This window comes from Rhipicephalus sanguineus, chromosome 5 (assembly GCF_013339695.2).
Source record: "Rhipicephalus sanguineus isolate Rsan-2018 chromosome 5, BIME_Rsan_1.4, whole genome shotgun sequence".
In the NCBI taxonomy this organism is placed as follows: Eukaryota; Metazoa; Arthropoda; class Arachnida; order Ixodida; family Ixodidae; genus Rhipicephalus; species Rhipicephalus sanguineus.
The window spans coordinates 50,684,193-50,745,140 of NC_051180.1; the positions used below are offsets into that span (position 1 = coordinate 50,684,193).

At 46.6% G+C, this 60,948-nt stretch overlaps 1 protein-coding gene across 1 annotated transcript; it reads left to right on the forward strand.

The window, feature by feature from the left end:
- Positions 1 to 34,916: 34,916 nt before the first annotated feature.
- Positions 34,917 to 59,769, forward strand: LOC119393621 (glycine receptor subunit alphaZ1). The gene is made up of 8 exons (XM_037660730.1): positions 34,917 to 35,106; positions 36,637 to 36,725; positions 39,668 to 39,735; positions 44,298 to 44,521; positions 45,664 to 45,746; positions 47,710 to 47,844; positions 51,821 to 52,152; positions 57,667 to 59,769. Exons 1-8 carry the CDS (start codon positions 35,030 to 35,032, stop codon positions 57,850 to 57,852), a joined length of 1,194 nt encoding a protein of 397 aa, XP_037516658.1. The 5' UTR covers positions 34,917 to 35,029; the 3' UTR covers positions 57,853 to 59,769.
- Positions 59,770 to 60,948: the final 1,179 nt, after the last annotated feature.

A 60,948-nucleotide genomic window follows, 5' to 3' on the forward strand; every position in this document is an offset into this window, starting at 1 on the left:
AAAGAAGAGGGGTTTGAGAAGCAGGTGGGTGGGGCCCCTAGTCCAGGGCTCCACTGGCCTCAGCAGCCCGCCGCGCCTGGTCCAGGAGAGCCACTTGGGCCTCCTTTTCCTCGCTGGCGAGCAGGGTCTCCCACTGCTCCGTCCTGAATTTTTGCGCCGGAATCTGAGGCGAGTTAATTTTTGGGGGCCTTAATTCACATTCCCACGTAATGTGAGAAAGAGTTGGCTGTCCTCCACACCACGGGCAAGCACCCGCGTATGCGGTTGGGTGAATGGCATGTTTTAAACGCAGATGCGGGTATGTATTTGTCTGATAATTGGCAGTTTCTTGATTCATGCCTTTAAGTTTCACTGCGGGTCATGTCTGCGGGCAGTATAATCCGCGTTCAGCGAAATCGGTGTTTAATTTCGCGTCGTCGCATTAGAATATTGTAAACGAGGAATTGTGTGTCATGATTACGCACTGAATTGGAAAAAAAAACTTAGGCACATAAGATGAGCAGTAGTTTCCACTTGCAAAGTGATCAAAGAGGTGGGATATCCTTCGTATCGTTGTATCGGTTTGCAAAAATCGGTTCTCATGGCAAAGAAAGAATAATACGGACGTCCTCCATCCATGAATAATGAAGAAACTAGAAATATTGCAGTTATTCCACATATTTATAAGAAGTCGCATGGCCTGAAGAATTTAGGGAAGCGATGTGGAGGTGAAGGTTGTGTTTGCCGCCCCAGATAAGCTTAGTCGCATTAATGTCGCTAGGGTTCTGCAGGGGGCAAGGAAAAATGCGGTCAGAGGCATGCCAATTGTTTTGTCAATTGTGTAGGAGTTCACCACAAATTTCTCTTTCTTGTGTCCACATGTACATTGGCCAGACTGGTCGATGTATTAACATGTGCCTCAGCGAGCGTCGAAATTCACTTAATGGAGCCGTGTCCTCTTACATCGCTATGTCAGTCATGCAAATGTAATCCCATCTTCGAAAGCACAGTAATTTTGTACCATCAACCTAATCAGACAACGCGAGAAATTTTGGAGGCATATCATGTCACAAATAACGCGACACGATGTGTCAGTCAACTATCTCAGTCATTAAAACACAAGGAATTCAACTTTATTAATCGACCGTGAACACGCGCCTTGGTTCTTTGACTATTTGCGCCTCATTGTGACATGCGCAATGCACCCCCATTTTTGTATATATGCTTTTTTAAATAAACTTTCAGTTGTGGATTAGTGCTAGATGGTTTGTGCGTTTTCTTCCTTGTACTGCTTTTTTCTTTGTTCTAAGTATTATTCCAACTTGTAGTTATAGTACCAACGAAGGTTAGTAGGCAGTTATCGTTCTTTACATATATGGTGCGAGCGACGCAGTGAATGAATTTCATTTCCCCAAATGCCGACTACACGACGTCGACAGACGTTGATTCCAGTTAAATGCATCTGCGAATCATACACCGCTCCTGCACTTCACAGGCAACCGACAGACAGACAGACAGACAGACAGACAGACAGACAGACAGACAGACAGACAGACAGACAGACAGACAGACAGACAGACAGACAGACAACGAACTTTATTGGATCCTGAGGAGTTACGACCCCCTAACGGGAGGCCGTTGTAACTGCTGGCCGCGCCCACGTAGAGGACAGAACGCCGTGACGCTCCGCCCTTTCCCGGGCCCTCTGGATAGCCTGGGCTTGCTGTCGGAGTGCCGTGCTTCTGAAGCCTGGGCTTGCTGTCGGAGTGCCGTGCTTCTGATGGCCTCCTCTCATTCGGCTTCGCTGGAGAGAATTTATACATGTGGCAGCATTTATACATGTGGCATCGAACATTCGAGTCTTATCGCTGGTGGCTGCCCTAGTTCCAGAACAAACTCTACTGTTCGCATATGCGCGCTCAAGCCTATCAGAAGATTCAAAGTTTCACCTCAAGGGAGAAGCGATGAATGCGATAGGAAGAAACTGGAATGTCATAGGAAGAACGAGAAATGAGTGAGTGACAACATTATTCATCAAGGGGTGGGGGAGGGTAAGGGGGATTCAGGATACATATGCAGCCAGGCCGTTCTTCTCAGTGATGCCCTCAGCTAGCGCCAGGACCTGTTTCTGGACGTCTCAGCCTGTGCTGACGAGAATGGCCTCCCATTGCTGCTTGGTGTGGGGAGGTGAGACGAGGTCGGTGGGCGGGAGATCTCCTGGGCTTGTCCAGATTGAGCCGCATTGAGCCGGAGTGCTCAGCGTGGTTGAGCGAGGCAATGCCTCCACATAGGCAGCAGCGTGAATCGATGACATCCGGGTGGATGTAAGAGTACACAAGGGGGCACGGAAAGGTCCTGGTCTGCAGCTGGCACCAGACGATCTGGGACCTCTTGGGAAGTCTGTCGTGAGGGGGCGGGTAGACGTGCCGTTCAAGGCGATAGTGCTGGGCGATGTCATGGTAGATGACCAGGGGCTCTGTCACCAGAGCGTCCGACTCAGAGGAGCCCACCGCTCGGCTGACGAATCCTCGAGCTTGTTGGTGAGTCGAGTCGTTACAGTGGTGACCCAAGTGGGGGTGGGACCCAGACCAGTTCAATGTGGCGCTGTTCGTCGCAGAACAGGAGCGGGTGAATGAGCCGCAGGGTGATAGGCGAGACAAGACCTCGGGCGAAGTTCGAGATGGCGGGCTTGAAATCGCTGAGTACTACACTAGCTTCGGTAAGCGTGGCAGCCACGGCAATGATCGCCTCCTCTGCCTCGACGGCACAGGTTGTGTACGCGGGGCCGGCTATGACTGTCGACTTCGCGGGCACAGGCGAGGAGGGTGGACGCAGACGACGGCAAAGGCACCGCCGGGCGAGGTGTAACGAGCCGCGTCCACGCAAACGACGGCTGGGTGGTTGGCGTATTTGTTACGAAGCACGGCCACACGGGCTTGACGGCGGGCGTCATGGTGGACCGCATGTTCTTGGGTAGATGCTTGACATAGATGACCACCGGAAGGGCGAGAGGTAGTGAGACCAGGTCCGGTGAATGATGGAAGGTATCATGGCCGATGGAAGAGAGGATCCAGTGACCAGTCGGCGAAGGACAAAGGCGTTGCACTTGAGCGGTACGGTGAGCTTCAACCAACTTGTCGATGGCATTGTGTACCCCAGGCGGAGGAGGCGTTCTGTTGACGCGTTAGGGGCAAGACCGAGAGCAGTCTTGTATGCACGACGGATGAGTACGTCGATCTTCTCGCGTTCGGATTTGAGAATGTGCGTGTAAGGCAGGCCGTAGGTGAGGCGGGAAATGACGAAGGCGTCAATTAGGTGGAGTAGATCGCGTTCGCGCATACCCTCGCGCTGCTCTCGAACACAAGCTAGCATGCGCGCAGTCTGTTGAACCGAAAGGGAAAGGTGGTCGACGGTGGGAGTGTTGCAACGGTTGGTTGCAAGATGGTTGCGAAAGCGAGCATGGGGAAGGAGGCTCTGGGCGTCCACGTGCGTTTTCAAGCGATCAAGAACAACGTGTTCCATGAGCTTGCCGACGCACGCGGTAAGGGTGATGGGCCAGAGATTCTCAATGGCGTGTTTCTTGCCCGGTTTTGGAATGAAAGCCATACTCGCATGCTTCCACGACAGGGGCATATTGCAGGAGCGCCAGTAGTCATTGGGGAAAGAAGTAAATGCGGCAACCGAAGGGGCGTCGACATTCTGAAGGAGCTTCTTGGGGACTCGGTCTGGGCTATGGGCGGAGGTGGTGCGGAGTTTGTGAAGCGCCGCGTAAACCTCCGTTTCCGTGGTGGCGTCTAGTTCGTGGTTGGGGGACCCGGAATAGGAAGCGAGAGGAGGGCGAGAGACCATCAGCGGGCAAGAGTTGGAGGTATTTGGCAGCGAGGTCTGTCATCAGGTATGATGTGTCGCCGGGATAGGCCTGAGTTACGCGCTGCAGTTGCTGCTGGGTGACCGACTTCGAGGACGTGGGGTCGAGAAGATGGCGTTGGAGATGCCACCATTGCTTGCCGCCCAGCTGACTGGAAAGTTGTGAGCACGCTGTTCCCACTGCTGGCGGGCAAGGGCGGTGGTGTGCGTTTCGATTTCCCGGTCGAGGGCTGCGATTCGACGACGAAGACGACGGATGTCGTTGCTTGTTCCATCGGTTGGTGAGGCTTGTATGAGCGACTTGCAGGTGAGCAAGGCGGGAGTCAATCGCCGGATGCTTTGCCGTAGTGGGAATCAATGCCGTGACACCGTCGAGGTCCGCTAGCAGTTGGTCAGTCCACTGTGAAAGATCCTCGATGTCGGGAGTAGCGGAGTGCTCGCGACGCGCACGAAACGCGTCCCAGTCCGTATAACGGATAGCGTGTGGACGCGGCTTGCCCGGGGACGGGCAGACTTGCATGGTAAGGACATAATGGTCACTGCCGAGGAATTGATGTGTGTTGGACCAGCGTGCATCGTGCACATAACGGCAGTAGCTGAGATGAGTGGTGGCGTCGCGGCACACGCTGTTGCCGACGCGCGTTGGTTGCGTGGGGTCAGTGAGCAGTGTGAGGCGCAGGTCATGAGCAAGTTGCCGCAGCCTCGTGCCCGGGCCGTCGGCCTTGGAGTAGGGCGAGAAGAGATTAATCTTCGGGGGGGGGGGGATGTTGTAGACATTCAGTATAAAGAGAGAAGGATCTTCCCGTTTCTTAGTAGAATAACGATACAAACGTGGTGGACTACAGGGATGGGTAAATCGACCAGGTTGACGGTGAGCGTGCACCGGGTGAGGATGGCCGGGACGGCATGGGGTGCGGGATGATGAGCCACTTAATCGTGGGCAACGTAGCCCGACAGTGAAACGACGGTGTTAGTTTCCTGGAGCACGAGGACGTCAGGCGTATCCGAAGGCTCAAGGTTGTGGGAATTCAGGTGTCCGCGCCAGTGGCTCGACGCCATCTTCCCTTGGAGAATTCCCGTGTCTCTCTCCTCTCGACCGGACGGGTGGCAGCTGGTCATAAATCGCTGTCACTTTGCTGCCACCCCGCCCTCGAAGGTTAAACACGGTGGCCGATTGGCCCAGTTTTGGCGGGATTTGGACTTTGCTCGCGCTCGCCGAGAAGCGGGTGCGCGCGCGCGACCGGGTTCGGGAGAGACCACTTGGGGACCTCGAAGGGTGCGTACGCGTTTTGGCCGCTCCGACCGGCGGCGATCCTTTGTTATTTGTTCTTCGCCGCCGGCCGGCGGTTACGTCGTTTTGTCGGGGCTCCGGCCTCAGCGGGCGCGCGCTACCCTCCGCGGTCTCGAAGTCCCGAGGCAGCGCCTCGCGATCGTGCACTGTACAGGTTTCTTTCAAGTGTTGCTTTGTCTATTCCGTCTCTTCTCCTCTGGGGTGCGCGATCGCGCGAGCGCTGGCCGAAGGGTAGGTCGGCTCTCCGAACTTATTTCATTGTTTGCTTGTTTTATAGGTGCGCCATTCGCGGCCACATTTGGTAACTTGTATTAGTTAATTGGTGTCCTGTGCAATTATATTGCGTATGATTGGCTGTGTCGAATTATTGATCTCTTTGTAACCCCAGTAATAAATCACTAATTTGGAGAGTGTCGCCTAGGGTCTCCCTCGCTGCGCGCGACGGCTCGCCGTCCCTTCGCGGTGATGGGCCGAGTTCTCGCGCGCAGCAGTTCGTCTGTACACGGGCGCGGGACGAACGAGGACGCGGCGGCCTGCATGAAGCTCCCAGTGCTCGAACCCGCGGTGGTGCTCGGCACGACACCACAAGGTATATCCAAAGGGTCAAGATGTATTCGAAGGGCAACTGAGGTGGCGGCGCAGTGCCGTGTGCCGTTGCATGCTTAGGGGTCGGCGCAACGCTTGCGAGTTGCTGTGACGAGGAGCGATTAGCCGGTGGCAGAGTCTTCTGGCGTTGGTGACGCTGTGCATAGTGATTCTTGCATCTAGAGCTGTGCGTCGAGTGATTCCGGTTACACACGATGCAGCGAGGTGTGCATGTGGGCGGCGACCCATCGGGGGGCGGGGTATGCGGAGCGCCGCAACGGTGGCACCAATCCTGTCGTGGCTTGGGGCACACGTCGGTGCGATGGCCAGTCGAGCCGGAATTCAAACATGCCTCTACCTTGTTGTGGAAAGGAAGGAGGCGAAGGTGGACACCGTGGTAGAGAATCCACCGGTGTGCCGTGGGTTCGGTAAGCGCGACCAGAATGTGAGGAGTCTTGCTCATAAGGCGGCCTCCCTCAATAGAAACAGTAGGGCTACTAGCCTGGAGATCTTCGAGGATGGCTTCGTAAGTGAAGTTTTCGATTGTATGGTATAGAATGCCTCGCAGGGCCTCGTCCGGTGGCGGTGCCTAAAAGTGTACAATGAAGGTAGTGCTGGACACCGTGAGGGATGTGATGTCGAGGTAGGCTTGCGCACGAGCCGAGTCCGCGACCCTGAGAGTGAAAGTATGTTAACTGGGAGGATATGCACCGTGTCACGGGATGCGGGCGCAAGATCTTGCAAGTTCGCTGCTTGCAGTAAGGCGTAGTATAAGTGCTAAGGCTGAAGCTTATTAAGGTCAACAGAAGTTTTAAGATGACCGACGACGTAAATGGCGTGTGCCAGGAGGCGAGGAGTCGGCGTGCGATGGCGGGGCCATGATGGTGAAGCACTGGTCTGGTTCGATGGCGGCGAAGATGGTGGTGGGGAGGCTGACCTAGTGGTGGGCGTAGTTTTGGCGGCAGCGGCGCGGCGTAATGCCACGTGGCGTTGCTCTTGGGCGCAAAGGTCTGGTAACTGCCAGGAACTGTCCGATAGTTCTTCGGGAGGCACTTTCCGTCCTTCGAAAACGTACTCCATGGTGGTGGGCAGCCAGGAGACCGACGACGATGAAGCAGCGGGAGGCCGCAATCGAGCTAGGCTTGAATAGGCCCAGGTCGGTTCATGGCGTGGTCGGGACTTCCGAAGGCTCTCCTGGGCCGCCCTAGGAGAGGATTGACACAATATTGGTGTCAAAGTGGTCATGACAAGTTGTTCTACCCACTCGTTATGTGGATACCTGGATTATCAGGATACGGCTCGAAGAACCGGCGTGAGCGCCGAGAATTTGCGGAGCCGACGTGAGGAGCGGCAGCGGTGGGCAACGGCAAGCGGCTATAAGCTTGCTGCGTGCTGGTCAAGCACGAAGGACGCAGGAAAAGAAAACAATTGTTCACGATTGAATGCCAAGGTTCAATATCCTTCTTTCATAGGAAAAGAGACTTTTTCTGGGCGCTTACTGGTCGCACTTCATTCCTAAGGGCCCTCACTATTAATGCTCTCGGGTATTCTCAAGTGGTCACCAAGCAGCAAAAACTAGCTTAAGAAAATTAGTTTGGCTCAACGTCTGAAGTTACTGATCTATAGTACCGGCACCTGCTACACTGTAATATGATAAAGAGAGGGGCGCGATAATACGGCACACAAAGAGAACACACGACGACGCGCTAGTAGCAACTGAAATATTTTTATTCAGGAACGACACATTTATACCACCATGCAATTATATCACACATAACGAATCGCCGAAAAACTAAAGAACTTGTGCTCAGCATGCTTATGTGAAGTGACGTTCTAGAAAGGCTATCTCCCCCTCCTGCAAACTGATAGAGTGGTGACTGATGCAATTCAGCCCCTCCCTTTGGATAACGAAGGCCTGTACAATCTCCCTCAGCACGGCGCCCCTGTGCTTGTAGATTACTGTTGTCTGATCAAAAGCATTGTATGATCAGTTTGCAGGAGGGGGACATAACCTTTCTAGAACGTCACTTACGTAAGAATGCTGAGCGCAGTGCTATTAGTCTTTCGTCGACTCGTTGGGTTTCATTGCATGGTGGTACAAATATGTCTTTCCTGAATAAAAATATTTCAGTTGCTAGTAGCACGTCGTCCCGCCCTATTGGAAAACACAGTGGCACTGTCCCAGTGCCATACCTGATTATTGGACCAGTGTGGCGCTGGGTACTGGGACGCTGCATGAGGCACGCTGGACGCTCGCGCACTGCACACTGGGCCACCCGTTGCGGGCCGAAATCGTGCTTTTAAATTGTTTTTAAAAACTGTGGTCATACCCAGATCGTAATTAGGGCTAATATGCGAGCACTGAGACAAAAAAAAAGAGAAAAAATGCCCCCACCTCCCCGAAGGGAATCGTGAGGAAATGCGAATGCAATTCGTGCACCGAGAGTACACGGTGCAGTAATTTTAATGGCGTAAATTAATGACGAGACGAGGATTTGTACCGTAACCATTTATTTACACATTCATCAGCACCTGTTTGTGTTGTCATTGTACCCGATGGCCATAATCTCAGCCTTGTGGTCGCTAAAGTGCACAGTCAAAGGGTCTTTGAGAAGCGAGAACTGCCGTTGCTGTCGCAGTTCTTCGCTGAAGGGCAGGTATCGCTTGAGGAACACGTCCACCACTCCCGCTCGGCGAGTGGCAACGGCGCGCGCGCACGCAGTAGCGTCGTACCGCCGAGCTCTCGCTATGCGAGCGCCCTCACACGCCAGAGCGCGCTCCTCCTCTCCACTCACTCTCCGCTAATCCGCCCGCACCACCTACTCCTGTTGCTAGGGGCGAGGATAAGCGCGCGCACCCGCAGCTGTTGCTATGGGAGAGGGAGAGAGAGCGGAGAGATAACACCAGCCGGCGCGCGCACACCGACAGACGCCTGACATGCCCAGACTAAGAAATGCATTCCCATTTAAAACACCAGCGACCGGGATTCGAACCCACCACATCGACGCACCATACATCCTGAATCTGACACGTTACCGCTGCACCACACCTGGAAGACGAGAGACGGTGACTTTTTTGTTCATGTTATAACTACTTCCGGTAGCCAGTATTTTCATTTTTCTCGCTTAGAAACGCATATTTCAGTCTCTTCGTGCTCGCGAGAACCTAAGAGAAGTTAGTTAATTTGTTTTTTATGTGCTGCCTAGGATCAGAACGTCTATGTGGCACGTTTTACCGTATAAAATATTAGCGTTACCGCAGCTGTGTTGCGGCGGTCGCACTGACGCGCTAAGCAGTTAGTCATACCTATGTAAAAAACAATGTGCATCTGACCTGCACACTGAACACTTTGGTTTTCGTCACCCATTTAAACATATTTTCTGTCCTTTTTGCTTACGTTCCACGTACTATACAGCCGCAGTAGTTCATCCTAAAGTCCCTAGATTTGTCCTTTTTTGTCCTTTTTACTTAAGTACCGACAACTGCCTCCTTTCCTGGCCCTCTCTCACGCGCAGCTGGCGTCCGACGCCATTTTCTTCCTAACTTTGAAGATTTACAAAGGCATGCGCGTCTAAGTACATTAGCCACGCATCTTTCAGCGGACAATATGCTAACGTGGCGGCCTTTCTCCTCGCGTCAACACCCTGTCATTAGTGAAGGGGGGATCGCGTTTCACCAGGTGCTGGAAAAGCGTTAGGAAGAACATGGCTACCGAAAACGAGCGCTAGCCAATGAGATTCGTCGACGGCGCTTCAATGGTTGTCGGTACTTAAGAAAGAACAGGGAAAAATCTAGGGACTTTAGTTCATCCTAGCCGAACCGACCGCTAGGCTTAGAGCTGTACTCCGTGAACCACGATCGCTGTGAAGAACGTTGATATTCAATTACGAAGAATCTAATAACCGTTCAAACGTAGTTTCGATCCTACCTGACTCAAGCGTGGCCATATTTTCACCTTCGACTGTACAAATCAGAAGCTAAAAACGCCGAGATTGAGTGTTACATTGACGCACTGTTGCCGGTGACGTGCGGCTTTCAGCGGTACGAGCCCATTTGAAAGGATTGGCTGTTAGAGCAGGTTGATGTTATTATCAGACTAATACTACTGTCATATTGTGTTGTGAATGCGAAGTTCTTTCGATGCAATTATATGAACTACATTAACGGCACTCGATCACACATTTCAGAGAAAGCGCGCGCGTGCGCGCTCGACAGATGATTGCTTTAGCGTATACGTACAGCCTCCAGCATTTTTAATAATATCGCGCGAGCGTCGACCGCACGCAATATCAGCGCCTTACAACGGCGATAATCTGCGAGACTGGCAGCAGTACGCGCAGGCGCACGAAGCAGCACTAGCGCTAGCGTCGTCTGCCAGGCTGTTCCAATCAGGATGAAACACTCCCTTTCTTTGTTAAAGGCGCCCGGAGTGCGGACAATTGCAGACAGAAACGTCACGATCGAACGTTTCGATTTTTTTTTATTTCCACGTTTGCGTTCAACAGCATGCGCTGCTGCCAATACTAGCACTCATCGTTCTTGTGTATTACTTTTTTTTATTCAAATTTCCCTGCGCATCAACTTTGAGTAGTTTCTTTGAGTGCAATCACAGGAAAGATCAAGAGAACATGAATCGGTAGATCGCGGTTTAAGTTGTGCGCGTGATTTTGTTCACACCGCTTTCGTTTTCCTTTTTTTTTATCTAAGGAGACTAATACAGTCATTGTGGTAGGGCGTGCATCGTCCTGAATGGAACAGCGTGGCAGACGACGCTAGCGCTAGCGCTGCCTTGTGCGCCTGCGCGTACTGTTGCCGGTCTCGCAGATTATCGCCGTTGTAAGGCGTTGATATTGCGTGCGGTCGACGCTCGCGCGATATTATTAAAAATGCTGGAGGCTGTACGTCCGTCGCTTAACTAAAACTAAAGCTAGATATGTGTTGGACACAGAATAGAATAATATTTGGAAAATATTCGATAAGTTTTTCTTTCGACTTCTCGCGACCAAATACCAAATCTTATATGAATTTCACCCATCGCGCCCAGTTTTTCCAGTGTGCTGCCAGTGTTTCCAATGCGCGGGCAGACACTGTACAGCGTGGCCAGTGCTTCCCAGTGCGCTGTAAGACACTGGGCCACTAGGTACAATATTCCCAGCGTCTTTCAGCGCACTGGGCGGCACTGGCCACGCTGTACAGTCTGTCCCAGTGCCTCCCAGCGCGCTGTACACAGGGACACACTGTACAGCGTTTCCAGTGCCACCCAGTGCGCCGAAAGGCACTGGAAGGCGCTAGCTACGCTCTTTTTTCCGATAGGGCGTGCTCTCTTCTTCTTTGTGTGCCGTATTAGCGCGCCCCTCTGTTTATCATGAACCATCACCAGCTCGCCGAACGTTTTACTTTATTACACTATAATAAACTTGTGCGAGCTCAGTGCCAGTCATATTTCGCAAAGCTCTACTATTAGAACGAACATGACACGTTTCCAGCGCTGAGAGGCACGCAGGCCATGTTCCTCCAAGCCAGCGCAACCTATTTTCGCACTGGTCCCCTATTGTTTCGCCGTAATAAAGAGTACACCACCACCACAGGCACTGAGAGAAAATTCAAAGAAGACGAAGTGCTTCTCTTGTGGAACACATCTTGCCCGTCTCTGCCGTTTTCTGGATTCTACACTGCAATTGTGGGGTCTGCCGCCCCCTACATCACGCTGATGGACGTGCAACCCCAAGAGGTTCCGTCCGGTTCCGGTTCAACCGCGGGGATCGCCTCGAGGAAGCGTGGTAACACAGCAAGCGAGAGCGAGGACACCGAGCTGTACTCCGCATCAGGCGATGAGTCCTCCGAAGACGGCTTTCAACCTGTGTTGTACCGCAAGGCCAAACGAAGAATCATCAACGCATCGTCGGCGTCAAGCACAACCACTGTGAAAACTGCGCCTCAGCGGTGGCCCCACTCCATCCTGTTTGTGCCACAGAACGCTATCGACAATCTGCGTGTGCTCAACAGGCAAGCATTGTCTTTGTACCTTGAAAACACAGTGCCAAACGAGATCAAGGATATCAGGCTAAACACGAGGAAAAACATTTTGGCAATCGATGTGATGAACCCGAGTGCGCTGAGCACGCTGCAGCATGTAACGCAGCTGGGGAACATCAAAGTCCGGCCAATCATTCCAGCGGATGGTGCCACCGTAGCAGGTGTCATCTATGACATCGACACTGAAATCGCCAATGAAGATCTCTCAGTGCTTATAAAACCGGCGAATGAAAACAACGTCATTGTGCATGTAGGTCGCCTAGGTAACACACGTTGTGTGCGAGTAACGTTCAAGGGTGACTGCCTACCGTCTCACGTGAAGGTTGGCCATTTTCGTCACCAGGTCCGTCCATTTATACCGAAGCCTATGCAGTGTTTCAACTGCCAGAAGATTGGCCACGTGAAGGGCGTTTGCAGAAATTCCACAGTGTGCCCCCGATGCGCCGAACCTCATTCAGAAGACAGCTGTAGTGCAACTACGCTGAAGTGCCCGAACTGTCATGGTGCTCACAGTGCTTCCTCCAAGGAATGTCCTCAGATAAAGAAGGATATTTCTGTTGTGAAACAGATGGTGAGAGACAGCTCAACGCACAAAGAGGCAGCGGAAAAAGTGAGGCGAAGACGACGTCGCCGTCGAAGGTCGTCACGAAGGACAATGTCGCATTCAGTGAGAAAGTCCGTTCCTCCGGTTCCCAGCACGGCAAACACCAACGCCGCTGAAAGAGAAGCTACTTGTAGATCTCTCTCAACAAAGGAATGGCCACCACTTAAGGAAACGCGACCAGTAGAGAAGCCACAGCAGAGGGAGCCTCAACCACAAGTGCAAGATGCTACAACGGCATGGCACACAGATCATCAAGTGGTAGCGATTCTGCGATCATTGATGAACGCCATTCGCATGTTGTTAGGCAACATGAAGACGACGTCAGCTAGAAGTGCCCTTCAAGTACTGGACGCTCTCAGTCCGGTGCTGGCAGCCCTTGAATAGACCATGGCTCAGTCACCGATGCCTTTCAGGGATGAGGTCCGTAATGCAGCAATATTTCAGTGGAATGCCAGAGGACTGAGATCGCGGATTGCTGATTTTCGGCGATTCGTGTACGCCAATAAGTTTCCCGTAATCGTCATCTGCGAGCCGAATTTATCCAGTGCAATAAGACTTTCTGGATACGAACCTTTTATGTCGTCTGCCATTACTGAAAGAAGCAAGGTTCTGGTGTTCATTCGCCGCGATCTCACTTACATCCTTCAGCCTGTACCACCTCATGATGATAATCAATATGTATGTTTAAGAGTGAAAAAGAAGAGACTTACCATTACAGTTGTGGGCGCATACCTATCACCATCAAGTCGGTTTGATCATAAAAGATTACGAGATATCCTATCATCAGCCCCTGATCCATGTGTTATCATCGGGGATTTTAACGCCCATCATACTCTATGGGGAAGCCCGAAGACCGACGTGAAAGGCAGAAATTTGGTGTCTTTCGCCTCCGATAATGAACTTTTGTTGTTGAATGATGGCAGTCCTACATTTTTACGTGGCTCCACATACAGCAGCTGTCTCGACTTGGCTTTTGTTTCACGAAGCTTAGTGAGGCATGCGGGGTGGTTCTCGGACATAGAAACGCATGGGAGTGACCATATTCCCACATACGTCAAGATTAGAGGATTGTCACCTTCCAAGATACACGACACGATACGAAGAGTGGACTGGACGAAATTTGAGTCTCGAATGGAAGATCAATGTCAAGACCACATACTAGACTTGGAAGAGGCAATCAAGAGCACTGTACAGGAGTCTGTGCGTACCTTCAACTGCTCTTCGAAATTCACGGACTTCGACCTAGAGTTGGAGAGACTTCGCGCACTCCGGCGACGTGCTGAAAGGAGGTACCGACGCACGAAGGCCATTGACGATTTACGGACTGCCAGACGTATGCAGAAAAAGATCCAGCGCCGGTTGGATAAGGTCGAATTCCAACGCTGGACTGCTTTCTGCGAGTCGCTCGACCCTCGTAAGCCATTATCGCAGCTATGGAGGACGGTACGAGGTTTGCGGTCATCCCCCGTTCAAAGGTCTCCATTCAAGGCGTTAGGCATTTACCAAAAGCGACCAGATATTGACGTAGCAGAAGAATTCTGCGCCAGATTAACTGGACAACTTACAGCACCCGACAGTTTACAACTTTCGAACAGCTGTCCACCACCACGTGACCCCCGCATGGACCTCCCCTTCTCCATCCAAGAACTGAAGGCAGCGCTCGCTTCGTGCAAATGTTCGTCAGCGCCAGGACCTGACGGAATCTCCTACAGAGCCCTGTGTCATCTGGGTGAGCGCGCGAGACTTGCTCTGCTTGAGCTATATAACGAATCTTGGCAGGAGGGCACACTCCCCTTAAGTTGGAAAACAAGTCGTTTGGTACCACTGTTGAAGCCTGGCAAGTCACCGCTGGAACTGGCATCTTATCGTCCGATCGCATTGGCAAGTTGCGTGGGCAAAGTGATGGAGAGGATGATCCTCGGACGCCTGGAGTGGTACATGGAATACAATAACATCTACCCAGGCACCATGGCCGGCTTTCGCCGTGGTCGATCATCAATTGATAGCGTCATCGACCTAATCACCTTCGTGGAGCACGAGAAAGGCCGCAAGCGTCTTTGCGCTTCTTTGTTCCTCGACGTCAAAGGGGCCTATGACAACGTTACTCATGAAGCCGTCCTTGCCGCGCTAGAAGACGTCGGAGTGGGCGGTCGAATGTTCAAATGGATACGCAGCTACCTCTGCATGCGATCTTTTTTTGTGATCACGGAGGACGGGGACACTTCCCTACACTACAGTTATCGTGGTGTTCCCCAGGGCGGTGTGCTCAGCCCTGTGCTGTTCAATCTTACGCTGATTGCTCTCCATACACACCTGCCAAGCACTGTTTGTTTGTCAACTTACGCAGATGATATCTGCGTCTGGACATCTGCGGTAACTCGCCTGCAGCTGCGAGCGAGAATCCAGAGAGCAGCCACTCAAGTTGCTCTGTACCTCCGTGATCGAGGCCTGGAAATTTCTACCGGAAAGTGTGCTCTTCTGGCATTTACGCGCAAACCAATGTTTAACTACAGTGTATCAATCAATGGTCAAAGTATACCGTATTGTCGATCACACAAGTTCCTGGGTGTCATAATGGACAGAGAACTATCATGGAGTCCTCACGTCTCGTACCTGAAAAAGCGGTAGGCAGGTATTTCTCACCTCTTCAAGTTTTTCGCTGGAAAGACTTGGGGAATGTCGCCCAGTGCTATGTTACAGCTGTACAGGGTGCTGTTTCTCGGTTTCCTGCGATACAGTTTGCCTGCATTAACTAACGCAAACAAGACAAGTCGACGCATGCTACAGAGTGTTCAGGCCCAGACCCTCCGGATTTGTTTAGGCCTGCCTCAAAGTGCTTCAACAGCGGCGACCATAGCCATCGCCAAGGACCACCTCATAAAGACTCATATTGAGGTTGAAGCACTGAGGACCCACATAAGGCATCTTGCCCGGACACCACACCACCACCTAGCCTCTCTACCAGCGGACAGACCACGCACCTCCTTTTGCCGAACAGTAACCGCACACGGCGACTCTCTACCGACTGGCTTCACACCGGCGGCGAGACCTTCGGTTCCTCCATGGTGCCTGAAACAACCAGTCATCAACCTGACAATACCAGGCGTCCAGAAAAAACAAGATCTGTCAGCACCAGCTCTTAAACAGCTCGCTTTACTTCTATTGTACGAGAAGTATCACGACTCGATTCACGTCTACACTGACGGCTCCGTCCTACCGAGCAGTTCAACAGTGGCGGTCGTGATTCCAACGATCGCCACAACTATCAAGTTCAGGACGGCTCACCCAACAACATCGACGGCAGCAGAGCTCACAGCGCTTCGCGCCGCGCTGCTTTTCATTAACGACCAAATGAGAAAAAGGTGGACGATTTTCTGCGACTCCAAGGCGGCACTGCAGTCTCTACTGTCGACTTTACGCCGCGGTCCGCACGAACAATTGGTATTTGAGACTGCCGAGATGTTTCACCACCTCACCGAGAAAGGACACTGCATTACATTTCAATGGCTACCAAGTCACTGTGGGATTATCGGCAATGAACGGGCCGATCAAGCTGCCCGTTCAGCCCATACAGAGGACCGCGACCTGTCGATACCTCTTTCTAGGACAGACGCTGCTCGGAAGCTCCGCATGCTCGCTCGCCAATTCACCATGTCAAATTGGAATGAGCCACATTTCATGCATGCACGACTACACACCTTTGATCCAACGTTAAGCCTTCGATTGCCATCAAGACTTCGCCGAGGTGACGCTACCGTTCTCTGTAGATTATGGCTGGGCGTCGCGTTTACCCATGCGTATGCATTTCGCATAGGGATGGCCGACACCACCGCCTGTGAACACTGCGGCGACGAAGAAACGATTCGGCATGTTCTGTGTGACTGTCCGAAGTATAGAACACGGAGACAATCTCTTTGCCATGCTCTCAACAAGATAGACGACCAGCCTCTATCAGAAGAAAGACTTTTACGCCATCGTCCGGACATAACGTCGCAGAAGAAGGCTTTACAAGCACTACTCGCCTTCCTGCGATCCACTGGCCTGTCAGAGCGCCTCTGAGCGGAACGCTCTTGTGTGTGTGTGGTTGTGACTGTGTTTTTTTTTGTTTTTTTTCTTATTATTTATTTTCTCTCTCTCGCTTTCAACCCCCTATTCCCCAACCCCAGTGCAGGGTAGCATACCGGATGCAAACTTCTGGTTAACCTCCCTGCCTTCCTCTGCTCTTTCTCTTCTTTCTTCAAGGACTTAACCATTGCGCACCAATAACACAAATCTTAGAAATTTAACTACGTGACATCGCTTACTTTTGTATTCCGGTTATGCGTCCCACGGGCGCTCACGAGTATGTGTGTGGGGGGGGAAGGTGCTCGTGCGTCTGTGTGTGCATGTGTGGGTGCACGTGTGCGCGCGCGTGCGTGTGTGTTTGTGTATGCGTAGTTCAGAACAAAATGACTCTTGCAGCACGCAATGTAGTTCATGTTTTTCACAAATAAAACGCTAACTTTCGAGCCGATAAGATGCCGTCATAATCTATAACGTCAAGGCGAGGTTTTGTGAGAACTTCAATGCGGCTTCGACACCTGGCTCCTGTTTATGCGCCTGTTCTTGGCTTACCAGACATGTTGCGTAGCAGCTGTGGCATTTTGTTGTCGCTTTGCAAGGGTAAGTGTTTATTCAGTGCGGCCAGAAAATAACAAAAAGAGAAAGAAAAAGCGAAAATCAAAGAGAAAAAAGCCAAGGAAAGTGAAATATATAAATAACAAACAATATAAGAAAGAAAGAAAGAAAGAAAGAAAGAAAGAAAGAAAGAAAGAAAGAAAGAAAGAAAGAAAGAAAGAAAGAAAGAAAGAAAGAAAGACCATGGTCGCGGTCAGCACTGAAACTTTCATCGTCATGCCCAACAGCCGAGGTCGCAGCCAAGGAGTTCTTCCAGCGCGCGAAAGTCGTTAGAGTGTAGGAAAAAAAGAAACGCTCGCGTTGGTTACGAAAAAAGGCTGCGTTAACCAGAAAGCTGGCGTTAACAAAATAACAGAAAGGCTACGTTAACAGATAGCCTAAACGTTAGCAAAATGGCAATTTTGTTATTTATTTTTATGAAGCTTCGAAGCAGAAACTGGTCCAATTATCGATAATATATCATTAGCCCAACTAAGTCGTCACTGATAACACCCTCCTCTAGGAGCTCATTCTAACCATTTCCTGGCAGCGTTCGATGAAAAGAGATGAGAAGATTCTTGGAAAACGCGATATACTTTCTTTCAAATATAAGCAGTGGCGCACATGGGGTTCATGAGTTTCTTTTTTCTAAACTCTTCAGATCGCCTGCGGCAAACGACCAGCCTTTACGATTTCGCTTTCTTACTCGGCTTCTTAATATCTCCTTAGGCAAGTGTCATATTGCTGTTTCTTTTTTCAAAAGAAAATCGATCACATTTCTGCAGTAACATTGCTTAGGCCATCTAAGCCGTTTATAGAAGGATAAAACAAAACCGCCTACGTCAGTTTCTTTATATCGTGTTTATTATCGTCAATATATCAAAAGAGACTAACGTTGGCGTATGTATATTGTTTTGCAGGCTGACTAATGATGGATTTAGATAATCTGTGCACCGCTAATAATATGCATTCATACCTCCGTGTGGGTCAGACCTCCCTGGTGGTTTAACCCGCCGAGAGGAGGTTACGTTGCGGAGGCTTCGTGTTGGGGTTGCACTTACCCCATCCGTGACCACCCTTTGGGCGCAAAAGTACCGCGGCCCGTATGGTACATCGTGCCCATTTTGCGACGCTCCAATCAGCGACGTAACTGTCACACACCTATTGTGGACATGCACGGGTCTACAATTAAGCCGTCGTCGTCACCTACGTGCAACAGGCCTCAGGCCTGGCCGACCACCCGACCTTGACTGCTGGATTAGTGGACCTCACCACCGCTCGTTACTGGACTTCATACACGAAGCAAATTTATATGTGTATTTCTGAATAAATATTATGCCTAAGGGCAGACTTTCGAAAAAAAAAAAAAAGTCGAAAGGCAGCTTCTCATAATAATACCCGGGGTTTAACGCCCAAAAACCACGATATGATTATGAGAGACGCCGTAGCGGAGGGCTCTGGTAATTTCGACCACCTGGGGTTCTTTAACGTGCACCTAAAGCTAAGTACACGGGCCTCAAACATTATCGCCTACATAGAAAATGCAGCCGCCGCGGCCGGGATTCAATCGCGCGAACTTCGGGTCAGCAGTCGAGCGCCATAACCACTAGACCACCGTGGCGGGGCAGAACCATCTTCTCAGTCGACGTGCTGATCCTGCCCCGTATGAGGTCATGAAGAATATTCGGCGTGACGTCTGCGGGGCAGGACCGGGACATGACGTCAGGCCAGAATATTTGTGCCGTCATGATTACGTCAGAAATTTTTGCGATCTGTGACGTCGTGATGACGTCATATGGTGACGTCACCAGGTGATGATTACTTTTTGCACCACTCGTCCCCGACGCCGCAGGACGCGAGACTCCGCCGACGACGCGGGACGCCGGCGAGCCAACGGTGAAATTCCGTCTTTAGTGAGGCAAATAAGGTTTTCGGCTTTGTATATTGAGAATTTGCTACTTTCAGCGTTCCAACTCTTTCCTGCTGCACATATATTATTGTGTCTTTCTTCGAGATCTTGATCGTTGTCCTATATGTTAAATGTAATGGGTTTGGTTTGTCCATCACATATGAATCGTTCTATAAGAATAATACAACGATAATGAAATATTCATTGTTTAATACTCTTCGTAGCAGAACAATAAATGTTTAATTAGTTACAATGTAATTTATTGTGACTGTTGGAAAGCACAAGCAAAGACCACATAGTAGAGATTACAAAAAGGAGCGCTGACTGGATCCATCATTTATTCAGAGAAGCAATACATACAAAAAGAAACCCAGGAGAGAAGACAGAAACGGTTGAGGGGATATTAACTAAATGTAATTGCGGTCCAGGACTGCATTATTTTCTTTTTACATGGTGGGGAGCACAGCACCTCCACCAATTTGTTAAGCGGTTTATTGGACGGCACTCGGCGACAATGCACTATGGCGACAGTCAAGGCAAAAACACGGGCTCCGAACGCGAGCGGCGTTTAGAAGAGGACGACCCACTAGGAGCCGCTGGAGGGCGCAACCGTTAAGCAGTACCAATTGCTTCGCCACAATATTTATTATTTGAATATGTGGCAGTTTCACTCTACGCTCGCTCCTTTCTCGCTCTACACTGTGATGTTTGTCGGCCCTTCGAAACAGTTACAGTGAGTATATGCCATTATACCGTCGTGTAATTTACATTGCAATGCAGCGAATTGCGCGCCGTTGATCGAATATGTTTCACAATGCAATTGTACGGCTGTGCCAACCTATTCTGCGGTATCTATTCTGCAGTAAAACAATGTTCCGAACACCTAGACGACAACTGGTGCAAGAGAATTTTTCTCGCAACGAATACTGGCTTTAATCTCGTAGTTTCTGGTGAGTGCCGCTGTCTCTTGCAGTGTTTAACGTTCTGGATGAAGCGCTGCGGGATTCCGGTATACACTAATACACAGTGCTTCCGTTTCATCCTTTCCACCCACTCCCCTCTCATCCGAATTGGTCCGATGCGGCGAAGACAGCGTGCGCCGTCGACCAAGACGTGTAGCCCTTTCTCCCCGAGTCTCGCGTGATTTACGGGTCTTCCTTGCCTACGAGCATTACCGATCGTTGAGAGTATTCGCATTAGTGCAGCGTCCGTGCTCAAGCAAACGACCTGAGAACCCGTTTGTGTACGTTTTATACAACGTGCACTTACTGGAAGACTTACTTGATTCCGCGATACTGCCATTAGAACATCCACGAGGCTCTCAAGCAAGACCGAAGTGTATCGGTGTTGCTGATGCAATCAGCGACTGAGCTAAAGAGTTAATGGCGACTGATAACGCATATTGCTGTCCTGTTTTTATCTTTGGTAGAATGAAGTAGCTGTGACACAAGGCTGTGCGAAATGTTAGCAAGACCTTCGTCTTGTATTTAATTAAACAGGTTGTCGCTTCGTAGAACGTGGGTGCCTGGTTATTCAGAATTACGCAAGACAGACAGATTGCTACAGAGCATCTCTACCTCTCTTCCTTTGTTAAAAGATACACCGCTAGGGGATTTAGTCCCGTTTATGGTCCTCGGAGTTGTATGCGTGTCTGCGAGGGTTTGCCAAACGAATAAAAGCGGCAAAAACCACATTTTGAAATAGGCTTTCAAAGAGTGTAAGAAAATATATAAAACTGTTAATACAGTGGACGAATTCAGCGCGATTTTGACGAACGCAGGGGACACCGAGAAGCACAGACGAACGCCGACTTATAGTTGTAAGTCGGCGCTCATATATATTTCTCTATGTCTCCTGTCTTCGTCAAAATCGCGCTGCATTCGTCCAAATATGCACCAACTCGCCCAAGTCAAAGTATTATCGTTAATACTGTATGTTTGCAAAAAGTCTAGGGAATACTGTAGGTCCCATCAAAATATAAAACATTTTTCTGTCTCTTCTCTGGCTGAAAAAATATTTAATCTTATTTCTTTACATTCACGATGCAACCTTAAGTACTACTATTGTCAGGTTGTCAGAGCGAGTAGCCTTTTAAATTTCGGGTGGTGAATGAAAAACAAAACAATTAACATAATTAGTTGACAGATCAAGACATATTCATGTGCAGATTCTCAATGCGGTTACCTATTACTTCATTGAGGCGGCATTTGTCCGATGCAGTATGTGAAGTAAAAGAGTTATCTCGAAGCAAGGGTGTAGGGTAAGGGAAGGGGGTGTTGTGAGAGTTCAAACACTCCCGAAATTTTTCACGTACACCGTGTACAGCAGGTTCGAGTGTCAAAAGAAAACGAACACGTGAAAAAGAGAGACAGAAAGAAAGAGATAGAAAGAACGAGAGAGAAAATAGAGACAAAGAAGGAGTGAAAGAGAGAGAGAAAGAAAGGGATTCAAAGAAAGAGGAAGAGAAAAATAGAAAAAAATAAAGGGGTTAAAGACATAAAAAGATAAAAAGACAGAAAAACGGAGACAGAGAGAGAAAGAAAAAGAAACAAAGAATGAGGGATAAAGAAATAGAAAGGGAAAGAGATATAAAGAAAGAGGAAGCAATAAATAGAGGGGAAGAAAGAGAGAAAGAAAGGGATTAAAGAGCAAGAAATATAAAAAAGCAAGAAAGAGAAAGAAATATAGTGAGAAAGAAAGAAATAGAAGAAACAGATACAAAAAATAGATACGAGAAACAGAGGGAAAGAGAAAGAAAGAGAAAAAGAAAGGAAGAGAAAAAAAAATCACCGCCGTATCCACGAAGTGAATGATGTTAGAGGAGCTTGCTCGGAGATGATCGGGTAACCCGCGAATCCTCCGTACACATTTCTATACCGTCATATCTAGACGTTACAACGTTGTTATATATACATTAGCCCTCTTCGCTTCGGCCTCCCGGGCTCTCATCGCAGGCTCTTGGCGGCGAGCCCGAGCTGCTGCTGCGTTGCGAGCCCGCCGCGCTTCTGCCCTGGCTGGGGTGTTCATGCTGCGGAGCGGCAACGAAGAGTGTTCACTCAGTCAGCTCCCGGAGAAGAGAAAGGAAGCGCGCCAAACGTGAGCGCCAAACGAGAGGCGCGGCCCTCTAGCGGTCACCTATCTAACTAGCGCATGCGCCGAGCGTGGTGTGCGCCATGGATGGATGGATGGATGCTATGAGCGTCCCCTTTATAACGGGGTGGTGACACGTCTGCCACCATGCTCGAAGAAAAAAGAAAAAAAACTTCCTTGTTTCATGCTGGCCTAATACCTTGTCTACATTGATTAAATCTATCTTATTGGCGCGCCACCTTGAGCGCGCCACCTTATTGGCGCGCCACCTTATGGCGCGCCACCTTGAGCGGCGGCGCGCCATCTAGTGAGCATTCTTGAAATCACCGAAGAGAGCGCAGCTGCGCCTATGGCGGTACCAATGAGAACTAGTGTACATGCCGCCGACATCGGACAAGGCGCGAGCATAAGGAGCAAGCTCCTAAAAATCACTTTCACCGCGAGGGCGAAGCAATTAATGCGATAGCAACAAATTGTAATGTTATATGAAATAAGGCTGGCAGGTAACTCTTTTGGATCCAATATCGCGTAACTGTACAAAACGCTGGTGTAAGAGAATACGGCTCCTCTATGGAAAGAAGCGGTTGTTGTACACTTTCTTCACGTTTGCTCATGGCCGCTGAGGCCGCTGAGCGATCGTGATGGCCGCTGAGCGATCGTGCTATTGATTTGACAATTTCCGTGAATACATGAGACTGTGAGAACAAAGTAAACAGAATTACATGGGCATGTATGCGGTTTTACGCGGTACCACACGCTTTCAGATAATTCCCTTGCGTATCAGACTTACCTAACTTATGACTAACGGCACACAAGTTGGAAATCGTGCGTAACCGCTCGTTACCGGACGCTGTGCAAAGTCACTTTTTCGATGGCTATGTATACTCGTGCGCATAGTGTTAACGGCGGTTGCCCGATTCTGGCAGGAATGACTGCATAACATCGCAGTTTCACCACGAGGGCGAAGCAATGAATGCGATAGCAACGAATTGTAATATCATACGAAGTAAGGCTGGCAGCGAACTCTTTCGGATCCGGTCTCGCGTAACTCTACAGAACGCTGGTGCATGATAACACGTCCGCTCCAGAGAGAGAAGTAGTTTTCGCTCAGTCTCTTCGCGTTGAGAGCGCAGCACGTAGAGGGTATACGAGCCGTCTGCTGATGCTGTCGATATATTGCACACGCCAGCGATCGCGTCCACGCACGGGGTCGTGACGTCGACGAAGGCGGCAGTCGGCATGTCCAAGATGAAACTCTTCATTTGGCCGAACTTGTGGGCGGGAGATGGAAAGTCAAACTACACGCTGTATAGTGATAGCGGCGAACAGAGTGTCGGCCGTCGATAAAACTGAACCGCGTCGAGGCGTGTCTGCATTTATTCATGCGGCATCGAAACTTCGAGCCTTATCGCTGGTGCCGCGTTAGTTCGAGAATGAAACCATGCGGTCGCGTTTGCGCGCTTAAGCATAACAGACGATCCTAAAATAATCTCGAATGTTCTCAGACATTCCGGCGCGGTTTGTGCAAGTCAGCAGCTACACGTGCGATGAGCCGGTAACATAAACCATACAAAGGAAGGAGCGTGTGTGGCAATATAGGCAGAGTTCACAGTTGCTGCTCGAGCGACACATCCCTCCCCGTCCCCCTACTCCGCCTCTTCCTCCCTTCATGCTCGTTCAAGACAGGCGGGGTGTTTCTTCTCTGCTTGAGAAGCAATGGACGGCAGGACTCGCACGCGGGTCATGTTATCGCATGCGTCCTCCGTGCGACGGGGATGGGCAGGCTCGTTTTATTAATGCTTCTGCCGCGCTCGCCGTCCGCGGTCGCGCTCTTTTACACGCGGGTAGAACATACGATGCGCGGGGGGATGTTATCGATTTTGACTTTACATGGAACATGACGGCGACGCCGATGAAGACGGCAAAAACCTGTCGAGTGTCTTTATAGTTGCCATATCGCAATAAAATAAAGAGAAACAAAGAAAGCCGCCCAGCTCCGCTCTTCCATTAGGTTGGCTTCACTAGTACGAAGCTGCCATAAGTATTCCATGCAGTATTCTGCATTTCACAAAAACAACAAAAAGAGTAAATTTACTGACTGACAGATGTGCTTCTACCAGGTAAAGCAGCTAGGCGGTGAGAGATCCTAGGGAAGCACTTTCATGGTATGTTTTTGACCACCTAGAATTTTTTGTCGTGTCCGTAAATGAAAACTCACTCCAAGTGTACTTAAAGTCTCAACCGGACTGATACGTGGCCGCCATGGTAGCCTATTGAAGACGCGGTATCGTGCTCGGTGGCAGCATATCATAACCACTTATCTAATGTTGCCGATGCGTTATCGCTAGTGCCCGAACTTTTCAAGAAGCATCCTGCCGGAACTGCCACTCGAAGTCCTTGTGTATAAAGTGCCGCACGCCTGTCTCCATTATCAGCAACCGTCGTTCGCACTTACTCCGAATATAAAAGGAAAATGGTGAAAACATTGCCTGATTCTCGGATTTTCGTTTATATTTGTACCACTACTGAAAGCAAAAGCTTCTTGACTTTTCTTCGATCATGAAAAAAAAAATGATAGTGGCTTGCATTCGCGCACGAATGGCGCGACAAGGACGCATTCCACGCGGATTCCAAGACTCCCGCGGCGCCAGAACCCTTTGTGCCTCCCTTATTGTGTGACGTGGGCTTTTTTGGTTGCGCTGGCCTCTCCAACGAAAAAAAAAAGGCAGGATGGTGCAGGATCAATGAGAAGCGTCTTTTGTGTACCGAAGACCGCAGTGCTTCGGACCGAGAGTCGCAGGCATCCATGGTAATATTTTATGCGCGATGGCTGTAAAAACACAAAAAACGCGTCCCATATGCACGAACGTGAAAAAGAGGCAAACAACGTCGCTGTAGAAGGAGTAAAATACCGAAACTGCGGTTTCAGATAGTAGTGGCATCCCGTGGGAAGGCGCTTTGGCTTCCTGGCCCCTGCAGGTCTTTTGTTACCGGAGGTTGCACCGGCACATGCTTCCCATAGGTTTTTAGATGCGGATATTTTGTCGCCCTCACAGGTAACTCGATATAGGTACGCGTGCAAAGAAGCGGCAACAGGCAACTGCATACAGTTTACAAGTTCCTGCCGGTAGCGGGTGTTTGGTTTCTTCAGGAAGTTCTGTCGCATTCATTTTGAAAGCTTATTGGCGGTGAAAAATCAGCTCTGGCAAATTTCGCGAAGCGGAGTATAGGTTACGAAAGTAAATACTTCACAGGAACCCTTATGCATGCGCCTGAGACGACTCGAAGGCGAAAGCCACCTTCTTTTTCTTCTCACTCGATGTATTGATCCTCCCCCGCCCTCTCCGAAAGCTTTCTGCACCTAGCGTCGTTATGCCCCGCCTCCGTGATCGGCCCACCTTTGACCAAGCGACTTAGTCTGTCCGATATTCCGGTAAAGCGAAGGCGTAGCGCATTACCGGATAGCGTGTGCCGTAGCTGCCGCCACGTCAAGTTGCGCTAGCCATGGAGGATAAAAACAACAAACACATAATGTATGACCTCCGAGATTCCGGCATTGTCACTCGCTAAGCCTACATCATTGATTATTTGAGTATGGCTCTCGAAAACGGTGCCGAGTCGACACGAATACCTTGTTGTCGAAGCTTAAGGACGTGAACCTAAAGCAAATAAAAGCATCAGTTCGGAGATAACGAGCGACAGAGCGCGCGACGGCCACTTGATAGATTCGAGACCGGCGGCAATCGCTTTCGGCGGCGCGGCCATGTTTACCGGGCGTGCGTATGCGCAGTTCACACCCGGTATTCTGGCACACGCAAAGCATTTTGCGTATACCGGTGTGCCGGACAGACTAAAATCCTCTTATGTCATGCGATGGCGATATCACGTAACGTCACGTTATGTGGCATCATGGTGACGTCACAAATTTTAGTGCCCTGCCACGGTGGTCAAGTGGTTATGGCGCTCGACTGCTGACCCGAAGGTCGCGGGATGGAATCCCGGCCGCGGCGGCTGCATTTTCGATGGAGGCGAAAATATCTGAGGCCCGTGTACTTAGATTTAGGTGCACGTTAAGGAACCCCAGGTGGTAGATATTTCCGGAGCCTTCCACTACGTCATCTCTCATAATCATATCTTGGTTTTCCGACCGTCAAACCGCAGATATTATTATCACAAATTTTAGCTATCTGTGGCGTCGTGATGACGTCATATGATGACGTGATCACGTGGTCATGACGCTCTGCATCACTCGTGTGGACGCTGACGCCGCGGGACGCCGGCGGTCAGTATTCGCATTTGATGGAGCATCTAAGTCTTTCGCCTTAAAAGTTGCATCCATTCGCACATTACGTGCACTACTCACGGATTGAAACAAATAACCTTGCGGCTAATTGACGCACTTTCGTTTCGAGCGTATACAGTTCATGTCATATTGGCGTAATTTTGAAACACGTCAGAGCCAACATTGCCTTTAGCGGGCAGATTTGCAGCGACATGACACGTGTATCACAAGCGATTGCTCATGGCAGTATTTACACTAAAAAAAAGAAAGAAAAAAGAAAAGCTATTTCACGTTACACTTTGTGAGTACTAAATGTTAAGGGTGTCGTAAGTGGTGACAGCTGCAAGCGCGTCACGTGTACCGGCGAAAAGTTCAATAAGATTCAGCTTTACTGTCGTCGTTCCGATAACTTAAGACACGTATAATACAAGCTGCTACACCTTGTCGTCTTTTGCGTATATTTTCCTGCTTAGTTGCTGCTCAAGGCATGTTGTTCCTTTCCGTAACGTGCCAGCAAAACTGCGTGAAGCGTCAATTGTGTCTCCAAGCATACGCGCCTCCAAAAAGCCGCGCCAGTGGCATGTAGCGTTGCCGACGTAAGCGTATGAAACGAGCAGCAAACATAGAGTGCCTGCGAACCGGCAAAGTGGATGAGACGTTTGTAACGTAACACAAGGCCATCAATGTAGAAGTTATCACGGTAACAATACAATCGACACGACGAAAAGCCAGCGGCGTGCAATGACTTGCAGACGCAAAATGTGTGCAGCTTCAAAGTGCTATCTTGTGGTTTCTCGCTCGCTCGCATAAAACCGGCGATTTTTCATAAACCTTCAAAAATAAATGTTCTAGTGCTCTTTGACAATATCTCGAACTTGTGCCAGAAACATCAGATTACCGTCATCAAAGGCGCTTGCCCCGTTTTTTTCGTTGCTACGCTACAACCATCATTTTTATAGCATATCTTTTTTTTCGGGTCCCTTCCAAAACACTCAGCGCCTGCGATCTTTACCCGTTGCGGGTAAAGCAAGCGATCTGGGTCTCACGGAAGTGAAGAGCACGTTAAAAAAGGCACCATTAGGATGACGGGAGAAGCACTCTCCAAGGCAGTCTTCTGCTTTTTTTTTATTTCCGCCCTGCAATCTGTGAACACACTTTCCTGACTACAGGCGGGACACATGGTTTTTATTTCGAAGAGTCCGTTATAAAACGTGCTACAAGGATTGTACCTGTCTTTGCTGCTACTTTTGGCTTGTTAATAAACGAGAGAGAAATACACTTCTTACGCTCTTTTGTAGAAATGTATTGTGTGCTCACACAAAGCACATGAAGTCAATGCGTCCTATTCAACTGCTGCAGCTTTATCCTAAGTGCTGACGGCTGAAAACCACACCAGAACGTAGTAACGACTCGGAAATATTCACGCGGTGCAACATCTCATAAATATGCAGCATTATTCCTTTGTTATACTTACATGAAACTGATTCAGAGAGCGACAACTTTGCGTTTTGTTATTTGACTGTTCTGTATTTCATTACCAACCGCTGCATTCGCTTCGCTTTCTTTCGTCATATGGTGCACAGTGGTGCGCACCGCAACAAAGGGTAATGTGGTTTAACGCTTCTACCTTCGTAGCAAAACTCGTAAGCAAATGTTGATGCAGATGGCCAGGACATCACGTTCGTTAAAGGCGATTCAACGGCGATCACTAAAGTTATGCAATAAAGACGGCAAGCGGCGACAACCCAGGACAATGACACGAATGAAAGTTAACTTTCCTGCGGGAGCTGCTGTTATAAAATAGCTGAAGTTCCAGGCGGACCTTTGAGGCCTCCCATTGAATAGTCGACTCCTAGGATTGACGATCTACTGGTAACGGCGTAATATTCATCCTATCTACGTGATTGAGCACCAGCAGTAAGTAGAGTCACTGCGTCATCCGGTCACCAGCGGCCATTTCCTAACTATACCGTAGTAACGAGATGGGGGGGGGTACTTTGGCACCAGAAGGAATGACTTGCCGCCCCGCGAGAAGAGCGTGTCGGCCATATTTGAGGTAATCAACCCTCTTCGGCGTTCAGGCTTCCTCCCATCTTCGCTACTTCCTCGGCCCCAGGAGTGTCATTTTTCTTCGCTGGCATCGTGCCTCCTTCTTTCTCCGTAATTTCCCGATGGGTATAGACGAACATGCTGGCACGGATACTCACAATGCTGTACGACGGCGAGTTCGTGTACATGGATTTCGCCATAGGCAACGAAGCGCAGTGCGTAACAACATTATACTGAGCGAGAATTCCTTTCTTTCTGCAAAAATGTAGTGGCGACACAATCGCCAATGCCACGTGAAAGTACTATAGGTCGAATTAATTTTTACTCATAGCGAAGCTAGTCTATAACCTCCCATCAATGACGCTCTTTATTGCGCAAGAAACAAGAGCACGCAAAACGAGAAAGCCAAAGGCATCAGGAGAAGAAAAAGGAATTGTACTTCGCCAATCCCCCACAATGGGTTTGAGCCACAGTTAATAGGTGAACAAGAACAAGAGGTGTTGAGCAAATCGTCAGACTGGGCGCCAAGAAAAGAAAAGTATTATTGAAAACCAGATTCTCGTTCGTATTCTATTAAAAGAGGTGTATAGTGTAATACCCGCATGCATGTATGACGAAACGGTGTTTCCGAGTGTTGTGCGGAAGAAAATCGTAGCCAGCCAACGTTTCGACATTCTGCGAATGCGGTTCGTCCCTATGGCTTTTGTACTAATGCCCGCGGTGTATCAAGTTTCCGCCAATGTGAAGCTTAGTTTGCGTATGCAGATCTTATTGCGCGTGTGCAAGCAACGTATGCGTGGCGCAGGTTTCCAACAGGAAGAAAGAGGAGTAGAGGCGCACCTCTGTTCTGCCTCCACCGCAGAATTGTCCTTGGCATTACGAAAATGGGACTGCTTGGAAAAGTAGCTAATATACGCTTCGTTAGTACAGAAAGGCAGGTTAAACGAGTGATTTCCATTCTGATGTGAGAAATGAGACCTACACGTGACCGAGTATTCCTCTCATCAGAACAAAATATTTGGTCCTCTTTTTCTCTAGCTTACATAGAGTTTTTGCAATGCTTGTATGCTTTTGTGTATGCGTGTGTGTGTGTGTGTGTGTGTGTGTGTGTGTGTGTGTGTGTGTGTGTGTGTGTGTGTGTGTGTGTGTGTGTGTGTGTGTGTGTGTGTGTGTGTGTGTGTGTGTGTTTGTGTGTGTGTGTGTGTGTGTGTGTGTGTGTGTGTGTGTGTGTGTGGTCTCTTAATTAGCGCACAAACTTAAACAAAGTTCTTTCTCATTAATTAATTTTTTTTTGCTGACTGGTTGTTGCTTTTCTTGGCCATGCGTAATTACTAACTTGGACATTTAAAATGGCCTACAATTAGTTGTTGTTTTAAATGATGAAAATATAAATTCAGGCTGATCATTAAAGTTACGTCTAAGAAGACTATTCCAAACTTGTGTTTCTTATATTTGCGTCTTTTTTTTGCGAACATTATAAATAGCAAGAAGTGCAGATGTTAATCTCACTTTTTCCCTACATTTTTAGCAAGTTATTCTCCCTGGCTCTCTCTCTCTCAACAGCTGGCTTAAAACGGTTGTTACTCTGAGGTTATTATTTGCTGCGATGACACAAGCTTGTTCTTCCAATCCGACGACGTATCTAATCTTAGTATACTAGCTCAAGACGCGCTAGAAAAGCTACAAAAATGGAGTGAAGTGAATTCTCTTGTTATCAATGCTGCTAAAACAAAGGCTGTTCTATTCAAACCACCTAATAAAACAATATATAATAGCTTATACTTACACCTCGGCGGCAGAGAGATTGCGATTGTACAAGACGTTAAAATATTGGGGGTCACTTTCAGTGAAGACTTAAACTGGGATTCGCATGTGTATGATGTTGCCAAAAAGCTTGCCAAGGCACGTGGAGTGCTTTCAAAATTCCGAGATATAGTTTCTCCAAAAGTTAAACTCCTTATTTTTAATGCCTCATTTCACTCGCACATGAATTACTGTACCCTCGTGTGGGGAAACACCACGCAAAAGAACAAACTAAAATTGATCAGGCTACAGAAGAAGGCAATACGACATATTGCAGGTGTCCCATACGACGCTCATACATCAACATTATTCACAACATTTAACGTGCTCCAGGTAGAACAACTGTACAATTTCAATCTTTTTGCTGAATACAAACATGGTTTTCATGGTTACACCGTGGATTCTTCAGTGTTTGCCGATTTTTTACATTATATCTGCAGTTGAAATTTGCTGCTAATTTTGCTGATATTTTGCTTGCTTGTGTTACGCTTTCTTGTACTTTTCCTGTTTACCTGCTTGTATGTTATTTCTTTTTTTTTCTACATGACCAAGTGTCTGCGGCCAATCTGCTTAGGGTCAAGAATCCCGTCAAGCTGCATTTTAGCAGCTTTTAACTCCTGTGCTTGCATCTCTTTTTTTTTTCACTTTTTATATTCTGATTTGCATTTTGTTTTGTGTTGATCATTACCATCGTATGAAAATATTGAATTCATTGTACCTTAACATTATGCTTTAACACGACTGCTGAAAAAGATCGCTAAATAACCTGAAACTGAAACCGAAAGGTACAAACGCATGAAGAGCGCGTAATCACTCAAGCGTGGTGAAATCGAGTGCACAGTGTCCGGGCGCAAAATTTTTCCTCGTGTCTAGAAAGAAAATTCCATAGCACGCTTTGGCACAGTTTATATATGTGGCACTATTGCACCACGAGACGCATTAATCGTGCCTATCACCACTCTGTTCCTTCCGTAGTGGTTTCCGTGACCACCGAAACGCAATTACACCGCTGTCTGGCTACGCCTCCTCCGCTAGTCATCCGAGAAAAATCTGCATTTTCCACGTTTATGCGTAATGAACAAACTAAAATAATCGTTCTTTTTTTTTTTTGCGTGCGAATTCCGCATTATTCCTTCGCCCTTCGTAACGCCGCATTAAGTTTCAAGCTATATTATTTGCTGCGTCTTCTGCTTCAATAAATATTTTGGGGGCGTTTGAAAGCGCGATTTTCATGACCGTATGGTATATACAAGTATATTTTCTCCATATTCGTTCAGATGGCGGCTCTAAGTTTTCATTACCTTCCATTCCTCAATGTGAACATTGCTTGTTTACTACTCTCATGGCTCCCTTTGCTTCGGCCACAGTGCTGTATTGCCGCTTTGGGCACCATTAAATAAAAGAAAGCAAATTATAACTTTCCGACGGTCGCGCAGTATCATCTTCGCTCCGGTACTCATTCTTTATTTATGAATAATGCCTCAGACCCTTTGGAATCAGTGTTGCTGGAAGAGGACAGTGGCATTAAGTACGGATGAGTGGCTAAAGTTAAGGTAAATTCTAGGGTTTGCTTGCAATATTATGAGGTACGCCGTAGAGGACGAGTTAAGGTTAATTTACACTTCCTCGGGTTCTTTAACTTGAACATAAATTTACATAATCTAGAGTCCTTACCTTTAGCAAACAAAACAGCGGCCACCGTGGCTAGCAATCAACCTCGCGCCCTTGAGCGTAGCAGCTCAACACCTAATCTAGCCCTCCGAGTTGACATAAATCTCCGCAACTTTAAAATAATGTACCTTAAAACAGGTATTGTTCTCTATATTGCATCACATCGTACGTTGTACCAGAACATATTATTTCCGGAAGCTATTAGGAATCATTGCATCTGATACCCTAGCTGTCAAATGGAATGGCAGAACTGCGCAATTTATATCAGTGTAAGGCCTGCAGTCGGTTATTTCCCTCAGCCCAGAAATGAAATATCCCGCATTTCGCTCACACAGCCTTAAGCACATTGGCGAGCTGGTTGTGTGGGATTCTTAACAGCACACTTCGCTTAGCACGTAAACTTCATTAGCTTTTGTATGTACTAGAGCACTGCGTCACAACGCGGTGGCGTAATTGCCAGTACTGAAATATGTGATTCATTAGCCCCACGTGATGACATCGTGTACCAGCGAAAAAACCTACACAAGTGATCATGTCTTTGACGAGTTCGTGAGCTTCAGGTAACTGTGCTAGCGAAAGGAACGGCTGAATCGTGTAATGACAGAGTGGTTGGTTGCATCGCTGGAAAACTTATTGGAGCGCTCTACTTTGATTGGATTTCTTGGAGGTGAAGGCTACCTCTCCGATGAGTCATTCTAGCGACTTTTCCTGAACTTGAAATTGGGTCTGTACTGTTACAGTTTTCGCCTTGGCGGGGAGGGGCAGTGGCTCAACGTTTCTAGACCACACATCTTTGTATGCTCTCATATACTGGCAATCTGCTTCCAGATACTGTGCAAAAGTGCGTTTACCTGTAGTCGGATACAACATTAGAAGCCTATGGCGTTTCCTCCTCAAGGGCAAATGCACACAAGCCCGCAGCAGTGGGAATGCACTCTAGACTGACGATGTTAGCCGGAGCCCGCCTTCGGAGAATATTGCCGAGTGCGTGAGCGGGCTATTTCTTTAGTCGCGGAGGCGATCGGCTGCCCCGCTTCGGTCGTCTGGGCGGGGCCTCGCCGGACTTCTCAAGTTGTATCCGACTATAGGTCAATTTGTTAAACGGGACTTGAATCTTGTCTCATGAGACAAAAAGAATCAAAACAGCTTGGAGTGCCAGTAGTTACTAAATCACAGCTAGTAAGTTACAGCTGTTGTTTTGAAGTAAAAGTATGTACTTATTTCAGTGAACCGTTGCCAAAATTGGAGGTTTGTACTTGAAGGTGCAGAAGAATGGGAACTTAAGGACTGTGCAACAAAACATAAAAGGAAGTGTAAATATTGGTAGAAAAGCGCTCATTCTATGTGCGAGTGTCTTCTACGATCATTAATTGGATTAATGGTTCGTTGCGTGTCAGGCATCCTGCTACAGCTGTTTCCAAAGAAGGTTCCTCTTTATTACTACCGACGCGTTTATCGATAGGGTTGAGAGCGTTACACTTGGCTGCTACACATTTCCGTGCTATCTGTATTTTCTATTTACTGTTTCCTTTTCACGCGAGATTGAAGCAACAGCGGTAGACTTCAGCAATGAACATAGATCGGATCATTTCGACTCGTCGTTAACATTCACATATAAAACCTGAACAGCATGGGGAACTTCAAACATTTTTTTTTTTTTGCTTGGATGCGCATGGAAATGAATCACGGGTGTCTGGAACCCGCAGGAATTGTGTACAAGCCCTTGTACTTCGAAGCGCAATCCCATACCCCTATGTCACCATGGACTGTGAAAACAAAAAAGTAAGCAAAGTGCTTTCGAACTCTGTACTTCACTGCTCTTTCGAATCCATCGATTAGTTTACAGACGGTGGGTTCAAGATGGGATTAGGTTGAGCAGATGTAAAATGGCCGTGGGTGAGGATTAAGGCACTGCACTCCGCAGCTTGTATATGTATCGTGATGCGATGTAGAAGGCAAGATAAAGAGAAGCCTCAAGCTAGGCAGATAACGAGGGCCCGCATCGCCAAGACGTATTTTGTAGGTAAGGGTATTTATTTAGTGGTGTCCATTCGGTGGCTAGCCGTCCTCTATAGTGATATCGAGAGGCTGGCCAATTGTCACCATGTTATCTGTAGTTGCTTAAAGCAAGTTCCACGCTTGCTGGCTTAGCGTCATTCGAAAGTGCAGCGAAAAGAGCCAAACAAAAGAAAGCGGTTCTAGGGAAGATCAAATAATGTTATTGAGGACCATTACAAAATATATTGCGACGGGGTTTTAAACAAAACTACGTGGTGCGGCATCAAGTTTAATTATACGCACAGAGGATTATTGTTACTGACGTTACACTATAGCCACACGTTACGACGCACGATACCGATCAAAAGTTCACGATGTCAGTGGAGAAGCAGGGCGCAGTTCCCTGTCAAACGTTGTGCGGTGCACTTGCAAAAGAAAGGGAACCAAGGAAAAAGGGACGGTTAGTTAGTTCCTGGAATCATCCAAACGAGGCGAGATGCTTTCGCCGTCTACAAATGCTGCATTCTTTATAAGGCAGGAAGACAAGGAGGAGGGGGGAATGCGGGGATAAATTAGGCACGCGTGTGCCTAATAGACGTGTGTAGCGCTGTGTTTTCGATTACACTAGGCAGGCGCCGCACGCCCTGGGAAGGCCTCCCACCGGGAAGGGGCTGTATTTCTTTCTGCATGCTCTATTCTGTACGACTCTATTAAGGCGTTCTGCCAATATCTGCACGCAGGCTCTCTCTCCGCCTCTCAAGCGCACCTAACTTGGAAATCGGTGCGAAATTTTGCCGCGAACTAAGGTCCCTAGGTAAAAACTCGTTTTACGTAGGGGCATCACTGCGAACAACCTCCGCGAACGCAGGTGCCGCTCGCAAAGCCGCCTGTGCCTTTGGCCGTACGCCCGTCTTTGTGCCCTTCTCGATTGGCGACGCTTCTCGCCTGCGATTGCTGAGGAAGCGGTGGATGAGGGGAACAAGAAAGTAAAAGGAAGAAGGGAGGGACGGCGCCGCGCTCTTTCGAGCGCGCGTCCTCCCTTGCCCTCCCACGGGGCTGTCGGTGGAAAGCGAGGCGAGCACGCGCTCGCGCGCCTGCGCTCCAGTCCGGACCCGAGCTCGAGCACGGCTGGGAGCGATAGGCCCCGTCGACCGTGGCTGCTCCAGACGCGCAGTCAGAGCTCCGTGCGAAGGCTGCGAAAACGTGCGCATGCCACTTTCGGCGTTCAACGTGTGGCGCGCTTGCGTCACGTTGTCGCTCCTCAGGACGACGCTCGCTCAAGAGAGGTGAGTGCGCTGATGGCATTGTTTGGTATTATAGATATGTTCCTTTTTTCAAAAAAGTATAGCAGCAAACACTGTAAAGTGCACAATGCAAGTAAGACTATGCAGTGTCGACATAAAGAAATCATGGGTAATTCGCCTGTAGTTTGTAACAGGCGGTAAGAACTTCGCAGCGCGGACAAAGCAAAACTGCACTAATACAAAAAGGTATTCAATGGTCAGCAGTGTATTCTCTGTGTTTATTATTTTGCTGGCGCTGTTGTTTTCCTTATCAATGCCGACAAACTTTACATTTAACCGCGCAAGGATTGTAAAAGAGACAGAACGAAGTACGATGGTGCAGACTTTCTTCTGGAAGGTGCTGTATTTATGGTAAATAGAACATGTTGTCTAATAACTCACGTTAGTGATTTTGTAATTACGGACTAAGAACATTCTTACTTCGTGCACTATATCCTCTTGAATGTTATAAATATATACTTCGAAAACATGCTCGACAACGGGCCTATAACATAATCAGGTAATTGTAGTGTTAGTATTGTTGTATAACAACACGACTTCCGCAAGCGTACAAAACGGAACTCTTTGTTCGAGTTCTTACTTGAGAATGATCTCATACATTCCAGGCTAAGTCTCTGGCATCAGCGCTTGAAGAAATGGAAGGCGCATTTTCGTACAAGTATTAATAATCTACTTTGAGTTTTGTGAACGTATCTGCTAACAATCTCAGGTGGCAGACTAATTTCAGACTTTCATGTAGGTTTGAGATTTTATGTGGTGTACGATTATGACGCTTTAGCAAGGCGTTTGAGAGTATTCCTATGCAGGGGAAGTGTTCATAGTACTAAGAGAATTTGGCGCTAATGAAATTGGCACTGGCTTTGTGTTCTTCTGATATCGAGGTAAAGATTCGGCGTCATGACCTTTGGTTTGGCTCGGTGTTCGCGGCATTATTCGCTTTCAGATATTGCTTCCGTACCCTCTAACTGCTGTTTTATGCGAAGGTTGGCCAGCGGTGTGTGATGCTTGTAGTCTGATGCTTCTCTCTGAATAGTTTGTCAACATTGATCTTGCTTTTTACAGAAACAGTGACGCTCTCTATGCAGTGATAATGCCATGTGGCCTTTCTATGGGAGCGTGTAAAGCTCTTTCAAAGCTGGGAACTCAAAATGTCTTTAGAAAAAGTCTGCGCTTCATTTTGTGTGAAAATTGACGTGGCACGATACATGTTTGTCACGGTTGGTATATAGTTGTTTCAGAGACCTCGTACATATCGTCATAACTTCCTTAATATCAAGATCTTCCCGATAAGATGCTAACCATATAGGTCCTGACGAGAGTTCGACGCAGCGTTCATTTCAGCACGTTAGAATCGTGTATTATATATTTTTGTTGTCTTCAGTTACTGTAATCTTCAACGCATTACATTCTGTGCAGCAGTGCGTGGTTTGGCAAGAGGAGCCACATAAGTTCTTTTTTTTTTTTGATGGTTTATTACCTAGTTGAGCACTACATGACAATGCCATTTTTTAGGCGATCAAACGGAGCGCTGGATGACCTGGAGAAGCTTGATGACTTGTTAAGAACCTATGACCGGCGCGCGCTTCCCACAACGCATCTAGGTACGTTTTCCATACCAGCACGCTTTTTCGTGTTCTTTGCATGATTTTCAATAAAGCAATACCGCTGCGTGTTACATTGATAACATTGCTTCAGCATTTTTAATACGTTTTCTCGTAGACTTTTAAATCTGCCTGAGGCTTCCGGAACGCTAGTGAAATGTCATTGAAATGTTAATCGTTGGTTCGCTTTATTTGTACAATCTCGCAGAATTCATGCGTTGCGCTTTATAAGACAATGTATTACACGGAACCGCAAGTTTCGGTAATAATAATATCAGTTTAAAATTTCATATGCACGATAAAACCTTCTTCATAACCTTGCATACCACTTACTAATTGTCACTCGTGCATGCGTGTATATTTAGGACTCTCAAGCCTGCTGAGCTATTACGGCATTAAATGTGTCCGCACGCAGAGTATTACGGTTTTCATTAACTTTCGATTACTAAATTTATCTAGGATATATAACGCCACAACGTTTATGTAAAAAAAGAACAAAGAAGCACGCAACCAAAAACGTAAGTTCTTGGCTGTTGTTATGGTTTACCGAAACATCTTTTACTTATAAAATTTGTCAGATGAAAAACGAAAGTAAAGCTCACAGTGAACTTCTGTTTTTACATCTGCTCCTTGAAAGTGGAATTTCTGCGAACAAACGAGCGACGCATTGTCATTTAAGCGTTTTTCAAGAATCCGTTCGCAGTTTAGGGGCTTCAGTGCTTCAAGTTTATTTTTCTTGAGCTCGCACCAGAGTAACTGAGAATGTAAGCAATGGCTGTTTTCTCTTGTTCGAGCAAGCTGGCATATTCAAAAGAGATCAGACGAAGAATTAAATAGAGCATGATTGTTGATGTTGATAGCGCACAAAAAAAAGAGAAGAAAAAACCACAGCATATCCACGGAGTGAATGATGATGAGTGGGCGAAGCTGCGGAGGTTCATCGGTAAACCGTGAATCTTCCGTGAATTCTGCCCAGTACATCATCACCGACGTGAGATCGGGCGCGTTTATACTAAAGGTTCGATGAGTTATGACGACGTGCAGCTCACTTTAATTTTACATGTACGCTGTGAATTTTCATTGTTCAGAAAACCATTGCTTTAGAAAACATCTGGCGTCTTTCGTTAAGCAGCTGGCGTCTTTTAGTTTTGCTTTAGAAACATCTGGCGTTCTTTCGTTTTGCGTCTTTCGTTGGTTTATTTCATCAATCAACGGCGTTTGAACAAAATTTTTATTGTTTAATCACGCACAGGAGAAATCTCACCAGGCACTACCTTGGAGGTAAACAATGGCTGCTAATGGGAATGAGAGACAGAAGAAGTCGGCTTTTAGCTAACACTTACACTTCTACTTCTACTAACGTTTCCTACTGGAACATGCCAATGGCTGCTAATGGGGAATGAGAGACAGAAGAATTCGGCTTTTAGTTAACGCGCACGCTGCGAATTTTTTATTGTTCAACAACGCACAGGAAAAATCTCCCACCGGCACCACCTTGGAGGTCAAAGCGTAAGACTGGTTACGCACTACGACTACGACTACGAGGGACGAACGGGTGCCGCCTTAAGGAGCTTCGCCCCTAAAACAGAAGGCAGCGCACTTGCTGCACGCAATACCGTGTACAGCGAAAATACGTACGTTGGAAATTCGAAGAAAATTTACATATAATCGAAATAAAAATAAAAACGCAATCCTTTGACTTTCGAAGATCTCTCAACTGCGAAAACACCAAACTGGGAATAGTAAACACTGCAGCGGTAGCCTTATGGTCAGTTGCTTATAGTCCACTTCGCCGTACCAAGGCAGACACGGGAAATTAGCACTTAGCATTCCAAAGAAAAGTAAATCTAAACCGGACGTATATTGTAGCAATGTGGCTAATATGCCTCGAATGCTATACTGTATATGTGTGTTTACGGTAACGGCGTTCCGCCATGTCGGTGGATTATTAGGGCTATCAAAATACACACGTGCTTCATAATGTTACCAACGACTCCACGGCTTATTCTACTATTTCACTTTTCCTGGAAAAATTAGGAATACCGCCGGGATACGCATATTCTTCTGTTCCAGTGAGATTACGCGCCTGTTGATGTAATCCACGGTGTGTTGCACACGATTATTCGCACCATCTTCTAGTCATAACCCGCAATAAAGCGTCGTTGTTATTACTGGCACACAATAACAGAAAACTTACCCGCGGTTCCGGAGAAAAGTAGGCTCACAGGGGAATTCGCGTCAGCAGTGTAGCATGAAACGACAGCGATAAAGGAAGGCTATGCCGGTGAACTGCGAACGCCAAGCTGACTAGACAGAGTAATGAAATTACGGTGTTGCAGCTTGCCAAGCTGAAAGAGGAAGGCGAGAGAACGCCATTGCAAGCGCCTGTAGGGATGACTGCAATTCGCTGGGTTGTCCACGCGCTAGCGCACGGGATAAATGCGGTCTGCAGGTTTCGAGGGTGTTAGCGTGAGACGCAAAAGACAAGAACCTATGGTAACAAAAGGAAAACCAACGCTATGGGACTAACAAGAAAGTTGAGATAAAAGTTAGTGTAGAGATGGCGCGCCATACCAGTTCCTCTTCGGGAGATGGACGCACTTGACCAGTAGTGCATGACGCTGTTTGTCTGTTCCATCTTCGTTGCATCTTGGCAATCCATGTTTATGCCTAGTGCCCACATATTGCTCCTATGTCTGCGGGGAGAGGTAGAGGATGTGTAGAAAAGTTGTGGGTCCAGTCACATTCTGCACTTGACAGCCTGTCCTTTATTACTGCTGAAGAAGGGACGTTTAAAATGGAACAAATACTTGAGCCTTTGTCATAATTGTTTGTAGCTTCATCGTACTTAGGTTAACGCTAACGCGAAAGAGCTTCCTTAATGCGTTTTGAGAAGGAACTAGAAATTTTGTTGAGCTTGTGTGCTTTGTCATTTTTTTTAGGGACGCCGACGAAAGTCGCTTGCGAAATCTACATACGCAGCTTCGGGTCTATAAATCCTGCCACAATGGTACGTCGGCCAAGTCGGTATTTGATGTCTGTCTTATCGTCATTGTCCCGAATCGTTTCTTCGATAAATTTAAACGCATTTATTATCTCTGTCCTTGACGATCCCGCAAAAGCAAATGCAAGGGTGTCTTAAAAAAAAAAAAACCTTTACATGGATTGAGCACCAACATATTTCATTCTTCATGGCTCATAGCCACCGAGGAATATATTGCCGCCCAGCTTTTTTTTCCAAGATCAGTACAAGCAGAGCACTGCGACTGAGGACCGCATTACCATGTTCTAACTTTACCCGCATGAACAGTTTCGACTGATGTATTGATTAACTCTGTGTTTTCACTATATTTTAGCGGAGAACTGACTAGCTTATTGTATTTGCGCAGACACATGCAGAACACCAGTGACTGAGCACCTGTCGGTCTGGTCATTTTTTATTAAATATTCAGCAGATGTGCCTGGCGGCTTTCTGTTAAAAAAATATGTTCGATAAAGAAAACGGTGTTAAAGTAGCTCAGTTGCGATGCACAGAAAAAAATAACCGCCTTTCTTCATTTCGGAATAGCTGAAACACTTTAAGTGACACTTTTAGTGCACTTTACAGGAACAAAGGGGCCTTAAGCGAATCTCGTTACAATTTCTTTCTTTTTTTTCGCAGATGTCTATCACAGGTACATTCAATCAGCGCATGTTTATCTTTCGTACTTTCTCATATAGCGTCCAGGATCGTTTAAACCTTGCGGAATATTTCTCAAGAAAGAAAAAAAAATTAATAATTAGATCCAGTGCATGCTTTCTTTTGAGCTTTCAGTGAGTCTTAAAAGGACATTAAAGGCATATTTATAGATAATATCTGGGGTTTGATGTCCCAAAACCACGATATGATTATGAGAGATGGCGTAGTGGAGGCCTCCGAAAATTTTGACCACCTGGAGTTTTTTGACGTGCACCCAAATCTAAGTACACGGGCCTCAAACATTTTCGCCTCTATCGAAAATGCAGCCGCCGAGGCCGGGATTCAATCCCGCGATATTCGGGTCAGCAGCCGAGCGCCATAACCACTCGACCATCTTGGCGGAGCGATATTGAAGGCAAATAAAAATTTATGTCGGAGTGAAAGGTCAATGTTTGAGAACGTCTAAAACGTCAATATTATCAATAGCAGTGCTCTAGTAATCGAAGAATTAAGGTAAATGTAGCACACTATATATATGCGCCAACATGGGACGTTTTGGAACGAGCCCGATGACCTCGAGACTCCCGAGTACAAATTATCACTGATATTCAAGCAGCATATGATAAAAAAAAAACATTCCGAGTATTGCAAGACATAATAAAATGCAGCATGTGCGTTTCTGTTTGATTCATGGAAAAAAGAACTTGACGTTACAGTGGGCGACGGCACGGGGTATGCAAAAGTTCCTTTTCGCAGGGCTGCGCTCCGCTCACGCGGTCGCTTAAAATGGTAGTTTCGTTATCGCGCTATCGCGTACGCTCATGAAAGCCCAACGGAAACTTCGACAAAATGCCGTGAACATGTGATGTTCTGTAATGTGCTCTTCAGACCAGAAACCACTGCGTCGGCTGCCGGGCAGTAAATACAGGCAACGTTGGGCAAGGCAAATGCTACGTCAGGAGGCCTTCGCAGGCGCGCGACTTGGAGTGCGCTAATGCTGTGCGGACCAGTAAAACATGATGGTCATGCAGAATGAGTATTTCCTTGGCACGAAACAAGCACTACGAGGTTTCTAGAACGCTATTTCAACAATAAACGTCGACTTAACATTTGCCTTTAGTGTCCCTTCAATAAAACAACGTTCTAGAAAATGGCGCTGCCTTCACTCAGCCTTCTTCGTAAGTTGTAGCTTTCGAAAAGCCACGAACGTTCCCAAGCAAGTATTGAAAAAAATATGGTTGATCCCTCCGTCATAGGAATCGGAATAACACGAAAGCGAAACGTGCCCTTACAGAAGTAACTGAACGTTTACTGTACATTGATATAAGAGAGTTTGCACAATGTATAATGAAGTCTGGCAGCTATAGCACCGTTTAACGTAGATGAGCCCAGTTTGATGATCGGTGGTACATCTCCATACCGATGCCTAACGTCCCTGCTAAATGATTAAACAAACCCTTGTGGTAGACGCAGTAGTTAACAGTGAAAGCGCAATTAGAGAACTATACCTGGCGACAACTTTCTGTGGCAGCACAGCCAAGGCTACGTGGGCGGAGCTTCCGCACATGTGTTACTACGCCAAGTAGTCCGTTCGCGGGCTATCTCGGTTTTCGTTTCGCAAGCGCATCCAACATGCGCGTTTTCATACGAATATTCACGGCTCATGACGTTATTTGGCAATTCATGCAGATAGTTTACACACAGATGTAATCGAAATCTACCACAAGCCTTGATATATTTAAGCATGCAGCACAAATATCTGGAATCGTTGCTGAGCTCTTCTGCAAATTAAATTATGTATCGCTAATGTGCTAGCGGTTCAGGTCCGCGTGTTAAGCGAGTACCATGTAGTATAGTCTACATGTTTTTTTTGGGAAAGCGATAAAATGTTTTGTATTGCGAAGGAACGCAGGAATCAGCTTTATTGAAGCGGTCGGTTTTACTTTTCAAAGAAAAGAAAAGGCATGGCCCAATAGTAACTGCGCAATTGGAAATCTTACGCAAAGGCAACAAGCCATTTCCTGAATTTCGGTGCATACAGGGTTCACATCGTCGTTTTACTACATTTGGAGACGCAATAACTTTCTGGAGACGCTCACCTTATTTTGTCAGGAGACGCGAAGGCATCGAAAGGCAGCAGGTATCTTGGCCACGAACGGTCAGGAGCGGGCGTCTCAAGTTTGTAATTACGAGCGGGTGAAACGCGATCTTTACTCCAATGGTCAAGAAGGTTTTTTTGCACATTGAAAATCACGCTGTCAATCGCATATTAGACACGAACGCGTCTGTTGTCGAGGCGAAGCTGTGCACGGGTGATTTGATCACCGTGAATTGCTCGCATCGCAAAGCGCCAAAAACGCCTCCCGCCGTATACGCTGACGGGCACGGTGTTACAGTACGCAATATACAGTGATATTGTATCAGCAATAGGAGGCAACCGAAATATCGACCATGCATGCATCGCAATTTATGACATGGGCCACTTATTTTACGTACTGTTTCCAATCGCAGTTTTGCTTTCAAGCGGCTGTTCTTGCTGGACTTGCAGGCCGCCGGCGTCATCGTTAAGGTAGCTATTGCGATCAGAGACCCACTTGCGCTGGTGGTATCACTTGCACACTTCTCGGTGATAGTATGGGTAAATCAACAAAATAATTCACAACGCACCGCTGTCTTCGTTTCTTTCTGGTCGATGAACACAGATCACCTAACGAACAGGCGCTTATGCTCACTTACAAGCTTCGATGTGCACCTGTCGCAACCGAGCGACGCCATTGTTATTTAGTGGGGTTGGAAAACGCGAATGGGACACCGAAAACCTGAAAACTCGAAAGAGCAAAAATCGCAAATTCTTTACGGGATAATCATTGTTACTTTCAATGCAAGCAATCCTAAACGTAATAACTATTTCTTTTTTTAATGTCTTCTTTTGTGCTACGTAGTCTACAAAAGCTAGCGTTCGCGGACTACATGCAGAAGCGTAGTAAAAAAGTGCGTGATTCGGTTGCGTAGCCTTGGCTGTGCTGCCACAGAAAGTTGTCGCCAGGTATAGGTGTGATAGCCAGAAGAGCGTCGCATATTGGACGCAGAACTCGGTCGCCATCCCGTGGCATGTTAAAATGTGATTGAACACTACGGCCGGACTAGAGGGAAACGCAAAGCGCGTCGTGCCACCCCGGTAGCCCGACCGCGATTTTTCTAGGGGCGAGCGCGTGAGCGGGGAACGCGTGTTACAGCCAGGTGAGGCAGGCGCGCGTCACAGAGCTATGAGCGAGGCCGACGCTTTCACGACGCTTGGCTGAGGTCGCCACCTCGCGGTGTGTTAAGGCATTGACAAAATGGAACTTCTATTGAAAACGCGCCGAATGGGAGGGACATGTAACGCGTTGCAGGTTCTAATTGCGGAGGTCACAGTAATGACGACTTGCTTTACTTTACCGCTCCCAGAGGGCAACACCACCCCGCCGACCGGGAGAGTGGTAGGTATAAAAGGCGCGTTTGAAAAGCCTCTAGAGTCTGTGACCGTGGCGCAGTGGATAACGTGCCCGGTATCTGTTATTGCGGACCGAGCGGTCGTGCTTTCGACGCCCGTTGACGGAACTCTTTTTTCTTTGCCATCTGATCGTGTATGTTTTTTCGATGTCATTTCCGTGACGGAAATACGTCACTGAAGTCTTGGTGGAGCCCGGCATAAAACACTTTCGTGTTTAAAAAAATCTCGATTAATTTACCAGCATTAGAGGGTTGAAGCAGACAGCCCTCTCCACTCGTCTTCTCTTTTATTTCTCAAGATTCTGTCGTCGTTGATGTGAGATAGAAATTGCTGCTTCTAGGCCACGCGGCCTGAAAGGCCACGTGTTACCTGTACAGTGTTTTTTCTTTCATATTTCCAGGACTACGAGGTTGATCTTTATTTGCGGCAGACTTGGCAAGACGATCGCTTGACCAGCCCTAACGTATCCAGGCCCCTGGATCTCAACGATCCAAAGCTTGTGCAGCGGATATGGAAACCGGAGGTTTTCTTCGCAAACGCAAAACACGCAGAATTTCAGTACGTCACAGTACCTAACGTGCTGGTTCGCGTTAACCCGAACGGAAAGATCCTGTATATGCTTAGGTAAGCTACTGCGCCATAGCACACGTGTACCACCCCGCATTCATAAATGTGCCTTAACGTGAAGGTGAGCGCTGACTTGGTTAAACCTGGATCAAATAACGCCCGATATAAACAGGCCCAAGATTTTAATGCGGTTTAATTCGGCGTGCACACTAGAGGCATAACGACGATGTCAGCCATTCCATTACAGTCATGGCTTTCAGTTAAGTCGCATTTCTGAATACGGGGGTATGAAATGGAGTAATTCGAGCTGTCATTGCTCGCTTTTCACAAATGCTGCATAGTTACCTGTCAATATCCTGATTTCTGGTATTTAATAGGGCCGTGCAACGTTTGAAACATTAGGAACCATAGGCGCAACAAGAACAATGAGTGGGTACATACATTTGTCGTTCGCACAATTTTCATTTCGTGCACCGTTTAATAAAACAGTCACGACGACCTGCTATGCAACTGCGTAAACTTGCACTGGAGCGCAACATCAGCGAGGAATTAGAGTAGTTACAATGTCCTCAAGAGGCAGCGGCACATTGCTGTGACTATAGAGCAACTTTTTATCAGAATGATTATGTCTTTCTATAAGTTCACTAATAAACGAGCTCCAGAACTGCAGGCTTTGCAAAAAAATAACTGCGTAAACAGGCGAGTGAATAAAGTGTTAGTTTAAGATTGGGTAAACACGCGGAATTGTTACAGAAATTTACCATTATAAAAATAGTGTTACTTTCATCTTGCTGCTAGACGGACCCACAAGGTGTTTTATTTCGCGGTAATGAAGCTGCAAGACGAATCTAGTTTTGTTTTTATTATTTATTCCTAAGGCTTCTTTAATGTATCATATTCCCATATTTTTTTATCCTCTCCTGGGGCTGCTATGCGCTCCGCGGAGTGCAGAATCAAAAGCAAGTTTACTCGGCATAACGTTTCATATATGACTTGCAAAACATGTAACGCGAGTATTAAGTTTGCTTGGCATATTGTGGAAAGTCCAAAAATTACCGTGGCTCTTATGTGCTAGAACAGGATACTTGGCATATAATGACGGGATAAATTATGAGCGTCGTTATAGCTTTATAACAATTACCAGTGAGACTATGCAGCGTTCACTTTTTGATCGAGTGGTTTCTTCTTCTTCTATCTAGGCTCAAGTTAAGGTTTGCGTGTATGATGGATTTATACCGCTTCCCCATGGACTCCCAAATTTGCAGCATCGAGCTCGCATCATGTAAGTAGAAAAACAAAGACAGTAGCGAAGACTTCAAGCGCGGATCATTTAACGCTGAGAACAATCGATATCTGTATGGGCGAATTACGAATATCCTTGAGAATGATATATGGTTTTTAGTGGGACAATGAACAGTAATGGTGAAAGTGTGCCAGCTTCTTAGCCCTGCCACAACGATTTCACCATAGTCGACGCTGAAACATAACACGCTCATTAGCTATTATTATTATTTTTGAAACACAAGGATTCTTTTTCTCCCCCTCCCTCCACGTAGGGTCGCATAACAGGCAAAACCTGGTTAACCTCCCTGTCTTTCCTTTCTCTCTCTCTCTCTCTCCAAACACAAGAACTGAGAAATATACAAGGATGCATGGAGAAAGTTTGGCTTACGTTCTTATCCAATGTTTGATGCAGCGCACCGGCTTCTTTCCTTGAATCATTAAGTTTGCATTTCGCAATGCTTCGCTTGCATCAGCGTGATTAGAGCAAAATGCGCCGTGCTTGGAGAAAGCAATTTCTTTTCTTGTCGTCTTGACTCTTGCCTCAACGAAAGTTGCGTTATGTGGTGCTTGCATCTTGTTTGATATAATTGCGCTTATTGATCGTCCTTCTGTCAAGGTGTATATTTTTTGAAGTCAAACAGTAAGAATACTCACGAAGAAGTACTGTCAAATTTGGTACACGTTGCAATATTATTACCTTTCGGCGTTCCCAGTGCGTGATTTACACTAACCAATAACGCGCAAGCATACGAGAAAAGCACTCAAGTACATGTGATGACCAAGTCGTGTTTGTACTTTTGGAACTTCCCAATAGCAGTAAATCTCGCAGTACTTACGAGTCCACAAAGTAGATGGTATACAACGCAATATACATATTAGTGACATTTCGCTTTTCAGCGGCAGCAGACAGTGTACTTGCAAAACAATGCTTTGCCTCACAAATATTTTTTGCAACAGCAACAGCAATTTGTACATTGACAAGCCGATTTTTTTTTGGCATAGGGCTCTATAGATTCATGATTATAGGCTAATATTCTCTTTATGACATAAAATACATTTTAGCTTTTTAAAATAAATTTAATCATTTTAGCTGCAAGCTTACACATTAAAGGGACCAGTAGGATGACCTCTGAGCATTTACTGAAGTTGTGGCCCTAACGCGAACAGAGGGTGCCTCCTGATTCTTGCTTTCAAAAACCCGAGTAAGTCATTAAGCTACTCACAACCCTCTATGACTAAGCAGTTTTGTAACTTTTGTGTTTTACATTGCACAACTTGCTTGTTATTGTCACATATTCATTGCACTTACAGAACGAGTTTCACGTACTAGCGCCACGAAAACTCACTCACTCACTCACTCACTCACTCACTCACTCACTCACTCACTCACTCACTCACTCACTCACTCACTCACTCACTCACTCACTCACTCACTCACTCGCTCACTCACTCACTCACTCACTCACTCACTCAATCAATCAATCAATCAATCAATCAATCAATCAATCAATCAATCAATCAATCAATCAATCAATCAATCAATCAATCAATCAATCAATCAATGAATCAATCAATCAATCTTCACATTTACCCAGCACTCCAGTGCGTTTATGTCGTTGCACTTGAAAAACATGTCTAAACGAATTTCATGCGCTGCGTCCGTAACATCCATGCCTACTATATTAACATACTTGTCACCGGTCCTTGTTTGAACCATTGAGCCATTAAGCTATTGAGCTCGTTTAGCCAATAACGTACAATGATATAGCAGAAATATATAGCCCATTGTTCTCGCATTTTCCACTAAAGCTTTTTACAGGATAAGTATGTTCAGTGCCTTTGCTTCTCTTGTATTACTTCGAGCACTCCTTAATTTATTTGTAGTCCTGATACTAAATCCTATTTTGGCGCGGACAACTGAACGGTTTCTGTTGAATCAAAAATGCTTATTTTGCTTTCAGTCTCCAAAACAACCGAAGAACTTCACCTTGAATGGTCTGAATCAAATCCGATAATATTATTCGAAGGTCTCAAGCTACCGCAGTTCGAGATTCAAAATATAAATACGTCGCTCTGCATGGAGAAATTCCACATTGGTGAGTATGGCATGTGGATGCATTCGATGTTCATAAAGAAAACGTAGTTATAAATTAGGCACCTCATCGAGGAATAAAAAAGGAACACGCCAAACAATGCATACCTACCGCGTAAACAAAAATAGACTATCAGATATAGAAATACACATGAATATATCTTTTTCCTCATCAGAACGTTAGAATGAAAGTTCATTATATTAGCGCGTATACCGAGCTGTCATAATACTGCAATAAAAATGAGACAGGAATACCATGGCATTCTTGTACGGTTGCAAACAAATCAAGTGAGTTTCAGATCAGGTCGCAATAAAAGAATCTTCATTATTACTCTTCATTTTTCGGGGAAACTCAAGGCAAACGTGACACAAACATCTATAATCCGAACGCTTCTTTGTCGGGCAAACAAGCATAAATTTATTCATACTGGGTTGGGGAGAAATATACAATTTGAGTGACATAGTAGTGTTTCCTGACATGAGTGGGTATAGGTGTAGGACACTCAATATAAATGTCGGCCGCGCCGCAAGATTTCTTACATAATAAAGCATATGATGCTAAGTAATTTATTACTTCGAATAAGCGATTTCGCTCACTATTCCATTTCTGTTGCATTCACTAGTGAATGGCGCAATGTAAGTAAATTAAACCCGAATGTCTAGATGATCCCTTCAGTGGTCGCGTTCCATATGTAGCACGGGATTTTCTTCTAATATTTGCCACTTAGCTTCTTGCCTCTGCTATTTCCTCTTTTTGAGTGACTTTACCGCTCACGATTGTGTTCGCTAACATAAATGACGCGGAAAAGCAATCTTACAACTATAGGCGACACTCCACTAAAAGTTGCATGTCATGACATACTGCATTCGTATTGCTTTACTCGCATTACAGTTCTATTAGATCAAGCTTTCTGAAGTTTCTAGTGTCCGTTTTTTTAAATGCTAGAGTAATGTAACGCGACGCGCTCCCGCTATTTCAGTGCGGTGACTTCTAATGACTTTCAGCGTGGCGACTTAATAGCTGCGCCGTGTAATTCATAACGTCTCCCATCTCACATACAATCTTTCTTCACTGGTAGGTTCCGTGGTATGCAACCACTCGTAATGCTTTATTACTCGTAAAACTCTCGGTGCATGTGCGAAAGTTTAGCCCCGATTCATATAGTGTAGACTAATAAACTCGAGTGAGGCGTGAGCGTTTCAAACTTTAGGATCGGAGAGGATATCAGCAGCGAATCTCCACTGCATGTGACACTACTATTTATAGCAACTTAAGTGTTGATATTTATTGCATCGAGGCTTTTGGTCACCGACGTCATAACAGAGTTCGAATCGCGCTTTTTTCATCTCATGTACCTAGCCGAGCACTTTGAAATGGTTAAAGAATTATAAATGGTGTTATATAACTCACAGATATAAAAAAAAGAATACACCAATTCCTAGCGACCATTCCCTCCGTATTAATGTTATTAGTTCCATGTGGTAATAATTTGTAAGCCGTACACTCTAAAAACAGTTGCATCCTTTGGGAAGTGTTTTTGCCCCAAAACAATACACGTCTTCCGCCTTACATGCATTGTTTTTCTCGAGAACTCGGTGCTCGCCACTTTCCAATCAAGGATGCTTTGCCATGATGATAGCGCGCATGCTGCCCCTGAAGTGGGAGTACTCGGCGCGATGCGTTAATGCGAAGAAGAGAACACAAGTTGGATGATGTTTATTGTGTGAGAAAAAAATACGCCTATGGAGGGAGCAATTGCTTTAGAGTGTTAAAGACCTATCACGCAACAAAAATGTGTTGACCAGGGCACTCAAATTTTTCTCAGAGATGCCCGATTTGGGTACTGCAAAAAGTTTTCTGCATTTTAGGCTTGAAGGTGAAGCAAGCTATTTAAAGACTGCATCTTCTTAAGCGGTGGTCAAACTAGTGGTGCTCGAGGAGCGGAGCAACAGTCCGTTATGTTTTGGACATTTTCATTGTTAACTTAGCTTTCCTACGGCATTTACTTTCGACCATAAAATTAAGAAAGAAACGTAGTCTGTCACTATGGCGAGAGTTTTAAAAAATAACAATGATTTGCGCAAAGTTTTCACGACACCACTTGTCCCTCGAAAGTACGATAACAATAAAAAAATGATAACAGCTGTGGGCCGTCCAGAAGGCCCGCGGAGCGGCCGGCAGGCTTGGTCTGACGGGTCCCGACGTGGGAGTCGCCCGCTGCGCGCTGTCGCGCGCCTTGCAGGACCCAAATAAAGTTTTTCAACCAACCAACCAATTCACATTGTCGATATATGAGCGGTAATTGCATTCATTGATAACAAAGTTCCATAGAGCAGTCGCCTAAGGGCCTTTTCACGTGAAACGATCGAGGATGTTTCAAAGTGCAGCCCATTGATCTAAGTCAAAATTTGTCAAGCGTACCCTTCTTGAGAGAGGCGGTCGAAGTGAGCACTGTCCCGTGACATAGCTCCCTAATTAGCCCCGGAGAACAATGCTTTCTTTGTAGTTCTTTGTTTTTCTTTCCTTGTATGCCTAGATGCACTGCCATCGTACTCAAGGCTGCTAATCAACATTATCCTACGATATACCCTATATATACGACGGTTATCATTAAGACCCAAGCAATCGACACAACGCCAGAAAAACATAGTAGAACAAAGGAAGTTCTGAACCACGCTACCTAATGATATTTTCATGGTTGTGGACCCAGCACAAGGTGCACGAAAATTTAGTGCACGAAAATTTCCCGGTCGCGAACGGCGCTCGCGTTATCAGTGAGACATATCATTCTTGATAAGAAAGTGTCCAGAGCCGGGTTTTCAAGAAAGGAAACGCGAGCAAGCCAAGCCGGATGACTATTATTGTTGTGTGTCAGAAATACTCCCGAAATACTCGATTTTTTCTTAGAGTGGGATAGGTTTCAAACAGGAGAAAGTGCCTCAGATCAGGCTGGCCGACGTTTCGATAGGGAACCTATCTTTGTCAAAGGCGCCTTGTCATTCCTGACGTGTTAGTTTTAAGAGGTTAGTGATGACGTCATGTCCAGCGGTGGCGCGTCTGTTGCTGTTAGTAATTTCTGCCTGGAAAGAGAGAAACTCTTAGAGTGTAAATGGTCAACACACTAGCTTATTATTAGTATTGCTATCACTGATTCATTGCTGTATCCATAATGCACGAATACAAAAGGATACAAATGAAACAAGGAGGGATCAGGCTGTCAACTGCGACGAAGACGCGCACAACGCCTGCCTACTCTGTCGATAGGCGCAATTAGAGAAGATTAAGCTGGAGAGAGAGACAGAATTAAGCTTGATTTCCTAGACCTGGCTCTTTACGCCTGGAGGTGGGCGCCCACCTCAGTCCAAGTAGCCGTGAGCTTGAGCTGATAGCATAGCCTTGTTCACCATCTGCAGCTGGTCCTAGGTATTTGGGCTTGTCACCTGTGCCTACCATGGGTCCTCTGTAGGGGATTGGATAGGCGTTCATGGTGGATTCTTGTTACACTTCCAGACCATGGGGTACAGTGTGGTCGGCAACTTCCAAAATTTGAAATCTCTTGCGTATGTTCCAGGAAAGCCACAGATAGGAAATAAATAGGCCTAGGGACAGGAACACAGACTAAGCCAAAACAGGAGCACACAAAAAATGTGTTCATTGAGACCACAGCTGATCATGAGAAATCTATTGAGTTCTCTGTCGTAGGCGGGGCCACAGTTCTCAACTAGGTGACAGTGGGTGAATAGGTTCGACTCGATGTAGAATATGGCTTCCAGATTATAGTTTCTAGGTTAAAACGTTCTCTTTCTCTCAACCTCTTTCTCTCACACACAACTCTATCATTTTCCCCACGTGTAGAGAGTAAAAAAACTGCTGAAAAGGTTGCTAAATTATCTTGTTTTATTTATTTTTGTCCGTCTTTTTCTCGAAGAACCATCTGTATGATCACCAACTTATGGTGCGCTATGCAATGTGTTTGCAGGGGAGTACAGCTGCCTGAAAGCCGACTTCCACTTGCAACGGTCACTAGGCTATCACATGGTGCAGTCGTATCTGCCCACAGTGCTCATAGTGGTCATCTCCTGGGTCTCCTTCTGGCTCGACGTAGAATCTATTCCGGCGCGCACCACGCTGGGCGTCACGACGCTGCTCACCATTTCCTCCAAGGGCTCCGGCATACAGTCCAACTTGCCTCCGGTCTCGTACGTGAAGGCGATCGACGTGTGGATGGGAGCCTGCACGGGATTCGTGTTCTCGGCGCTACTGGAGTTCACCGTTGTCAGCTGCCTGGCGAGGATGCAGGCACGAGATAAGGTGATAAGGACTGTCGTGCTTCCGCAGACGCTTTAATTTTCACTGAACTTAAGGCTTATCTACGCCACCGACTCTCATGGCCGCGCGATCGAAGTAATCCAAAGTGTTCTATCCCAGTTAAATCGCAAGGAGATCGGTCGCAAGTGACTGCCTTTGGTCGAAAAACTAGTGTTTATCTTCGCTGCTACAATTTGCAGCTGCGCAACTGCAAAATAGAAGGCGAACGACTTATCTAAAACAGTCACTTTTCGTACTAAAGCTTCCAAATGAGACGAGTTTGCTAGAACAGGCGCGGCCACCTCTGTCGCGCACACTTTGGCGTCTGGCGTGGAGCACACTTTGGCGTCTTTGTGGCATGTAACCAGTGTTTTCGTACTTGTTCTCTTGAGTCTTATCCGAATATCTACCCTGTGCCTTACGGTCTGCGTGTACTCCATAAAGCGACTACCAGCTTTTGCGCGTTACTTCGAACACTCCGGTGGACTTTCTCTCGTTGATGAAATGTTGTGTGGATCTCAATCTCATTTCACTCTCTTCGGTCCAGAAAAGGCTCATCCAGTATACTAAACGGGGAGTGCTGCGGCAATGCGTAATGTTTTATTTACCGTACCAGGTTGACCTACTTTTTCTTTTTTTTTCAGTGTATACGAAAACGCGTACATTCTACTTGGTCAGCGGGCTGCTTGGCCTACGGCTTTTGAGCCGTATTACTACAGTTTTACCGAAAGGCGCAGTGTTTGATTGACTTTGAGGGGACCCGAATTTTCTCTACGCAGCGTTTGTTTGCTGAGCACCGGGCAACAACGGATGCTTCCTGAGCACTTGAACTCTTCAGGACGCGCATTCACTTGCTCGAGAAATGCTACAGCAGATCTCTCCTTGAATGGAGAATGATAACAGAAGGCCTTCCTCCTATAGAAACAGGGAAGATGTGCTTGAAAATGCTTTCAGGGGTCCACTTGTTCAAGCAGGAAATAATGACACGCGTGGAGGGTGGATCGCTGATATTACTTTTGGTAAGCTGTACTTTTCTTTCGCTTATCAGTAAGACCTCAACAAAAAAACGTTATTGAATCTTCGCACTAGAGGTGCCAAGCCTGAAGGAAAACCGGGGCTGGGGGTGGCCTTTCTTATTTTTCTGTATTTTTTCTTTCTTCTATTACTTTCTCTATCACTCTGTTTCTTGTACCTGTTTTTTGCTGCTGTTGCTTTCAATTTTTTTCTTTCTCTTTCTTTCTCTCTGTCTATTTCATTCTCTTTCTCGCTCTTTCTATCTTTATTTCTCTTTCTTCTCTTTCTTTGTCTCTCTCTCTCTCTACTTCTTTCTCTCTCTCTTTGTTTTTCCTTGTTTCTCTTTATTTCTCTCTCTCCTCCTCTTTCTGTCTTTGGGTGCTATGCAGGATGGCCCGAGCTTCTCGGGCACACGAGTTTGCTCCGAGCTTGCATTACGGCGGTCATGACAGGAAGACAGTGCGGAGCACGCGATAGCAGCATTGATAAAAACGGCTATAAGAACGAGAATGGCGTCACAAACGCATGCGCGGCATTTGCGGCGGTTTTCAAAGGAACACCGCCTGGGAACGCGTCAGCGCCGCCACTCAGTCAACATTTTGACAGTGCAGCGACGTCAGCGTGATTGTCGCGCTATCTTTTTGCCAACTGATGATCGCGCCTCCCACGGGCGTGTTCGTGGGCGTTTGCCCTCTTTCGGAAAATTATTTCGTTCCACCTGCAGCATGGAAATTTCCACTCTCGAAGGCAACAAGGGCGCACGCGCGGCACTATGGTGCAGCTCGTTTCGCTTCTCTGGAATATTACAGATAAATAAACGGACAGGTTACTGCTATACTTATATTACACGTCTGAAGATTTTTCTGTAGCAGCGAATCGGTAGAAACAATGCCTCCACAAACAAGTAAATAGTAAACAAGTAAATAGTTCTCGCCGAAAATCCCACCAGGGGCGCTTGCTTCATAGCTGTGAGTGGTACGTCATGAGAGCGGTGAAAGTGAATGCGAGATATCGTAGCCACGTGGTGATGTAACCTTTAGTTCTTTGTGCGTGTGTGCATAGTCTGTGCGATTAGGCTCATAGATGAATCGTGCCGCTCGCTGGCGTTGCGTCGTGAGCACTGTTCCTCGCCAAGAAGAAACGCGGTGGGCGGAACAGCTCTTCGGCGCGGGCGTCTGTCAATCAAATTGATTGAGGCGCGAACTCGGGCACAAGCTCGTTGATTCTGAAAAGGCCCCAGTTCAACTCGTAACTGTCATAGTGCCGGTGTGCTTGTCAAGTGTTTTATGCGGTGGACGGTACTCAGCAGCTTCTTTGCATATAAAATAATTTGGTCAGCTTGCACTACTTGTGAAAGCCTGGGGCCATCGGAGGAGCTTGGGATCACCTAGCTTCTTCCAGCTTTTTACGTGGCTCGTCTGCTCAGTATGCTTGGTCTGCTTCGGAGTAATGGCCGTGTCAGTTCGGTTTCAATATTGATGCTATTGATTAGGAAGGTCTTACCTAACATGATATTGAATGTTCTTTCTTAACTGTTAATGTTTTAATTACCACGACATTAATTACCCAGGTTTAAATCACAAGGTCCTGAACATCACAGAGGTAATTAGCATGACCATAATTAACATGACTTCGGTGAGTAAGGTCTTCATTATCTTGGTTTTAAGTACACGCACCTAATTAGCGTCGTGTTAATTAGCACTAATTGTGGATGTCTTTTTACAGCGGCATTAATGACTCAGGTTTATTTCGCAAGGTCCTGAATAGTACAGAGGTAATTAGCATAATTGTAATGAGCACAATTCTAATTAGCACGCTCATAATTAGCGTTGCGTTAATTAACAATAACTTACAGTGTCTTAGTTACCACGGCATTAATCGCTCAGGTTTAATTCGCAAGGTCCTGAATAGTACAAATGTAATTAGGATAATCGTAATTAGCACGACCCTAATTAACACGATCTCGGTGAGTAAGGTCTTGATTATCTTGGTTTTAATTACATGCTCCTAATTAGCGTCGTGTTAGCATGATCTTAATTACCTTGTTCGTTGCTTTACACGACTTCATTAGCATGGCCTTAGTAAGACGTGGCTTATTAGCTCGGCCTTAGCATGATTTGGCCTAATCAGCTTCGTCATAGCACGTCCTGACTTAGCTAGGTATACCGCCCAGCCAATTAGCTAATCAGCCGGGCGCACGTGCTCTGGGCGCGAGCAGACGATGAAGAAGAGAACGACGAGGGCGCGCGCCGGCCGATCAACGCGCTAGATGTACAGGCCTACCATGGTGGTTATACACGTGGCCTCAGCGATTAGCTCTAGCCGCCGTGTTTCAAGGCGCTCGGTCGGAACTAATCTCAGAGGACACGGTGCTGATTATCCTAAAGGATACTTAGTGCAGACATTAAACGCTTGAAAATGAATTCAAATGGCCCGCGCACACATAAAAAATATAGTCAGTAGAGCTTTCTGCTACTTTTCTTGCATGGGTGCACTACTGCACTCAGTGGAACGACAAACAAATGAAAGAAGTTTGACGACACCACCCAACCATCTCGACCGCCCTTGACGTGACGCCGCGTTCCATCGTAACCAATGGAACGAAGCGCGCGCTGAGGGAGGGATTTCACCTTCTCGTACTATTAGCTCGTTCAAAAGGGGGTGTCGCCAGAGCTCGGAAAGATCCCGAGTTTCGCCAAACTCGGGCCATCCTGTATAGCACCCTTGCTCTCTGTTTTTTGTATCTCTTTTTCGTGTCTGTTTCTATCTATTTCACTCTCTGTCTGTCTCGGTATGTTTTTCTATCTTTTTATGTCTTTATTCCGGTTGCCTCTCTATACATTTCTCTCTCTGTTTCTCTCTTTCTTTCTATATCTTTCTCTCTCTCTCACACGTGCTCCACTTCGCCGAGCAGAGTTTTCATTTAACGTTCGCACCTGCTGTACTCGGTAGTGGGGCTTGCCCAATTACTGTGGCGCATATACCCACTTGTGGTTTTCCGCGGACACCGAAATTTCACTGCGCTACGAAGTGTTTAAGATGTTCAACCAGCAAGCCCAATTCGCCACAATTGTCAAGTGTTTATGGCCGGCTTAAACATCTCCGCTGTTAAAGAAAAAGGTACTTTCTGAATTATCAGTAGGCGATGATGTTAGCAAAGGTCTGCAACATATAAATGGACCATCTCGTACATTGACAGCTGCCAAAAGGTTGACACAGACTTTTCCCTGCCTGTCCTTAGTTCCTTTTCACTAAGCTGCTACTTGTGTAATTTTTTCGTGACCGCTATGTGGCAACTGAAAACCCTAAGTGGTGATGGCGGTTAGTAGTAATTGTTAGGGTTTTACGTTCCAAAACCTCCACATGATTATGAGGGACGCCGTAGTGGAGGGCTCCGGAAATTTCGACCACCTGAGGTACTTTAACGTGCACGTAAATCTAAGTACATGGGCCTCTAGCATTTCGTGGACATCGAAATGCAGGGATTTGATCCCGCGACCTTCAGGTCAGCAGTCGAGCACCTTACCCATGAGACCACCGCGGCGGGTGCTGATAGCTGTTACAGTGCCCTGACACTTGTATCTTTTAATTACCCATATAAGCGGTGAGGTTGCGACCAGAGTAAATCATATTCATCATATTGTAAGCGAAGTACCTCGTGTCGAGATAGCCACAGGTGATTAAATGTTAGCCTTTCGGTCGAATAGTCAGGCTAACAACTACAGCTTTCCATTAAAACATTTTATTCTCCCTCTCCTCCCAAGCTGTGCTTTTCCTTCTCAACTTTCTCGAAGTGGTCGGGGTCGACGCTCTTAGATTGGTAGCGGCTAAATTCTGCTTTTCGATATCCTCCGTCGGAGCATCGTGGATCGCAAAGGTCATGCTCCGTGTTTTTCTCGGTGACCAAGAATCCAATCAGATCGGTCGCACAGTAGTGCGCACGGGGGGGCGGGGGGGGGGGGAGACGCCCCACCATCCCTCCTCATCATCTGAAGGGGGCGACAAGTCTTTCTCATACCTTTATTCTGTCGGAGCTGTCCCATCATTCCTTAATGCGTATGCAGCATTATGGCCTTCCTTGTTCTCGGCGATAATGGCGGCCTAGAGCCGCTGATGTTGCATTTCCACAACATTTTACCTCTCACCTGTAATTCCACAAAGCCGTAGATCAAAGGTGGGCCGTTGTGACATACACTGGATCGCTTCATTTTCATTGTTGCATTCATTGCGAAGCTTGTATTCTTACGGACTCCACCAGCGGCGGGGAGGGGGCGGTACTTCGGTAAGGCTTCGCCCCCTCGACCCCTAATGGAGAACTTTGTGCAGACCTATTGTCGCATGAATGACGTCCCAAGAGAGTGACAGCTGGAAACTTGGGATGTCGCTGCGCGGGGATGGGTTAGTACCTTTCGTCTGAGCCGGATGTTATGTTTGCGTAATTTACAGCTTTTCATGATAGAAAGAAACAATTTTCTCACTGATCAATATTCTTTTCTTCTCCAGGAGTCAAGTATGGTTACCACAAAGCACGGAGTGGCGATTGTCAACGCTGTTCCTGAAAACCAGGCGTCGGTGCAGTGCACCGTGCGGGCGAAAACTATTGACCAGGTCTGCCGAGTAGCGTTTCCGGCCATCTTCCTTGTCTTCAACGCCATTTACTGGCCATACTTTATGTGCTTCACAGGGTAGAACATTCCTGAATACTGTCTCCAGAGGCTCGCCGTGACATATTGGCACTGGCATCAAGAGGTCGTTAATGGGAGCACTCGTTAAACCACCAACTTCCCTGTTCTTTCCTAATGACGCGCACGTTCGTTTAGGGAAGGCAATTGCTCCTACTTTACTATTAACGAGAGATCGTGGACTGGACGGCTCCATCCCACTGGTAGATTCTGTCAATTATCTCAGGTAAGACTAACTAGGATGCTGCTTCAATTTCTTAGTCCTAGGAGAAACATGGTCGGGATGCCTCGTTATGTGCGCTAATGTCCTTTTAAATACTCATAAAACTGGTAGTGGTGATTGTTGAGTTTGCTGTCGTGGACATTAGGATCTGTAACGTTTACTGCAAAATACACGCAAGGCTCAACTGTAGAACGTAGCGTCTTCATTTATTTCGTTACCTAATCCACGAAAATTAGGTTTCGAGTGGCAGTAAGCACATAGTTAAAATGCACCCAGAAATAAAATCGCGATGTGAATACGGCTGTGTGCTTTTACCTTATAATTAGATTCAGAATGGTAACATAAAACAAATTTATTAACTTCCTTGGAATTTACAACGCAGTGAACAATTTCGGTAATAGTATGCTTGTATTTTTATGAATCGTTGTTTCGTTGGCACTTAATATCTATCAATGTTTGAAGATGCCGTGTGGAGCGTTTGTTTAATGCTGCGCAAAGTATATATAAAAGTCTACCAAACGAGTTTTTCTGAAGCCCGCCAAGTGGTGGAAAGTCTTACGCACCGCAGGAGTAATTTGCTGCAGTCAGTGTCACCCTGCTTTACGTTCTCGATTAATTAGCCCTTGTTCTGTGATCTGATATCCACGCTTCTTTACGTCTCGTTTTTCAAGGCTGAATTATTAACAAACACTCAAGTTCATAAGTTGGTTTTCATTTTGCCTTCACACTACAGTTGACTGAGTTGTTTTTTCTGTCATAAAATGTGTCACGAATGTCAGAGCGAAAATTAAATAGCCCTTATTTGCCTCTAGCATAAATAAATCTATGCAAATCTATGCTAAATTTCAGAAGAAAAGTTGTTGCTGTTGATTATAGCCTCGCGCTTGCTTACCGTAACTTCGAAGCGACAGAAACACGATGTCAACTTCATCGCAAGTCCTGTGTTTTCACCATTTCGGTTTGCCATGATGACATCTTAGGTATTTCAGCTGCTCCTGATTTAAAACAAATACGTGTGGTAAACCTGCACTTCATCGTATTCAAAGTTCCAGTGAATATCTGTGAGTTGGAACTCGCAGTTTGGGCTTTTAGTCGACTAGCTGATGCTTCAAGAACTACGAAGTTTTCTTCGTGTCTTTGACTCATTCTTTGCTGCTTATCACATTCACTGTCATGCAAAATATGTTATTATTTCATTTTATATTTCATGTTTCTGGTACGTTGTAATTTGCATCTGTTAGTATTGGGACGAGAGTTCAGCTGAAGTAGACCTGATGAGAGAAATTTTTATTTGCTATCATTTGCGTGTTGAGCATTGCGTGCTGCTTAAAAGTGCTATCATCATATGCATGTCTTACAGTCTTTACAATAAGAAAGAAATAAATGGGCAGACATGGCTTATTTTTTCCGCATTATTGCAGTCTCTGCTTTCTCTACAAGAAAGCTTTAATATCTTGAAGTGGTGTATTTTGTTACTTAAATGTCATCTATGTAGCTGTACGTTTAAAAGATTCAAGTGAGATGCCACTGAAACCAAACGACAACAGAGACTTGTGCTTATCTGATGTCCTTACTGGCACAGCTTGCAAATATGTCTTTTTATGTTTCTTGACCACTGCGTCCTGAAGCTCCAACGTGAAGCTCAAGTGAGCCTGTGCTTTCTAAAACCACTGTATATTTTTGTAATAAAATAGTTAATAACACGACCATGTTTCTTACCAGTACACGTTCTCGCAATAGCCTTCTTTTTCTTCTAATAGTGAATATTTTCCGGGAGGCATAGACGAGAAAATCAAATGAAGCTCGGCGCTTTAGATATCGCAGAAAAGGAAGTACTTGTCTATGAACAATACGTTTGAAGAGATTACTCTATAGTTGCTACATGATGCAGACGTACAAAGTTACAAAGTTCTGTTTGATTTTCTGTAATAACTGACATACATAGCATAAAGTCCTTCCGATATACAAATACAAAGAATACTCGTCGCTTGAACGTTGCAGTTTTCTTTCAATATCAAGAATAGGGCTAGCTTCTGTTTGCGTGTTAAAGAGACTTACACAAGAGTCAAGAAGTACGCTTTGGGTAACTATTAAGGTCTTCAGTTTTAATGATTCCCGGGGCTCAGCCAAAGCCCATGTCGAGCAGCTGCCGTAGACACACAAGCCGGAAACATTGATCTTAATTCTTTACCTTGATCATGGTTTACTACGCAGACGAAAACAGGGACGACGACAAAGACAGAGACAACCACAGTCTTTTTCTTTGTTCCCGTTTTCGTCTGCCCTGTAAACCATGGTTATGAATCACCAACTAGCCCATTCGTTCACCCTAACTTGTACCTTGGCCATCTGTTGTTGGCCCTACCGCGGATAATACCGGAGAAAAAAAACCTAGGCTATAGATTCTTGCTGTTCATGGGTGATGCTTACAGAAAAGAAGTGACAAGCTGGATTGTTAATACCCCTGTCCGCAAGAGAATAGCTTTTAGGCAAACCTTTCCCGGCTCGGAAGAAAGCTGGGAGATTTAAGAAGGTTAACTCCTATCCTATATGATGGACGCGATTGTTTTAATCGACCTGAGATGCGGATGCAGAGACTTCGATAATGTCCCAGTACCCAGTGTGCCTGACTACCGATGCATGATGATCTACGTGATCTATCTATTGTTTTGGAGATTTGCAGGAGCCCATCTTGCTTCATAGTTTTGTACAGCTGAGATGCAACGCAAAATGCTGATGGATTTGATGAAATCCTGTATTGCTGGCGCGAAGTGAGAAAAAGGGCACCGGAAGATGCGAGAAGTTTAACGAAGTTTGAACCTGGTTGGCTCCCGTACACATAGAAAAAATGAATTATTATAAAAATGAATATAACGGAAG

Excerpts from the sequence above, each read along its gene's own strand:
- LOC119393621 (XM_037660730.1), top strand. The coding sequence starts at position 35,030 with ATGCCACTTTCGGCGTTCAACGTGTGGCGCGCTTGCGTCACGTTGTCG. Across the intron at positions 35,107-36,636 it reads ACGACGCTCGCTCAAGAGAG|GCGATCAAACGGAGCGCTGG; the intron begins GTGAGTGCGCTG and ends GCCATTTTTTAG. Across the intron at positions 36,726-39,667 it reads GCTTCCCACAACGCATCTAG|GGACGCCGACGAAAGTCGCT; the intron begins GTACGTTTTCCA and ends CATTTTTTTTAG.